The sequence below is a fragment of the Clytia hemisphaerica genome, unplaced genomic scaffold, assembly GCF_902728285.1.
Source record: "Clytia hemisphaerica strain Z4C2 unplaced genomic scaffold, Clytia hemisphaerica genome assembly, whole genome shotgun sequence".
NCBI classification, from domain to species: Eukaryota; Metazoa; Cnidaria; class Hydrozoa; order Leptothecata; family Clytiidae; genus Clytia; species Clytia hemisphaerica.
In genome coordinates, this window is record NW_027103811.1 from 284,928 (window position 1) to 356,448 (window position 71,521).

A 71,521-nucleotide genomic window follows, 5' to 3' on the forward strand; every position below is an offset into this window, starting at 1 on the left:
AAAATATTTGTCATGCATTTCTATGTATGAGGGAATTCAAGGGGTAGATAATTGGAAAAAAGCACATCTCCGAGGTTTATTAAGGCCAAACGGGTTAGCCATTATTAATAAGTAATAAGCGTTAAGGAACCCTCCTTTTTTCGGCCTCAGAAAATATACTGACTAAACAAGATAGACTTTTTTTTCATTTTCAGTTGGGTTTTCGAGGAAATATTTACCTTTCTTTCTTGCATACTTTATATCAAGAGGCTTTAAAGTTCATATTTTATATCAAGAAGCTTTAAAGTTCATACTTTATATCAAGAGGCTTTAAAGTTCATATTTTATATCAAGAGGCTTTAAAGTTCATACTTTATATCTTTTAAAGTTCATACTTTTATATCAAGAGGCTTTAAAGTTCATATTTTTATATCAAGAGGCTTTAAAGCAGTTCATACTTTATATCAAGAGGCTTTAAAGTTCATATTTTATATCAAGAGGCTTTAAAGTTCATACTTTATATCAAGAGGCTTTAAAGTTCATATTTTATATCAAGAGGCTTTAAAGTTCATACTTTATATCAAGAGGCTTTAAAGTTATTTTATATCAAGAGCTTAAAGTTCATTTTATATCAAGAGGCTTTAAAGTTCATACTTTATATCAAGAGGCCTTAAAGTTCATATTTTATATCAAGAGGCTTTAAAGCTCATACTTTTTATCAAGAGGCCTTAAAGTTCATATTTTATATCAAGAGGCTTTAAAGTTCATACTTTATATCAAGAGGCTTTAAAGTTCATACTTTATATCAAGAGGCTTTAAAGTTCATACTTTTATATCAAGAGGCTTTAAAGTTCATACTTTATATCAAGAGGCTTTAAAGTTCATACTTTTTAGTCAAGAGGCGCTTAAAGTTCATACTTTATATCAGAGGCTTTAAAGCTTTCATATTTTTATCAAGAGGCCTTAAAGTTCATATTTTATATCAAGAGGCTTTAAAGTTCATACTTTATATCAAGAGGCTTTAAAGTTCATACTTTATATCAAGAGGCTTTAAAGTTCATACTTTAAATATCAAGAGCTTTCAAAATATCATACTTTATATCAAGAGGCTTTAAAGTTTTCATACTTTATATCAAGAGGCCTTAAAGTTTCATAAAGGCATATCAAGAGACTTTAAAGTTCATACTTTTTTATAAGAGGCTTTAAAGTTCATACTTTAGATCAAGAGGCTTAAAGTTTCATACTTTTATCAAGAGGCTTTAAAGTTTCATACTTATATCAAGAGGCCTTAAAGTTCATACTTTTATCAGAGGCTTTAAAGTTTCATACTTTATATCAAGAACTTTAAGTTTCATACTTTGTATCAAGAGACTTAAAGTTCATACTTTAGAGCAAGAGGCTTTAAAGTTCAACTTTTTTATCAAAGAGGCTTTAAAGTTCATACTTTATATCAAGAGGCTTTAAAGTTTCATACTTTATATCAAGAGGCTTTAAAGTTCATACTTTTATATAAGAGAAGTCTTTTAAAGTTCATACTTAGATCAAGAGCTTAAAGTTCATACTTTATCAAGAGCTTTTAAGTTCATTTTATATCAAGAGGCTTTAAAGTTTCATACTTTTATCAAGAGGCTTTAAAGTTCATACTTTATATCAAGAGGCTTTAAAGTTCATACTTTATATCAAGAGGCTTTAAAGTCACTTTATATCAATACTTCATATCAAGAGGCTTTAAAATACGTTCATACTTTATATCAAGAGGCTTTAAAGTTCATACTTTTTTCATCAAGAGGCTTTAAAGTTCATACTTTATAAAGTCTTTATATCAAGAGGCTTTAAAGTTCATACTTTATATCAAAGGCTTTAAAGTTCTACTTTATATCAAAGGCTTTAAAAGTTCATATTTATCAAGAGGCTTTAAAGTTTCATACTTTAATCAAGAGGCTTTAAAGTTCATACTTATATCAAGAGGCTTTAAAGTTCATACTTTTAAATATAAGAGGCTTAAAGTTCATACTTTATATCAAGAGGCTTTAAGTTCATATTTTAATATCAAGAGGCTTTAAAGTTCATACTTTATATCAAAGAGGCTTTAAAGTTCATACTTATATCAAGAGGCTTTAAAGTTCATACTTTATTCAGAGGCTTTAAAGTTCATACTTTATATCAAGAGGCTTTAAGTTCATACTTTATATCAAGAGGCTTTAAAGTTCAGTTCATACTTTATATCTCAAGAGGCTTTAAAGTTCATACTTTATATCAAGAGGCTTTTAAAGTTCATACTTTATTATCAAGAGGCTTTTAAAGTTCATATTTTAATATCAAGAGGCTTTAAAGTTTACATACTTCTTTTATATACTTTAAAGAGAGCTTTAAAGTTCATACTTTATATCAAAGGCTTTAAAGTTCATACACTTTATATCAAGAGGCTTTAAATTCATACTTTTATATCAAGAGGCTTTAAAGTTCAACTTTATATTCAGAGGCTTAAAGTTTTGTACTTTAATATCAAGAGGCTTTAAAGTTCATACTTTATATCAAAGAGGCTTTTAAAGTTTTCAATTTTATTTTAGATCAAGAGGCTTTAAAGTTTCATACTTTATATCAAGAGGCTTTAAAGTTCATATTTTATATCAAGAGGCTTTAAAGTTCATACTTTATATTCAAGAGGCTTTAAAGTTCATACTTTTTTCAAGAGGCTTTAAAGTTCATACTTTATATCAAGAGGCTTTAAAGTTCATACTTTATATCAAGAGGCTTTAAAGTTCATACTTTATATCAAGAGGCTTTAAAGTTCATACTTTAAACATACTTTATATCAAGAGGCTTTAAAGTTCATACTTTATATCAAAGAGGCTTTAAAGTTCATACTTTAATTCATACAAGAGGCTTTAAAAGTTCATACTTTATATCAAGAGGCTTTAAAGTTCATACTTTATATCAAGAGGCTTTAAAGTTTCATACTTTATATCAAGAGGCTTTAAAGTTCATACTTTATATCAAGAGGCTTTAAAGTTCATACTTTATATCAAGAGGCTTTAAAGTTCATACTTTATATCAAGAGGCTTTAAAGTTTCATACTTTATATCAAGAGGCTTTAAAGTTCATACTTTATATATCAAAAAGAGGCTTTAAAGTTCATACTTTATTCATTAAAGAGCTTTAAAGTTTCATACTTTATCAAGAGGCTTTAAAGTTTCATACTTTATATCAAGAGGCTTTAAAGTTCATACTTTATATCAAGAGGCTTTAAAGTTCATACTTTATATCACAAGAGGCTTTAAAGTTCATACTTTATATCAAGAGGCTTTAAAGCTCATATTTTATATCAAGAGGCTTTAAAGCTCATACTTTATATCAAGAGGCTTTAAAGTTCATACTTTATATCAAGAGGCTTTAAAGTTCATACTTTATATCAAGAGGCTTTAAAGTTCATACTTTATATCAAGAGGCTTTAAAGTTCATACTTTATATCAAGAGGCTTTAAAGTTTCATACTTTATATCAAGAGGCTTTAAAGTTCATATTTTATATCAAGAGGCTTTAAAGTTCATACTTTATATCAAGAGGCTTTAAAGTTCATACTTTATATCAAGAGGCTTTAAAGTTTCATACTTTTATCAAGAGGCTTAAAGTTCATACTTTATATCAAGAGGCTTTAAAGTTCATACTTTATATCAAGAGGCTTTAAAGTTCATACTTTATATCAAGAGGCTTTAAAGTTCATACTTTATATCAAGAGGCTTTAAAGTTCATACTTTATATCAAGAGGCTTTAAAGTTCATACTTTATATCAAGAGGCTTTAAAGTTCATACTTTATATCAAGAGGCTTTAAAGTTTCATACTTTTAAGAGGCTATCAAGAGGCTTTAAAGTTCATACTTTATTATCACAAGAGGCTTTAAAAGTTCATACTTTATATCAAGAGGCTTTAAAGTTCTTTATATCAAGAGCTTTATATCACAAGAGGCTTAAAGTTTCATACTTTATATCAAGAGGCTTTAAAGTTCATACTTTATATCAAGAGGCTTTAAAGTTCATACTTTATATCACAAGAGGCTTTAAAGTTCATACTTTATATCAAGAGGCTTTAAAGTTCATACTTTATATCAAGAGGCTTTAACTTTTAAAGTTCATACTTTATATCAAGAGGCTTTAAAGTTCATACTTTATATCAAGAGGCTTTAAAGTTCATACTTTATATCACAAGAGGCTTTAAAGTTCATACTTTATATCACAAGAGGCTTTAAAGTTCATACTTTATATCAAGAGGCTTTAAAGTTTCATACTTTATATCAAGAGGCTTTAAAGTTCATACATAATTTATATCAAAGAGGCTTTAAAGTTCATACTTTATATCAAGAGGCTTTAAAGTTCATACTTTATATCAAGAGGCTTTAAAGTTCATACTTTATATCAAGAGGCTTTAAAGTTCATACTTTATATCAAGAGGCTTTAAAGTTTCATACTTTATATCAAGAGGCTTTAAAGTTCATACTTTATATCACAAGAGGCTTTAAAGTTTCATACTTTATATCAAGAGGCTTTAAAGTTCATACTTTATATCAAGAGGCTTTAAAGTTCATACTTTATATCAAGAGGCTTTAAAGTTCATACTTTATATCAAGAGGCTTTAAATTCATACTTTATATCAGAGGCTTTAAAGTCATATTTATATCAAGAGGCTTAAAGTTCATACTTTATCAAGAGGCTTTTAAAGTTCATACTTTAAAGTTCATATTTTATAAGGCTTTAAAGTTCATACTTTATATCAAGAGGCTTTAAAGTTCATACTTTATATCAAGAGCTTTAAGTTTCACTTTATCAAGAGGCTTTAAAGTTCATACTTTATATCAAAGGCTTTAAAGTTCATACTTTATATCAAGAGGCTTTAAGAGGCTTTAAAGTTTCATACTTTATATCAAAGAGGCTTTAAAGTTCATACTTTATATATCAAAGAGTTCTTTAAAGTTCATACTTTATATCAAGAGGCTTTAAAGTTCATACTTTATATCAAGAGGCTTTAAAGTTCATACTTTATATCAAGAGGCTTTAAAGTTCATACTTTATATCAAAAGACTTTAAAGTTCATACTTTATATCAAGAGGCTTTAAAGTTCATACTTTATATCAAGAGGCTTTAAAGTTCATACTTTATATCAAGAGGCTTTAAAGTTCATACTTTATATCAAGAGGCTTTAAAGTTCATACTTTATATCAAGAGGCTTTAAAGTTCATACTTTATATCAAGAGGCTTTAAGTTCATTTTAAATCAAGAGGCTTTAAAGTTCATACTTTATATCAGAGGCTTTAAAGTTCATACTTACTTAAAGTTCATACAGAGGCTTAAAGTTCATACTTTATCAAGAGGCTTTAAGTTCATAGTTATATCAAGAGGCTTTAAAGTTTCATACTTTATATCAAGAGGCTTTAAAGTTCATACTTTATATCAAAAGGCTTTAAAGTTCATACTTTATATCACAAGAGGCTTTAAAGTACCTTTGTACTGAAAATGAAATCTCTGGCATCAAAGGATAAAAAGTTGTTCTCACCTTCATTTTTCATTTTCATTTTCTAAAATCTTTTGAATTATTTTTTTTCAGAAATTATAGTGCTCTGGATTATCTTTTCAACAGTAAATGTTAGAATCAAAAAATTTGTTTGAAAATGGTAAGCTAAATAAAGATTAGTGCACACTTAAAGCGAGTGGACTTAAAATATGACGCTATTGAATCGATTTCACAATGCGCCATTTTGAATTTTCTACTTTGTTTGATAATAAAGATTTTCTAATAAATTTTCGATCTCGGTAAAAAAAATTAAGAACATTAAGAAAAGGGTAGACTCTAAAGGTGCAATTTTTAAGGGATTTTTTAAACTTTTACTAACAAAATGGTGAAGATAAGACATGTTAAGAACATTTCTAGGCTTAGCACTCAAAAAGTTAAAAACATCCCAAAGGTTTCAAAAATTTTTAACGTTCTTATAAAAAACGTTCGATTTTTAGTTTAGATGGCTCGCTTTCTAATTTATTTCTATGGATATTTCATTCTAAATACGTTACAAAATAAAATGAAACTTTAATTACCTGAGATTACAAAAGCGTGACAAAAAAAATCTTATAAATAGAAGGTTTAAGAAAAAGTCATAAAAAAAGATAAAAATTTATCAAAAAATATAAATATCGTACCCCGAAATACATAAATTTAGAATAAAAAAGTAATTTGTTTATATAAAGAGAGCACCTGAAAAAAAGGACAGACCATATCCTCTAGATTGAATTCTCCTACTTTCTCTCATGATTCCTCATTTGGATTCAAAATTTGCTATAAAATCAAAATTAGTAATCCCACCTAAATTAATAATTGCACTCACTTTACATTTAACAAATACAGAGATATCTCAATAACTCGAACACATACTGGGAATAAAATGGCCTGGACATTCAAGCTGTAAATTATCTTTGATTTTGATGTTTCTGGCATTTCGAGATTGATCTACCTAGATGCTTGTAAACGTATGGTGGATAGAATTTAGCTTCATTTGAATTGAAAGACCACGCATGTGCTGCCTTCTAATATTGAAACGCAAATCACTATATCAAGACTCCCATTAAATCAAAATAGCAAAAAAAAATTAAAAAAATTACGGTCTAAGAATGAAATAGTTCTACTGTGGAAAAAAAATGTGTGTGCAATTAGTGAGATTTTCAATAGTGTATGTTGCGTGAAGGGATCAGATCAAAAATACTCGCAAAATAAAGAAAATTAAAGTTACGGAGACTGCTTCCACAAAAAGAACAGATGAGATGGAGTTTTTATAAGATACTTTAGTAATTGGTCATTTGAAGTAATAAAAATGACGCGTTCTTTAGAAAAAGTAACAAAATTGTTTTATTATTGGTTAACGACCAACCAAATCAAATAAGAGCATGTAAAAACTCCATCTCGTCCCAAAAAGAAACATTAAAGTTCATCTTTCTTACTCTCCTCGTTTCTTTCTTCTTCGCTCTCCAATTCTTCGCTCTCCCCTTCTTCACTCTCCCCTTCTTCACTCTCCAATTCTTCTCTCATCCGCTTCGTATAGTTATCCCGCTTCGCTGCGATCAAAGCTTTTACCATGACTTTCGGTATACGATCTCTCTCAAAATATTTCTCATACTTCTCAAGTAAAGACTCCGGTAAAGCGCTCAAAAATTCATCCCGGAAATCCTCTGGAATTCGACCACGTAGAATATGAGGATGATGTTCTTCCGGAATATCGTCTATCCGCCATGATAACTGCATTAGTATACGGGCAGGCTCACTCAACTGGCTCAAATCCATATGATCTCCATCATACTGTACGCCAAATTTCTGTTTCTCCTCGCGCCGTTTTTCGATGTACGCTTGACGTTCCTCATCGGATAAGTGCTGTAACATGTTATCGTAATGCGTCAAACGACGAATTTCATCTTCATCTTCTTCGTAACGATCTGAAGCATCCTCTTCGTAATCCGTAGCTTTCTCCCATTTGTGGCGTTCGCCCGGGCGGACAAAAACAGGTTCGCTCCCGTTCGTAACAACACCGTGCGGTGATTCGACCGCGCGACAGAAAATTTTCATTTGGTGTAGATCAAGCGATTTGACTTTCTTAGCATCTAAATATCCATTCTCTTCAATTTTGAAAATGTCTTTCCAAACGGCCGCCATTTTGGTTCGGTTTCGCCCGTACGGTGAGAAGGTACCGGTGAATAAGATGAATTGTTTCATAGTCATTTTTCTGTGTGAATAAGAAATAAAGAATTTCTTAAGATCAAAAAACTCTAGGACGAAAGAAATTTATGGCAAAATCTATTTATGCCATTTCCTGAGGCAATCTTATTTGTTTTTGCTAAAAAATTATGGTGATTTTTGTGGTCGTGATGTGCAAAAATTTGACGGGATTGCGTGATGAGGGGTACCACTGGGGGTCCTCGTTTTAATTTTCTGAATTCTTTCCACCCATTATTGTTAGAACTCAATCGCCACTAAAAAATTGTGTAATCTTTACGAAGATTCAACTTCCGCAAAACTTCCTTATTGCAAAGAGAGCCCTTCTAAATGACAATTTGGCAATCCTCCGTTTGCGAAATAAAGATTTTGAAACATTTAACAGCGTCGATGAGTTACCACTTCCTGCATGAAGAGGAAGCAGCAAAACCTATTTATAGAAATATTTGAAATTATGAACCACCAATATATTTTGAGTGACTCCGAAAATCTGATTCTGGAACCAAAACAAGAACAAAAAATATGAAAACAAGATTTCGATTCAATTTTAAAGAAATGTAAAGGAGGAAAAAACCCTCAAAAATAGAGAGATTGAAACACAAGCAAAGTTGATAAGTAAGCACTTCCTCGTTGAAAAGGAAACAGCAAATATTTAAATTGACTATTCTTCATAAATTAATGTGAAATAACAGCCTGTGTAACGCGGATACAGCTTCTTTCTATTCATTATTCTGTCAGTAATTTCAACCTCCCCCTAAGAGTCGTTGGGAAAGTTTCAAGGACCCAACAAATCCATAAAATGAATAAGAAGTGTAAACATACCCATCCTTAATAACGTCATCATCTAATGCATCTAATAATTGATTTTTGACAAGTTCAGTGTTCATGTAGCCCATATCGATCGTTGGGTCTCCTAGAAAATCAAGGAAATCAAGATTAATTACATTACGTTTATTCCAAAATATTTATATTGTAAAAAGAAGGACTAATTTGCTAAGGTTTACAAAACCCAGAAAGACAACTCGTGTGTCCACATCTCCCAGCTATTAGATTTCGAAATATTTTCATCCAGTCTGCTTATTCCAGACCCCCTTCCGTTAGGTATAAAAAGCTATTAATTTCAGAGACTTGCTAAAGCCTGTAGATTTGTATTTTTCGTTGGTCTGTCCGTTGGTCAGACTATCAAAACCAACCTTTCTTATAAGTCCATAGGAAATTGATATCAGCCATGGTATAATCTTTTTGTGTAATATCACTTGGACAATCATCAGCATTGAAATTATCTTGAATATCAGCTGTGAAAAGGGTTGTCACTGCAAGTGTTCTTCCGTAACCACGAACTTGGTGAATGTAAACTGGAAAAAAGTTCGAAAGAAGATATTGATGCAAAAAATGAAATAAAATTCAAAAGATTTATTGTAAGTCAGTTTGAATCATTCAAAATCAAATCAAAAAACTCTCAGCTTCATATCTTGTCAACAATAATAATAGCTTAAAGATATAAAATTTTGGCATAAGTCAATTTATAATTTAAAGTCCATTTTCTTTAAGTGTGCACTCTTCTTTGCTACCATGTGGAAACCGTGTAAACCCAATCCAGAGTAATCCCCTTGTTTGAGAGTCGTTAAAAAAAGAGTGCACACTTAAAGCAAATGGATTAAAGGGACATTACAAGCAAACACTACTGTTATAAAACACAACAGCCTTATTGTGATTTTACAATTTAAACTAGTTTTTAGTACTACTTTCAACCACTGAATGTCTTTTTCCTTTTCAATTTAGGTGAAAAAATTATTACTTGATGGAATGAAGATACAATCTCCAGGATAAAGAGTAGCCCATGTCCACGGAACTTTTGCGATCTTTGGGAACTTTTTCATGTCAATACTATCCGGATCAAGAAAAGAAAAACCAGAGCCAACTCCTGGATCCTGTTTTAAAAAAGGTAATATAATATAATAAGAGCGTAAGATTTATATTCCAACTATATAGGGTTAGTTTTATGAGATCAGATTCTGTTTTCTGCATTTTTGATAACTCCGACCAATTCTATAAATTGTAGCTTACAAAAATAAAGATATATAGTACAAAAATCATGAACACATTACACTGAAACATTACGTAAAATTACATTCCAGCACTTTCACACTCTTAGAAATTCTAGTCAATATACAAACCCCATTTTTTTGCTATTTTAGGCACCCTGAGGAGAATTTCTGTAATGATTGGTAAAATGTTTCTTTTCGAAATTACCTTTTGTTTGAAATAGAGATTTGTTTTTGTGGCCAGATTATTTGGTATCATGATAAAATCTTTACGACCATCAATAACGCAATGAAAATTATGATCAGCATCGTAGTGTACAACAGATCTCGTGCCACCTGCACTGATCCATAAGTTGGATTCATGCGTGAAATTTCTGAATGTTCCGCACATGATACTGTTAATAGCCTAGAACATAGAAAAATAAAAATGTTTGGGAGAAAAGTTGTGTTACTCATTTTTGAAAGAGTTACATTTTCATACATTTTCACAAGAATTAAACTGTTTTACACATTTTTCTTATACAAAAAATCGCAATAAAGCGAAATTGGTAATTAAGCCAATCTAACCGAATTGAACTCAATGAAACTGTAACAACTTCAATTAAAATTATGATTTGTGAAAGATATTTCCATGGTCCTTTTTGGTTATCAGATCTGCAAAATTGTAAAAACAGGTCCCGAACAGACTTCTTAAAAAGTTATCCAATCATCTATATATCTATTTTGAAGAAAGACCAGAATTTAGGCCAGGACAAAATAGGATGATGGCACAAAATTATGGCATTAAGATTTTGTAACGAAAATTAGTATTACCATAATTTTTGTTAGTTTTTTATAATTTAACTTATGTAACTTATGGCATGTCCAAAAAGCCATAAGTTTGGCGCAGAAAATCGGCGGCCTTAGACATATTCATTTATAGAAAAAGCGTATTAGATTTAGAATGTAGAATTCAAAAATCACTGTTAATAGAATTAAAATTTTCACCCAAAAAAGTTATTAGGCAAAAACCAAAAACTCCAGTTTGGCTGATGGTATAAACATGAAATTTGGACCAAAGTTGCATATTATTAATAGAAACATTTTTGCACAATTTTTTTTCTTCAAATTTTGCTGATGTCAGCAGAAATCAGCAAAATACGAATTTTTGCAACAAATTGCTGATGTCAACAAATTTTCAAAAACATTTTTTTTCAAAATGATCCTATTAATGATGTGCATAGTTGGGTAAAATTTCATGTTTACACCATCCGCTAAACTGGAGTTATTTCAAAAAACAAGTTTTGCTGTCGTCAGCATTTTTCGATTTTTCCCTAAGGCGGCCATCGAAAAAATGCTCTGTTCGCGTTGCAACGGGTGTTAAAAATGCATGCGGGTGGACGGACGGTCGAAAAAATTCCTGATTTTTTAAAATTAAGCCAGTAATTCTGGGGCAGGTGGTGACACGACCCTGGACACCGCCGTACATTGTACGGTGTTGTACGGTGGGTGTACGGTGGGTACGGTGGATTTCGAGTTAACCTATTTCACCACCGTACCAAATTGATTTCAGTTTCAGAAAGCATGCAAAGTTTTAGATATTCAACCGTGGTCGGACTTACTGAAAAACTTCTAAGTCGGAAAAACTTTCTTTGGTACATTAAGTTTGCCCACGGAACTTGTCTTTCGCGATCTTATTCCCACCGTACAATAGTACGGTGGGAAATTTAATGTACGGTGGGAAAATGTACGGTGTTTTCATAGTTAACCTTTAATTCCCACCGGACATTTAAATCAAGCCCCACCGTACAACACCGTACAATGTACGGCGGTGTCAAGGGTCGTGTGGTGACGCTAACAAAACAATTTTTCGATGGCCGTCAGAGCGATTAAGAAAAAGCTATACTTTAAAAAGAACAAATTGCTTTTCTTGGATTTTTTTTTCGCTTCTTCGCACCCTAAAATCAGCGAAAATATGATGCGGGCAGTGACGCGAATAGAACAATTTTCCGATGGCCGCCTAATATATTTTTTGGTGTTAACATCAATTTTTTTAACAGCCATTTATGAATTCTATATCCAAATCCGCTTCTTTAAAGGTATAAATGAACATGTCCAATGCCCCCAATTTTCGGCGCCAAACTTTTTGGACATGCCATAAGTTGCACGAGAACTGACCTTGACTTCACCCATCATTTCTGAAGGGAACATCGAAACAACATAAAGATCATCTGTTTTGTAATGTTTCAAAAAGTCTTTTAAAATCATTCTTCCAGATGTACTTGATCGATCTTCTTTCTTGTGTTCAACCAAAACATCCAAATCTCCATATTTTTCCGTCAAATATTCATCTTTCACCCATTCTTTCACTGCAGGCGAATCTTTTATGGCGCCTCGATAGACTAATGGAATGTGAGGGTCAACATGCTTTTCCCACAGAGTTTTTGGTTCAAGGAACTTATCATACTCTATTATAGGACCTTGGGGAGCGTTTTGTGAGCCTAAAGGCTTTTTGTGCCCAACAGCTTCGTCTGAATTCTCTGCTTTGGACAAAACGGGTGGAAATACTGCTTTCTCGACAAGATGTGGATAGTTATTATTTCCAAGTGAAATATCGATCAAAAACAAACACAAAAAGATAACCTTCATTTTTGAAACAAAATCTTTTTATCTATGACCAGTTTTGTATGTTTCTAAATCAATACTCTCCATAAAAAGACTTGCAAAACAATGCAGAAGTTGAAATCTTGACGTGTGCAACAGAAACAGGAAGAATATGAAAGTGAAAGTGGTCTTGGTTGCTTTATTATTCCGTGGTCAATCTTATTCAAATATTTGTCAAAGTAATATCGGTTTGTTTGCTTTGCGCGTATGACCAAGTAATATTATTTTACTTCCGCATTTATTTGGGCGGGAAGGTGATTCAATTTCATTGGCGTGTAAATAGCCTCGATTGCCCAAAGTTTTCCAAAATGCGCGGGAAAGTCGAATGGAAAAAGAGGGCAAAATTGGTGCCGGGTATGTGCAAGGGACTCTTTTTTAAACCCTCGAAAGTCACTCAAGGGGTATAAAAAAGATAAATTAGCAATTGAGTGCCAAAATTACGAAATATAAAGGCCGAGGTAAACGATTCCAACATTCCATCCAACATGCCATTTTCTCTCTGTTGGACAGAATGTTGGAATCGTTTACTTGAATGCAAAAATCGGAAAGGAAGAAAAAATTATGTTGGAAGAAGAAAAAAAGTGTTGGATAGCAGTTTGATCGCCATCAAACATTTTGTCCAACATTTACTTTTTCTTTTCGTGTTTGATCATGTTGGATTCGTTCACTCAGCTCACATCCAACATTTGAAAGGGAATGACGTCATTAGAAATAGAATCGAATGTTTTTTTGTCAAAAATTCGAAAATCTCGTAACAAATTTAAAAAGATGGTAGAGAAGCTACTAGCTCAAATGTTTTTTTTTCGGAAAATAAACCAATGGGGAGGGGCACTGAAATCAAGCGATCTATCGTAGAGGTGTGACCCTTTAAAGTTACGTTTTTCAGGCTTCCCAAAATGCACTGTAAGTGTGTAAAAATGAGAACATAGTTTTTGTTGCAAAATATTAAAAAGTTTGACCATTTTCTGCCTTGAAATAGATAAATAAATTCCAGGAAATTGCACCATAAGAGTCGATATTTCGCCAGAATTTTCTCTGCATTGTAAGGGTCTAATTGTTAGACTATAATTTTTGTCCGCATGAACAGCAGTAGTGGCACTGGTTACACTGGGTATAAAAATCCTCGCCATTTCTAATTTGAAAAGAATGAATTAAAAAAAAGAATGAATGAAAACCCATGTTGGATGAAAATGATTTTAAGGAGATCCAACACCTTTCCAAAATTCATCCAACATTCGTCCAACATTTCAATTTCTATGTTGGATGAAATGTTGGAATCGTTTACCTCGGCCTTAAGCGCATAAGGTTGATTTTCGAGCTTTCACTCGGATATACCCGTCACCTCGCAAACTAAGTGCCCCCTCCCCGGACCACCCGAGCACCGACAAAAGATTCTCAAACTCAAAGTCAAGTATCTGGTCTTTTTTGCCAGCTAGGAAAATTTTTCAGTTTTTAGAACAGATCCGACGATTTCCATGCCAACAGTTTTATCAAAGAACATCCACCAAGAACTGTTCAAGATCGTGCTTTTGTTTTAAGTCAGACATAGATGAAACCAATAAATAGAACAAGGATATAGATTCAAGGCCCACGCCACCCCCGGTGGCCAGGGGGCACTTTTTTGCAAAGTAAAGATTTTTGGTTGCGACTCCTTAGACTCTATATTCATCCCCCCCAACTTTCAATTTTATGGCGTGGGCCCCTGAATTTTCTGAAGAAATAAATAGAAGAGAAAATAAATTTAGATTTTCTTGTAAAATATCTGTTTTTACTTGCCAGTTTGGAAAATATCTAATCCTAGAACAGATAATAAAATAAATTTATTTTGCTGGTAGCTAGAAACAACTACCCTGAGTATCAGAGGTTAAGTTTTCAAAGAATATATTAACCTCTGAAGACCAATAATAGAAATTTTATCGCGCATGTGTCAATCTAATCACTGTAGAAAGAATCAAAGATGAAGAGCAAATATTACCTTATTAATGTCTAGCAGACTGTGGGTGCTTTTTCACTACGCTAGATAGATAAGTGGTTCTCATCAACGGTCCTTTTCATAAATTTCTAAGGGTTGTAAAAAATATACAATGAAGATTCGTGCTTAACATTAGATTTTGATGGCTTCATATTAAGATTCCAGATTTAACGTCGAAAACTGGTCATTAAACCTTTTGTTCTCCAAGAGAGGGGTAGAGCTCTCTTGGCTTAATGACCAATTAAACCAAAGATACACAGAAAAATAAAATAGCATTCAGAGCATCAACATTTAGATCAGCAGTGAAATTGTTTGGTTTTTGCATTAAAATGAAAGAACTGCCTCCACTGTTGGAGAACTGTTCATAAAAACGACTGACTTATAATTACTTTCAATTAAATTTTTTTCAACCATGCTGCAATTAACTCCAAATTCAAAGGGTCGTAAACGCTTTGACAACTGTTTTGGGAGTCAGTAATGTTTTCCTATCAATTTTCTTTGTTTCAGCTAATCGATTTTCGGCAGACAGTCTCAGCGAAAAAGCACCCTGTATCAGTATGCAGTTTACTATTCACGAATTCCCCAGAAACCTCCAAGTGTAATTGAAGTGAGTTTCTTTTGAAAGAAATCTTTTACATGATCCCCAAATGTATAACAGTAATTATTAAACTATTAAATATGGAAATGTCACTTTAATTGAATCGAAATAATAGACAGACTTTATGTTATGATTCTCTAACACTGACTCTTTTTAAAAAGCATTGATGATATTTTTTAGTTGTGTTTTCAAGGACGGGAATAAAAATATCAACTTTGAACTTCATCCAAGATCTTGGATGGTCGTCATGGTTACTTTTGTCTTCGTTGATTGCGCGCTGAATAGAATCTCGATTCGTCGGCACAGCGTCGATATATGATTTCGACCTGTGCTTTTCACGGTAAGGAACAACCGATATAACATACGGATACCTTTCCAGCTACCCTGAGTATCAGAGGTTGAGAATATTTCAACCTCTGAAGACCAATAATTGAAATTTTATCGCGCATGTGTCAATCTAATCACTGTAGAAAAACAAAAAGTGCTCGGTTTTTAACTCGAAAAAATTAATTCGGGAATTCTGGATCTCCTTTTTGGGACATTGAAGGATTGAACTTTCAGTAAATTTCATTGAAACGCTGTAAAAATCGTTTTTAGTGTGTGTTCTGACATTTTTCTGACTTCACAGCATTAAAACAGCTTTCTCTCCAAAGGGCTCCAAACGGAATTTCCACAGTTAATTTAGAAACGATTGGAATACCAGAATATTGGAATACTTTTGATATTGTAATTAATTAATGTGCAAGAGCAATTAACGCAAAGGAAGATGGGATCGCAAGTTGTACAAACGAATAAATTTGTGCAGATTTGTTGCTACCGATATTCATCCCGGTGTGTTATTTAGACCCACCGATGCGCTCAGAATGATAAAAAAGAACTGAAAGAGACTGGGTTCGAGTTTAGTACCAATGCCAATAGTATTGCTGATATATCCGTAGATTTATAAAGCCCGAAGGGCTAGATGTCGTACTTTTGCTAAAAAGTGTTACATATTTAGGTAGGAAATCCTACCTAGGTCACGTGACACTACAATAGAATTTCAACGCTTGACCAAACAGAAGCTACACGGATTTTCGAAAACAATAGAAAACTATATTTCTTGTGATATTCACTTTTTTTTTTGCCTGTGATGGCTTAAAACACGACATCTAGCCCTTCGGGCTTTACATCTATGGATATCTCGCCGTTCATTCAAACAAAACACAATTTTATTAAATTACCGAGAACAATTACAGTAATTTTGTTTGAGAATGCATCCAAATTGGATGAGGGGTGTCTACACTCTTTGACGCAATTAACCTCACTTTGCATTCAAATGGTACTTAGCTATTAGATTTTTTATAAGAAAAACCCGAGTATTGTACTCACTGATATTGCTGAGATTAAGCATCACATAACTGACTGGCGTTGAAATTCTTAAGCACCGATTTCTTGCCTTTTTGCTCATTCAACAATCTCGTATGTGGGTTTGAGCGTTATCCGAAAGTTTTTAACAATGTTTAAAAGTTATATAAGATTAGAATTTTTATTCACCAAAATTAACACACAGCACGTCGAATGGCTCTGCAAGAGCTCTTAGCTGGTCTTCCAAACCTTCGACTATAAGAAATGTTCTTATAAAAATATGAAAATCTGCATGACGCTTAGATCTCTAAGCAATTGACTTTTGTTGACAATAATTTGACAATGGGTTGAACTGCCATTTTGATTGAGATATACTGCAGTGATTTTGTAAGATATTTTAATGACTTTTTTGATGTCTTTTTAAAGATTGTGATTTTTTAAGAATGATTAAAAATGAGATTAGAAAACACTCCTCCTGGGTACAAATTTCACGCACTAGAAGTCAGCTTGCTTAGCATTGAAATCCCGTGCGCAGGAGTGCTTTATGGCAGCTATTTCAACAAAATTGTATGCAGCCGAGGAACAATTTACATGTTAAATAGTCATACATGAGAGTTTTCATATTAGTATTCTACGAACATTAGAAGTGCAAACATCTTGACACATACATCACAAGTAATAATCTGAAAAATTTGGAAAATTTGAGAGGAAATGGCAATATTCCTAGCTCTGTTGCTTGTCTTTTCAGGTATGATTTATGATTCTGATACACCTTAAATTACGTCTCGGGCAACACTCACCTCGTTTTCAAAATATTACCTTGGTAGTTGAATCCCAGAGGATTTCATAAGAAGTTTATTCTATTTATCAAAGCTTAAGAGATTTAATCACCTTGGTAATGGTTTCAAAACGAGGTAGCCATTGCACTTAAAATGATTCATGAAAAAGCCAACAGTGCTCAAGATTGTAGAACGTCCTTTAGTAAAATAATAAAGTGGGGCAAGTCGCTATGGGTACGATATTGCTAGCCTTCCACATCCGGTTAGTGAGATAGGGATATCAAAAACTTTTGAGTATAATTTATTTTTTTAGTTTTTGATCATACAATTGCGATCGAAAAGACATGGATTCACACAACTTTATGGAACGACGTTTTGAACTGGCAACCACCTCATTTGCCATGCGCTGATGGAACTGTACATCTCTCTGACGTAAGAAAAACATTTGTACCCAGTTTCCTTAGTTGCCTGCTCTCGCAAAATGATGGCGGTAGTTGCTTCGAGATCCCGCTGAGTACAGCATAGTGCTTTGTCTTAAAAGCGTTAAAATCGGTTTTTGTCCTACGGGAAATTAGTTTTTCAAACCAGTGAAAAGGGAGAATATCAGTATACAATATAAATCAATAATATCCTGCTTCCTATGTTTGACTCTACCTTTGAAAGTTTCGTTGACCGCCAAAAGACTCTTGAAACAAGCGACACTAGGAACTAAAGATCTCTCAGGGCGCACCTGCAATCAGTGACATACTTGGCACAAAAGGGAAATTCACCGGGAAGTTTTGAAACTGCAATCGATTTGTAAGTGCTCTAAAGTAGGTTGGAAGGGTAGAGTTTTAACTCTGAGTTTTAACATGAGACTTAAGGATCTGAAGATCCAAAAGTTCAAAAATGGTCCAGTAGGGCTTGAAATATAGCCTAGAAACCAATAAATCCCTCCCAGATCAAAATAATCGATGAAATCAAGTTGAAGGCCTGAAATTAACATTCTTGCTCGAACTTCAATTTTCGAAAAATGGTAAATTAGCCAAAAGTGCCAATATATTATGGCACAGATTGTGACCTAGTTCAATTTCTGATCTTGGAGCCGTTTTTGGCATGCTTCTTGATTATAATTGTTTTGGGTATCAATTAAGGCTGCAGCAAATCAGAAAGCATTTAAACCATTAAGAAATTCTTGTGGTCAGTTTGAATCAGTTTGAAGGGAGCGTAAAAACAGTTTAATTACACAGAAGAACTTATGGTTATCTAGTCTAGCAAGCTAGACGCCTAATTTATACATAGTAGAAATAAAGCAAAAAATAATGAATGGAACAATTTTAGTCGTCTAGAAACCTTTGTGCAATAACTCCAAACAGAAGAAAAGTGTCAATATTGCAATTATAATTTTTTCCTGCTCAAAATAATTCTTGAGAAAAAAAATATGTGTGGATTTGTGTATTGAAAGTTTTTCATTTTAGTTGATTTCGTTTTGAGAAGTTTGTTGTTGCTTGATAAATTGTTTTCTCGCTACGCAAGTTTCTGCGTAGCCAGCCCCTGTATCTATAATGCTGGAACACCGGATTCTTCCAGTCGTTTATACAAACTAAATCCCGTATTATTATTATTAGTATTGAGTATTGGTATTATTAGTATTACACGCATTATAAACGACTCCAGTCTAATGGTTATCTAATTACCAAACTTTTGGCACAACTCAATATTTTCGACAACAAAACAACCAGATCAAGTAATCACATGATTAAGCACCTTTACCTGTAACAAATTTATAAGGTTGAAATCAGACAAGTACGCATGCGCAAACAAATTATTTTTCTCTTTGATTTTTACAGGGCGTTGTCTTCATCTCAAATATTACTTTACCATCAGAAATTGTAAGTTTACTGTTGTTATCCTTTGAATGTATTATTATCAAAAGGTTGAATTTCTACATCAACAGTCAAAAAAAACAAACTGACCAGGGGGGGGTCATGCAGTTATTATATAAACACTATGACAATTACTACCGTGGTGGTATATAAACCAAAATTTGGGAAAACAGTTACTCCACCAGTGGACTAACTGCAACATGGGTGGTGCCTAAGCCCAAAATTGTTGATTCTGGTAGGATATGGTGTACTAAGTGAGCACATTTTTCAATTTTTCACTTAAAATTTTAGGTTTTTAAAAATTCTGGAAGCAAAAAAATTCAAAACATTTTTTTCAAAAGTCAAAAAAAAATCACAAAATTTTTTCTTCAATCAAGGCATGAAAGTTATTTTAACAAACTTGGAAAATGATTGAGATATTTAACTCTTGAACGGTCGTTAATAAGACATACCCAGTAAAATGGTATCAAAAATGAGGAATTCAGTGAAAAAATTGCCAAATTTGGCATTTTTGGGGGTGGTATACACCAATTTTGAGGGTAAGATCAGTTAGTACACTATGGAATAACTGCAAGGGTGGTGGTGTCTGTAGAGAATGTCCAAAATTGCAGTTACTCCACATAGTGTCAAGGAGTAACTGCAAGACCCCCCCCCCCCCCCCCCCTGAACTGACTGATATATAGTCAACACTACATAGAGATTCGAATTACAGGAAGTATGTTAAAAGGGATTTCCTTGACGAGGACTGGAATAAAGTTCGAATTATAAAGAGATTCGAAAAATAAGAAGTTCGAATAAAGAGATTTTACTGTTGCCATGGGATTGAAGTTTTTGCAAAGGAAAGTGAATAAAAAACTGAGTGTTTTATAGACTTTAATAATTTTATTACCCAAGACCATAAATTTACCGGTGTCAATTTGTTTTTACTAATCCAAATACAAAGAACTAAAAATACAATTAAGATTTCGTCAAAACTCATTATGATGATAACGGACGGGTTATAAATGGTACCGCTAACATTTTTAGACCATGTTCAGAAACGAAACGGTTCCGAAACAAGTGTGAACGCCAAAACTTGAAAGGTTGAAAAAGAAGACGTTACAAAGCAAAACAGATCGAAACGGTTTCGTTCTACTTTTTTTATTGGAACGGAACTGCTCCGTTTTCTTCTCCGGAACGTTCCGAAACCAGTATGAACACTCTCGATCCGTAACGGAAACCATACCGGAACGACACGAAACCGTAACGTCTGAGCATGGTCTAAGACTCCTGTGATGTCTGAACGTCCTTGTTTCTTTAAACGCAGATCCTGTCATCAAACAGTGAAATCATTTTCGATGCAAATTCCGAAATCCCACTCGGCAAACCGGTCAATGCCGCTCCGGATACATCAAACCCAAACTGTGGAAAGAACTTTCTCCCGGTGCAACATTCCTGGCATAACCCGTTAAATTGGAAATCTGGTGATGAACGGGATACCGGAATCCCGTATATCGAGAGAGTCCCATGCCATGAGGATGATGTTGTTTTCCCAGAGGTGAGAAACTTCATACCGTCCATTTTGCTTTGAAAGAGTTCAACTAACGTTAAAAATATTTCCAAAGTTCCATTCCCCTTACACAAGTTTTTACACGATTATTCGTTGTCAAGGAGAGGTTCTTTAGAAAACGCTCTCGTTTGGCGGTTGAACAAATTTTAAAATTCTCTTGAAAATTTAACGAATTCTTCCATTTTGACTTTTCAGCATAACTCGTTCGTGGCGAAGATGAGTCGTTCAGTTTCCGTCAACTCTGTTCAACTCAGAGGAAAGGTCAGTAATATAAAGTAATTAGACTGGCAAACTAGTCTGCTAATTAATCATGTCAGAGGGCGGGAACATAAAGGCGACGGGCGTTTGCTGAAATAGGAGCTGCGTAGGAGAACGAGAAAAAGTTGGTGAGAGGCTGCTGATTAACAGGCTTTCAGCCCTTGCCACCGACAAAATACTTCCTATGCTCACTTTTTCCACGTGATACCGTTCCTGGCGTGCCAGTCTATGAGGTAATTAGCAATCTGAACGATTCTTTACAGTTGCGTGAATGACCTACTCCTTTGAAATCTGAATGATTTCAAATTTGATTTTCTGCTTGCTTTCAATGTATAGAATAGGACGGGACTTAAAACTTGAACAGAACCAGCATTCAAACCTTAGAGACACACGACTTTGAGATTTGACATTTTAGATGCGGGTATTAAACCTACTGAAATAGAAACATCGGCCAAAACATCGCCCTCGATCTATTTTCATTTGCATTTGGCTCATTTGTGTCAAAATGGCTACAAATGCTCTCTTTGGTCCTTGGGGTATATTTTAGAGGTTAATCCAGATAATATTTTTTACGACGCTAACTTTCTAATTTAATAAACATAATTCATTTTCTAGAAATTGACTGAAAATGCTGAATTGCAAAGTTATCTGTCAAGTGAGGACGAAAAAGACAATTTCATTTACGAAAACAATGCAAAATTGTCTGTCCAATCAGATTCGTGTCCAAAAGCTGGTTGCATTTGTGAAGGCTACACTGATAAAACTGTAAGAACATAACTATTTATTCCTTCCTGGAGTACTTAACACCCACGTGTCACAGTAACACGCATAGAAAATACCTCAAAATATTTATTTGAAACTACAAACTAACATAGGCGGTTTTAGACCCTGTCGAACTTATCAGATGAAGAGATTTGTAATTGTAATTCATTTTTTAACGAGCGTTGTACTCCTTCGCATGTTTCCGACATACTTGCTCTATAGTCTTCAACCAGTGAACTACACAGAACTTTCATCGCCACTTAAAAACAAACGTAGGGATGTTTTTTGGACATTCTAATTGCTGGCTATTTTTTTTTCTATTTACAGTACAATCAAATGGTCTGTGACTCTTTCCAATGTCCGAAAATAAACTGTCCAAATCTGAAGGTGAAACCAACTGGTGATTGTTGTGCTCATTGTGGTAAGTGAATGTCCATATTGCTTTTCAGTTTAGTAGTGTGAAGGTTTCGATCACAGACTTGCACCGCAAAGGACTGTGTTCGAATATCAAGCTCTTCCAGACAGGGTGTTAGGGAAATATGGTGATAGACTCTCTACCTTAACTCACATGTCTTTCTCTTTCAATCTGGCTGATAATCGAAGTATCAATTGACGTCAAATGAGCTTAGTAAAGCTCAAATTGCAGATGTAGAACGATAAACTCGGTATACATTGGTTTTCAGTGTCCACAAAATAAGAAATTTCACGAGTAAAAAGCGCTCTTGGTTAGTCTAGCAAGCTAGAAGACTAATTCAGACATAACAGTAGAAATAAAGCAAAAAGTAATGGAGGGAACAAATTTTAGTTTATACAAACTAAATCCCGTAACAATAATCGTATTATCATATAACGCCTATACTACTGTATTACACGCATTATATTTTATAAATGACTCCAGTCTAGCCCTTTGTGGGAAATATTGAAATTGAAGATGACTGTTTTTCGTAAACACATTGTCATTTAACTTTTATAAACTGAAATGAGAGAGAAGATAATTTCTTATATACAATCTTCAAACTCAGCTTATACAAATTTGAGATGCTGAGATTATAATGGTATATTATCATATGCTTTATACCAGGATGTACTGTTGATTTCAAGTTCAATTCTGGTTTTGATCTTGAAAAATGTCAACAAGCACTGATGAATTACACTGCTCATATATCGAGAACAGAATTCGACAAAGTCCAAATCTTACTGTCTGACAGTCAACAAAGTAAGTGCAATACCATACTATTCATTAAACAGTAGTTTAAATGATCTCAAGGTTCTGTCAACGTTTTACATTTTAAACTAAGTACGTGAGATCGTCCAGTCAAAGAATAATAGTCTACTTCTCCTGAGTCTATAAACCAGTCTCCAGCTTTCATAGCTCGAGCCTTCTGCAACTCAAACAAAATTACTTTGCTTTACTTTCCAATGCTTATTTGAACTAGAGATACTCCACTTTCATCCAACGTGTCAGAATTCAACGAAACTTTAATTTCAAAGGATATCGAAAAACCTATTTTCGAGACCTAAATAGATGCCTTTCCTTCCTTTGATATCCAGTAACCTTAGCTTTAGCTTATATTGCTGGCTATCAAAATGATAACATTTGAAGTTTAAAATTTATTATTTTCTAAAATTTCCAAAGGATCAGTGACAAACGAAATGGTCGACGAAATCTCTCGCCTCCTCCAACAGCAAGGGCACCCGTGTATGGCGAAGTCGAAGAGCGTGATCAAAGGAATATGCTCTGGTGGCAAAGGATCACAAAGTGCAAATGGTAATTTGTAATTCTTCTCCAAGCTCTTTCAAATCCATGACTATTTTCCTATTCATACATCAGAATCTTAAATCTATGCAAAATGTGATCTGTGAACGAGATCGATACCGAAAACGGTCCATATTCTTGCACATTACAGTTGACGCTTTCTAATTCGATTTTCAAGGATCAAAAGATTTTCATCGAATAAGGGAATGTATAGAATAGAAAAGCGTCGCTTATGATAGCTTCTCGTTTCGAAGAACGTCGAATGAGAGACAGTTAATTATATTTCCTTTCCATTTTCGGATGGTGGAACAGGAAAAGCGAAACTTCTATTTTGAAGATTCTCCTGCTGCTTCTATTAGAGTGGTATCTCCACTAAATTCAAAGCTGCGAAAATGCTGACAGAGCAATGTAAAATTCATTGTTAGTCATAACATTGCAAACCTATTGAAGCTCTCCCTTTTTCTCAGAAAATGCAGGAACAATCGCAATGTCAGTTGTCATTCCCATCATCGCGTTGACCATTCTCATTATCATCCTCGTTGTGGTATATCGCCGACATCGTAGGATCGCAAGGTAAATTTTTTAACAAATTATAATGTTTTTATAATAAATCCCAAAATCTTAGTCGTCTCAATTCATCATACAGTATGTCTCACCCAAATTAGTAAAGTTAAAAAGTGATAGTTTATGAAGCCTGAGAGCAAAGCTCCAAAACGAAGTACAATGGAGTTTCTATAGCTCAGATACGATTTTGTGGAACTTATGGAAAATTTGAGTTACAGAGACTTATTTATAAAGACTTTTCTTTTATTCTTTGACTGGATGATTTCACTTGTTCAAGTCTCAGTTCACGTTAAGAAGACATTTGAGTTATAGAGGTTCTGTTTAAAGAAACTCCACCGTATAACTAATGCAGATGGTAGTACAAGTGGCAAAACCTAAAACGATATGCTTATAAATGCCTTTGATAAAGTATAGTAAAAGCAAGGAAGAACTCTTGAAGCTTTTAATGACTGTATTTTAAATTTCACACCTCTCTTTCTTCCAGTCAACGAGAACACAAGGAATTCAAGAATCCGGACGACATTATGGAATATCCGGGCATGGATCAAGTGGACATGCGTACAACGGACTTTATGAGTCCTTATGATGTAAGTCTAGGTTTAAACGTTAAACTCTAATGCATAGGGCTGTACTTTTATAAGCAGCCCATTACCCTTACCGTGTGTATCGCAATATATAAATGTTAAAATGTGACGATAGATCATCCAAATAATCATCCAAAATCTTGGTTCAAGGTTGAACCATTGAGTTTCAATCCGAAGGGTAGAGGCCAATCTTGCATAGATTTGAACGGTCAAAAATGAAAGTAAAATGAAATCTATTGCCTAGAGCTGTACATATATGCAGCCCAATAAAGTATCGAACAATAATTTCAAATTGATTTCAATTATTTTCAGCACATCGTGGAAGTCAAGTCAAAGGAAGATGGTGCCCAATCCTTTTCGAATCCTTCGTATGCAGGGGTAAGTGTGTCATAGTTATAGCAATGTTTAACAGGAGAACTGACATATAATGTAATGCAAAACTTACTCCCAAAAGCTATCAAAGCGAAAAATTGTCTACATACTAATACGCTTCTTTTGACGTATAATTGACTTTGCCTAAGGGCCCCCAGTTTTCTTGCGCTTTACAAAGAACATTTTTAGACATGCCATAGTTACATGAGTAATTAATGCTCCCAGAGGTCTGCGTAAATGCGTGAATTGGTCTTTTCACTTGCGTGAATGCGTGAAAATTGTAAAAAATTGCGTGAATGCGTGAGTGTGCGCCACTGGTTGACCCATCCTAAAAACAATACTTCAAACGAGGATATTTCTAGAGCTAAACCTTATATTGTTCTTTAAAGATAGAGCCATTGTTTATAGGTGCCAAGAACTGAGCCTGTACACGCTTATAAACGTTATGTTTATAGAAAAAAAAAACATGTAACAAAATATTCTCTGCATTGTCACCTTAGAATGATTTTGAAGATGGACAAGATGAGAATTTCAACCAATCAGTCGTCGATATCAATTTCAGTAATTTCGTTAATGACCCAAACTCTAATGAGATGAAGGTTAGCACACTAATGCACAATCTTTATAGACGATGCTATCGTCCGTTTAAGTAAACGCGGGAAAAAGTTCGGGCGTCAGGGCGGTTTACGGGAAAAAAAGTGGCGGTAGAGTTTTGGAACAAACATTTACACTGTAAATATTTCCGCCACTGCTTACTCCACCCGAATTTATCACGGCTCTCCTAAACTATTCCCTTTTTTAGTGATCTTGTGTAGACGATAGGATCGTCTAATGTCTTTATAGCCTCTTTCCCATATATCCAAGGCTTTATTTACGTTACTTATGAACGCCAGATAAGTAATATCCTGGCGCTATCAGTAAGCATAAAAAAGCCGATAATACACGAGAACGAGGTTGACCTCTTTCTTCATACAGTAGACTGCTCACTATTTCGAATTTCTATTATTCAAACCTCTCTATAATTCGAACTGTTTCCCAGTCCCCCCAGTGAAACCATCTTTAAAAAAACCTATCATTCGAACCTGTCTGTAACAAATAAGATTCCTCGTCAAAATCCGAAATAGCGAGAGTCAATCTGGTACCCTTTCGGGTATTTTAAGGAAGATCAAGCACCCTTTCAGTCCTACCAGCTTCATTTTAAACACCCTGGTTTCTGTGCGCCAGTGAGTGTCAAGTGCCCACTGAAGTGAAATTTTTTCCATCAAATTTCAAATGGGGTTGAAATTGAATTCAATTACCCAGTGGACTGAAATTTAAGGTAAATATTCTTGCTGGGGTCCCACCGAGTCTGTGATACAGGGGTGTTGTAGATTTCATTCTGTTAAACAACTAGGACGCCAATATGTTCAAAACATCATCCTTTGGAAACCCACTTTACGATGCTGTGATCGATGACAAAAAACCACCACAAAACGAAAACGAAGAAGAAGAAATCAATCACCATGGAAACGAGGCTGTACTTCAAAACGAGGCTGATGATGAAAACCAGGATAAAGAGGCAGATACGAATGTTGGTGATGAGGCTAATGTTGGTGATGGTTCTGGTGGATTAGATAATCCATTATATTCTGAAGTTTTTGCTGCTTTCAGTGAAAAAGATGAAGAGTAAATTTTGAATGATTTTGATTGGCTACTAAGAAGACTAACGCACGTTGTTCGGCAAAGTACATATCCCGAAGTACAATTCCGTATTAATTGGTTTTATGATACCATCCAGAAACTGTATTGAAGGGCTACTTAGACTACACAATATATTGACGAACAATATTCGACAATATGGTTTGCGGACCGTAATGTACGAAGTAAACATCTGGTACTCTATTATAAAAAGGAATTTTCTTTCTGTAAACAATTCCCCTTTATTGTTGAAATATTGCAAATCGAGCTGACAATATATTGCGGACACCTTTTCAATATATTGTCGACATTCAGCAATATATCATCAATATATTGCCTGACAATATATTGTGTAGTGTATGTAGCCCTTAACATATAAAATACCATGATAAGAATTTCTGGTTTAACTTTTTTACCGATTTTTTAACTTGCCAAGCCTGACCTCGGCTCAATTTTATTTTTGTGCTGATAGGCTGATTGCTTTCATCACTTTGAACTGATTTCCGGAGTTTTAATAGCTACCATTTGAAAGAGCAGTATAGGTTAAGTCACACAAGCCGTTTGCGTTCCTCTAAGTTTGACTTGTCCTTCAAGAATAAATTAGAGTAAGATCTAAAATCATTTAATGGGTGAATAACAAATACGTTCGCCATTTTGATCATGAGAATTACCATCATATTTTCTACAAGCCGTCGCCCGATTCAAGAGCGTGGTCCGTGCCCGAAAGGTAGGACTGCAAATTTGGGGGATCTTTCAGATGAGATGAAGTTTTTATAAGATACTTTAATAATTGATCATTTGAAGTAATAAGAATGACGCGTTCTTTAGAAAAAGTAACAAAATTGTTTTATTACTGGTTAACGACCAACCAAATCAAATGAAAGCTTGTAAAAACTCCATCTCGTCCCGTATCTTTATGATAAAAAGAATTAATCGAGCAGTCTGATGAATTATTTTTCGACTCTTCATCAATCTTTCAAGTAGATATGTCAGAGTCTTTGAAATATTACGGAATACAAAACTCAAAATTTCGAATCTCGCACATGAAAATCTTCCGTGTATTTACAAAGCAAAAAAACTTTTACCCAAATTTCAGCCTTGCAGTAAGATAAAAAAAGTTTGAATTGAAAAGTTTCGATTCGCGAAAGTAGATGTCTGACATAAATTTCGCGATTTTTCTACCTCAAATAAAAAGAGTAACATTGAATAAACGTTTCGAAAGTTTGTACATCTGGAGTAGTCTGACCCAAATAAAATAATACTTAGGCATATTCTTTGTCATTATGAATAAAAATACATCAAAATACTATTCATTGAATTAATTATTATCTTTACAGATATCGTAATATCAGAATAAAAACAAAACAAATATATTTTTAGACAAATTTATAAGCTTGGTGGAAATATTCCTGTACCAGCAGCCAACCGAAATAATTTTGAAATTCACATTTTTCCTAATAATGCATTCTTGCTATACTTTAGAACGGCTGTTACGCTGGAATATAAAACCCACTTTTTTTTTGGAAATACCAAAAATTATGCAAATTATCAACAGCAATACACGTTAAAAATATTTTAAGTCTTAAAACTCAGAAAGCTAAGAAAGCTTCAAAAATTTGGAATGTTCTTATAAAAACACGTGTATTCTAAAAGTTTCAACTAAGCACCGGCTTATTCGAGATATCTGATTCCTCAGGGTAACCTTTTATCATCATTAATGGCCCAAGCCGACAATATTTTCAAACGAAAAGACTCTTGAGCGAAATAAAGCCATTGCAGCGCATCATTTAGAATTATTATAATATAGATAAATTAGAAATACTAAAGGGCTACTTAGACTACACAATATATTGACGAACAATATTCGACAATATGGTTTGCGGACCGTAATGTACGAAGTAAACATCTGGTACTCTATTATAAAAAGGAATTTTCTTTCTGTAAACAATTCCCCTTTATTGTTGAAATATTGCAAATCGAGCTGACAATATATTGCGGACACCTTTTCAATATATTGTCGACATTCAGCAATATATCATCAATATATTGCCTGACAATATATTGTGTAGTGTATGTAGCCCTTAAGAAAAAATATTTTAAAAAGCGGATGAGAGTTTTATGATTTTCGAAAAAAAATAATTTACATCAAATATTGGTGGATAATTTGAAAGTATTCCTAATATTCATAACGGAATATTTTATACGGAAATACGTCGAAAGAACAGCGGACGCAAATCGCCACCAGTTTTGCATTTTAAGCAAATAAAATTGTTGGAAAAAAGCCGATCTTTTTTTTTTTGGAGCGTTTCCGTATAATAAATTACGTTGAGTTTATCAAGAATTTCCGGGACGCGAGTGTAAAGTGAATTCGTACTAAGATGGTCATGAAAGGCTTACAAAAGAAATCGTCACCGATTCTTTGTATTTTTTACTTTTTCACAAAAATCAAAGTCATTACACACAACAAAGAAAATTATTAAATCCCAAAAGAAAACACCCTACTACCTATCTAAGGAAAAGGAAGCTGAAATAAAATCCCCATACTACAAGAGACTAAAAACTCTAAACAGAGAATTCTTAAAAAAAGTACCGATATATGATAAAAATCATGAAGTATTAACCCTTAACAAGGTTTTAAAGGCATTGCTGTTTGACCCAAAATTCATATCATGCAGTAGTACTTTTAAAAGCTAGTTTAAAAATCAATTATTAAATATCATAGATGGTGCTCTTCTCCGCAGAACTAGACGTATCCAAGGAGGCTCCTTGTCCCTCCGTCGCGGAGGTTGTTAATGAGTTCTCACTCTGCCGTGGAGAACCTAAAGTCTGTAAAGAATTAAAGGAAGGAAGGAGAATGGGTACCGGGTGTGCCGGCTGCGTTTCGTGTATCGGTTGCACACTACCGGGCGGGCTTAATACCGGTAAGGGTGCATGAAGTTTGATATTGAGATGTGAGAGAGGATCATCGGCTAGTAACGGACTTGCGGCTCGTTCCGGTGACATGAGAGGACTTGTTCCGGCCGATCTTTGCGGTGTCGAGGGCGTGATTGATTGAAAGTCGGACATGCTTTGAGTGGGCGGTTCCGGTGATGGTGGTCTCTCTGTTACTGACTCTAAAAAAAGTGAAAAATGATGTGTGACAATTAATTATATCATTTGACCTTGGATTAACATTAAATTGACATTTTGTGGGATCGATTTTACTGGCTTGACTAAAACTTCGTCACTTATAAAAGACGGATTTTCCCCTTTTCTGAAGGTGTTCGAGTCAACTCTTCAACTCAGCAAAACACAAAGTTCATAACTGGGATGATCTGTAGTCTAGCACAAAGAAGGTTCTAACAAAGTCTAGAGTCGGCAAAAATCGAAAAATCTAAAAACCGTACAGAGGTCTATTAGGCAACAGGTGCCTGAAAGTAAAAAGTATTGAGTAACCTAACTCAGTAGCGAAGAAAAATGTCTTACTCTTGTCGAGCGGAATTAACTCGACCTAATCTTATTTATTGTTTCGGACAATAAACGTATTACGTACCTTGAACAGGAACTGGAGACACATGACCATCTTCTTGTTCTTGTACCCCCTGATTTTCATCAGTTGTGTGCATAGTCATGCCTAAAGGAATATCTGGTTCAGGGGGTGATATTGCGCGAATGGAAACTGGTGATTGAGTTGCTACTAAATCGTTACGTAAGTTTGGTAAGAAGCAATCGATTCTTTCCCACGTGACCTAAATGAACGAAGTTTATTGGCTGAGCAAGTGAATCAACCGGAGCAAGTGAATCAACCGGAGCAATTGAAAAATGCATGCGAATAGTTAAAGAGTCTTTTTTCACATTTAGTAGCTTCGTGTACTTCAAAACCCATGAATTGGCTTAAACATGTTATCAACAATCAAAGTTTGAACTCATCTAAAGCCAAAGAACAAGATAGCATCGTGGAATGTTGGCCTTAAAGGTGTTGTTTTTAAATAAGAGCGATATCGTTTGCTTACTCAGAGGCAGAGGGGTATCAAGTCCCCCCTTAAAAATGGCAACCCCCTCTTTTAGCTCAACCCCCCTCTTTTTATTCAACCCCCTCTTTTTGTCCAAGCCACCCCTTTTATTTGAAGTTTTCACAAGCCCCCTCTTCTTTTAAATTCAGTAAAATTCTCAAACCCCCCTCTTTTTCAAGGGGGGGGGTGCCCACTATGTACTAATCAATTTGATTTACAAGCTTTTTCACATTGGATTGACAGATGTGGAGCAAGATTGGTCAGACAGAGGAAAAGAAAAACAATTTTTTGTTTATTTAGCACAATATAATAATAGACAGACACTGTCCTGCTATGAAATATGTGCCCAATACGAAACGGGAACACTTATGTAAAAATAAAACCTTTAGCGTTCCATTCAAATAGAAATTTTTGCGAAGCGAATTTATGAGCGAAGCAGTTTTGCTATATTGTGCACGTACCTTTAACTTCTATCCCAAGCGAAAATTTGCCATAAAATTTGCTATATAAATCACATCTTCAAACCGATGATTTTATCAAAATGACCTTGAATGGTTTGGCTTGAAGCTACGAAAACTTTCTCGGTTTGGTAGCTAGGACTGCGAAAAATACCGTTTTAAAATGGTGTACCCTAGCAGTGAACAGCAACAAAATTACCGGAAGCCGAAACACGGACTTATAATCTGAAGTTGATCAAATTGCCGCGCGGGCGGCACGCATCTAAGCAATCTAAGCAGTGGTTCTTCGGTTTTAAATGTTTATTTTGCTGTTAAATGGAAAAAAATTAGTTTGAACGGTGACAGAAAGGATCTTCATCATCCCTTGACTTTTAACAGCAAGTATCAAGTATCAAATAAAGTCAATCAATGAGGAGAAGTTTTTGCAAGTCACGCGGGCGGGAGGAGTGCTCTTTTAGTGAACGAAACTTACCTTGCAAAACCAAGTAGATATTCTATGATAAAGAAGTACGGACGTAATCAAATTTGTCGAATTTGTCAAGAAATAAATCAAAATGCCCAAGAACCAACAAGTCATCTTTGTACGTTTTTGTTTTTGTTTTATGTTTTGATGATTTCGAATAAAAATGTTCGATCGTTCGATTTTATTAAGGCACCATTTACACTAGAATAACTAGAAGGAAAAAAGAGCGATGCACAGGCGGCGCGCGGTGGGTGTTGTACCGCCGTGGATTATGTGGTGTGTTTGGGGCATTAAGGCTCTTACGACCCTCCTGTCTCTAAAGCGGCTTTATGAGAGGGATTTTTAGAGTTCTCTTATTTTGCTAGCAACTTGCGAATTGAGGTGGAGTCTGGATCGCTTCGCAACCCTTATACAATACGGCTAGTCTGATTACCTGCCACAGAGCAGAATACTTTCGATGTTTTTCTTGTTCTGCAGCGCTACTTGGTACGCCATCTTCCCCATCAGCACATGGCTGTTCGAAAATGCCGGCAGTCGACATTACCAGTAGCATGTTCTTCAAGGATTCTGGGATAGCTTCGAACTGAGAAGGAAGAAACATAATTCAGATATAAAACATAATTTGGTTATCTGCAGCTCATTTGATATTCACACTCTGAATAAACTTGACGCTTATGCACAAAGAATATTGAAGTCTAAGCTAAGTTTTGGAGGTAACAGTGGTTTCAGTGAAATTTCAGTGAAAAATTATTTCGTTTTGAGGTCAAGATAAAACACGTTTCTATTTGTTTCACAAATGAAATGAAATCCTTCTATCGTTTCATTTTTGTTTTCCAATTTGATGGGAAAGATTGAATGATGACAATTTTACCAGGAGATCACTTTTATCAGCGTGCATGTATCGATCCATGAAATCCAAAATGGTCATCCATAATGCTGTAAACGTTGCCAAGGATACCAATGTATTCAAATGCTGTAAGAAGGCCTGGGAAGGAGAGAAAGTAGAATATTTAGAAATCAGTTCAAATTTCTGAGTTGAAAAGGAAAGCATTCTTTAAACATTTAATTCCTGATTTTCATTACATAAGACAAAAAAAAACCGTGTGTTTGCCGCTGATTTTGAATCTAAACAATAAAGCTAACGCCATGCCTATTCTTGGTACTTCCACATAAAAACATTACATCATGAATATCATGAGTCCAGACAATGAAATGAGCCTTTACCTTGCATAAAAGGGTGGCCGCCCTCATACGAGTCTCTTCAATTCCAGTAGGATCCAATTCCCCTGGGATTTCTAACAAGCTTGCCAGCATTGGGAATAACACCTTTAAAAAATCACAAAGTAAGTTGAATTTGGAATTTGCCACAATTCTTAACTTGGTTAACAATAGACATCTTTAAAATAAGAGATCACAGTTTGTTTACTAAATCAAATTCTCTCAGTTTCTTTAGATCATTTTAACTGCTTTAGATCATGAACTGCTCAAAATACAAATTAATTCATCGCTGACCAGGTTTTCAAAGAGATTTAAAATCGATCTCAGAAAATTAGAAATGCATTTTTCAACCATCTTACCTGATTAAAACAATTCTCCCATTCAGAGGCCGCCAGCTTATGTAAATCCTCCGCCAGAAGAGAGCGCTGCAAGACGGTAAGCGCGTTCATTCGGATGTCTCGTCGAATATCACAAGCGAGGCGTGCGATACCTTGGAGCAAGGGACACCAGCATTTGACCCAGAGTAACGACATTTCATCGTCAACGTCACCTAATGAAATAAACCAATGAGTGTCAAAGAGATAATCCGTTGCAAAGTCCAGAAATAACGATTTGAAATTTCTAGAAATGGGTTCTTACGTTAAAATTCTAATATCTTGCTAAAAGTCAAAAACTTGTAGGTTGATGAATACCCTGACTTTGGAAAAGAGTCCAGGATCATGGGAGGAAATTATAGGCAATAGATCTTAAACCATCTGATTTTCCCAACTAATAAGTTGGAAATGAGAAATAGAAATTTATATAAACCTCTGAAGGTACTTGGTAATTGATCCAGACTTTCTTTACTGCTCCACCTCATCTTGATTTCTGCAGTTTGTTTTTCACTGTAATCCAACCAATTCATATTTCCTAGAAAAGAAAAACAAAAAAGTTCTCTGAAAAATATGCAATTTTGAAAGTATTGATACAAGATTTAGGATGTTTCCAGCTTTTTTTAGTTTTAAGTCTAAAATGTTAATACATTGTTCTTAATTTCAACATTTTTTTAGTATTTTTGTGCAGTTTCCTGAGAAATGGGGTGTCATTGTGTCATTAAAATGTTCACAACTTCTTCTTAATATTTTGGCCATCTAAGCGTCATGTTCTTATTTTGTTTGTGCTTATAAATCTTATATTACCTATTGAGTGTGGAGGACATCCATCACTTACCTAAAATCTTAGATGCCTTCGTATGAAGTGCGTACATTAAATCCAACAACTGCAATGAGATTGCATCATAAATATTACTCGTGTTCTCATCAAACTCAATTTCATCTTCAGAACGAGGTTGATCCGCCTGTGATCCGCCCTGCCGCCTTCGATCAGAGTTAGGCGATGCAAGGCGCCGTGAATTCTTCTTGGTAGGGCGTTTTGGCGGAGGGTTTTGGCGTTTCTCCTGTTCTATCTGTGAGATTGTTTTTTCTTCGTGTTTATATTTTAAACCACCGTTGCTACTGGCTTCACCGAATAGAAGGACGGCGTATATACATTGGAAAATGTTGAAATCTCGGACATGTGCCATATCTCGGACAATGAAACCGATGGACGACGAGGCTTTGATGAAGACCTGGAATTTATGGAAAAATAATTGAATTTCTACTTAATCGGTGGAAACTAAATTTTTGCATTTCTCGAAAATTGTTTCTCAAGAGAAGAATTAATCAGCTGAAATCAGCTCATTTAAGGCAAAATAACGGGCTTTTCTGTTAACAGCTGAAAATGTTTTCAAAGTTAATAAACTGGACCGGATTTTAAGAGGGAGAAATCTTCTTCATATACTTAACTCAGACAGGAATCGGATCACTTATTTTTACCTTGCAGTCATGTTTGTTAAGTTTTTCTTTGAAAGTGAGGTCGAATTGATTGACAGGTAGATCTTCATCTTCGTTCTTATTGATAAGAAGCCATTGTTCGTCCACTTTCTTCGTTTCGTCGGTGTTGTTGGGTGCTTCCGCGCCTATTGCCAAAAAAATACTACAGTTGACAATTATCCAACGTTCTATTATTCGGTACTTTTTTTATGCGATAATATTGAAAGTCGCCGTTTAAAAGAAACTCTCATAAGCGACGCTCTACCATTCAATACACTCCTTTATTCGATGAAAATCCAATTCCCCTTGAAAATCGGATAAGAGAGCTTCCACTGTAAATAGATTTCATTCTATCGATTTTTCCAATACCGGTCCGCAACCAGTCGAGACTTTCAATAAACTCTATGAGCATGGAATAAGCTTTTATAAAAGATCTAGACATGATAATCTTGTTGCTCAACAAAGAAAGAACACGTACCTCGATCAATATGTTCTGCAGTCTGATAAATTTCGCCTGTCTCTGTGTCTACCCTTTCTTCTTGAATGGCGCCCTGCTGTTGACCGCCCTGCTGGGCGTATAGATCACCTGACACAAGCGTTAAACAGGGTCCTGGCTTGACAATCGGTGGGTTAGCGCCAGCACCGACAACCTATAAAAATAACACAGTCAGCTCTTTCTAATAACCTCCGTTAAAACCAAGTCGAAACAAAATAATAGCCCCCCCCCAACGGTCTATTATTGGTCTTAATTATGTTTAAAAAAGGCTTTTCTAGATTCAAAATTATAAAAACACCGCAATTTTTTAATGCTTGCATGTAAAATTTGCCTCCGAGGGTGTTAACAAGTATTAAAAAGCCCCAATGATCACTATTTCTGGTATCAGAATCAAATCGATGCCTACGAATGTCATGTCAATATGTGTTCGAGCCTGGTGGCTGGTCAGAAAACTACATCAGAGCGATTGAAATAAAGCTACGATTACAGTGAGAAGATTTCACGGGACCCTGTCTGCGACGCTTTACAAAGATTGAACTGGTTTTGTTGCAAGCACTTGAAATTTCTTCTGCAATATATTTGACTTTGAACGTTTTTGCTTGTATAATTACAGACTTTATTGGGCCATTCCATTTTATATCCATACAGGGGGTGGACGAACATTTCCAGGGGGTCTAAAGAAGTGTTTTTTCATTTTTCCAGGGGGTAAAAAGTTATTCTTGAATTTTCAGGGGGTGAACAACTGATTTTAGTTCGTCCACCCTCACTTTAAGACATGAAAAGAATTTTTTCCAAGGGTTTTTTTGCAAATTTTTCCATTTTCCAGTGGGTATCTACACTTTTCCAAGAAATTTGTTTTCACTTGAAAAGGTTCGTCTACCCTCTGGGAGGTCCGAGTTCGATTCCCACTGTAGTACTACGGGTCACTTGGCTAGTGAACATACCTTCGCCCGGGTCAACCCATACGAGGGGAATAGGGTACCACTACTCTGATACAAGAGTGTGGGTGATATGCCAGACATTGTGGTGTCACTCATCCCGTTCTGCACCTGCAACAAGCTATATGCTCTCCCGCGCAGTTCGAGTGTTACCACTATGCATCATGGTATCTGTGTCTCGCGTGCACAGAACCAGCGGTGTCTAGAAAGAGCTAAGCGTTCCAACTTGAAAAAGGAGGAATTCCTACTTCGGAAGGAGTAGAACCCATTCCCCAGTGGGGGGGGGGGGCTCATATCATCACCCCCCCCTGTATGGAAATTTTACAGAACAGCCCATTAGCGGCTACTATACAAAAATTTACAGGCGGAAGCAATGGAGAATTGCACAATAGAGTTAGCCTTAATTTAAAGTTCAAAACCACATAAAACAAAAAGTGTTACCTGTAAGATGGTCAGAATGGTGATCCAATCACGTGAGTAGTGAATATCGGACGCGTTAGTACGCACCAACTCGTGTAAACCGTATGAAATTTGTTTTGAGCAACTCAACAGAACCTAAATAATAACATAATCACTAGATCAACCAACTAATATCAATCATGTTTTAGTTCACCAGAAGAGCTCAATACAGGGGTTGCAAAATTATATCAATGCAGTCAAAACATGTGATTGCTCGAAAAAGTTCACGTGATTTTATTCCCATGTTACTTGCTTTACATCTTACAGCTGATAACTTTACTAGTGTCAATAAATTCGAACATAAAAAATTTTGAGTAAAAGTGTGATTTGCAAACTGTGTATTCTTAAAATTGTAAAATCACAGTGAAATCGAAAAATCTGAGAACGAAATGTTCAAAGATATCCTATGTAGAACACTAGAAAAGCTATACTCAGTACCACCTGGCTGGAGCAAAATAATACACAATCTTTGCAGAGTAGACGGTTCGGTACCATTTGATCAATCGATTCATCATACCATTCTATCGACTCCTGGTTTCATGCCTTGTCAGTTGTTTGTTCCAAATGGACAAATTGCCGGTACTGAATTGTGGTCTATGCTGTGGTATTTACTCAGTAAAGATGGTACCTACATTATTTTGCTTCAACTGCCCTAGCTTGAGAAAGACAGAGCTCTATCTAATAGATAATCTTTAAGATATTTGTGGTTTAAAAGCAACGAGAATTACCTTTGGGTGCATCATGAGTAGAATTCGTAATGTGATGAGAATTTGAGCTGAGATGTCTTCACGACGAATCAAGCGGATGGCCAATCGTAATAAACCAACAACCGCACGCTCTACCAAGAAACTGAAAAGAAGACAGACAAGTAGTGAATCAGAATTTTTTGGAAGCCAGTAATCGCTTTAATGTACGAGATTTCTAGAAAATGCATCGAAGTAAAACATGCTAGCTTAAATCGAACCTACGGCAATGAATTTTAAAATATTATTGGGTCTATTTACAGATATCAAGAGAATCAAGAAAACCTTGACCATTGACGGAGATGGGTTTGATAAAGAAGAAAAATCGATTCACCTTTCTCGAGTGTCGATTGAGAAGAGCACTTACCTTACTTTCGGGGCACTGATAATTATGTTGGATAAGTGTTCGCGTAATGGTTGCCATAACAACGAGATGCGATCTCTATAACACACAAGCAAAATAAAAGTACAGTACAGTGATCAGGAAAAGTTTGCATTTTCAAAATGAAAAAAAACAAGGCTCACGTTGTGTATTTTGAAAAATTAAATATTAAGAATTGCAAGCCAATCTTATTTACTGGCCTGAGGGTAAGTTGGAGGGAATGAATAAGATATCAAAGATTTCTGAGAGAAATAAAAGCGAACCAACCTATTTTGAAGTGCAATCTCGATGAGAAATTCTAAAAAAAATACGGATGCTTCCGCATCATAGGGTACGTCCGTAGATTCGTAAGAATGTTCCGGTTTGGATGAGATGATGAGTGCTTTGACCAGCTCTTGCAGAGATTCACCACGTAAGAATTTCGATTCAGTGATAATGCTCTCTGGGCGACATTCCTAATAAACAAATATTGCAAAAAAAATGTAAAATTAAAGGATTTTCTCCAGCTTTCGAAATCATCCTCAGGAATTTGACTTGCTTATGAATATCAGTTTAATATTTCCATGAGATATCGAAAAATCCAAAGTGCAATTGGAGAGATGTTGGAGAAATGGATCATTACAAAAATTGGCCTTTAAAAGTTATTTGGCGTTATGACAAAAAGAAGTGTCAAACTTCCAGCTTGTAAGGTCAGCTTCGGGTCAGATTCTGTTAGATTAGCACAATTTTTTACAAGGACTAAAGGCACCTCATCCAGTATTTTTTTATGTAACATCATCATTAGTAGTAGCACGCCAATAGCATACAAACCTTTATACAGTTGATAGCATTTTCTTGAGCTTTTCGATCTTCAGCTGTGAGCGTGGATCTTGATGACGTATCACTGGTTGTCCAGTAAGATAATATACCACTCAACATACCGCTATTGTCTTGTCTAAAGGTAAAAACAAAAAGTATATAAAATGAATAAATTTGTTTCTTCAGATTTGACTTCGTCTTCGTTTCGTAAATAATAAGTGACCGTAGTGCAGTGGTAGAGCATCCGGCTGCGGAGCGAAAGGTTGTGGGTTCAACCCCCAGCCGGGTCATGCCTTACTTGCTATAATAAGTGGGCTAAGTTTCGGTGGAATCATTAACTCCCTGGGACAATTTATGCCAAAAAGAAATAGCCGGAGGCTGGAGGCGTATCATCGTCCTTTGGCAATCAAGAGTAAGTGGAACATTAAGATTTGTACTCCAAATGAAGGATTGAGTCTAGTGATTTATTTGTTTTCGCTTGGTACATTTTTCAATATCTAGCGGTAAATGTTACTCTCAATCCAGTGTTTCTGGGCTAGTTATATACGAAACAAGTGGCTTCTGAGTGATAGCTTAAGTACTGGAACCTCTTGCGGTGAAACTATGTGCACTTACTTCGTAACAGGTTTTGGCTCCTCCTTAATGATACTGACCTTCCCGTCAACAAAGTCTTCTACCTGAAACACAATAGATGCATAGTTTGTTATTATCAGCGCACTTTTGATGGGCAGCATTCAATTATTGATAAGAACTCGGAAATATATCACTCAGTCAAAATTTTAGGGGTTCCCGGTTCGAGTTCACGCTTGGTTCAAGGTTATTAACTGAACATGGTGGTTTGGCAGTGTTCACTTAAAAACCTGCTTGGCGTGGAACTCGTAAAAACGTGTTTTTAAACAATTAGGGTTTCAACATAAAAAATCGACTTTATCTTTAAAGTGAAATATGCAAATCCTGATAAATCATATAAGACTAACCTCTGTAAGCGATGTTGGAAGCATTTTCCCTTTCAACAATTGTAACAAACAAATCAAAAGGTTGTGCCAGCCCTCGTGTAGAATATCTCCGTACTTGTGGGCTAGAGCGAACGCCGTCCGCGCACTCAACTGCGCTTTCAGGTTGCCGCCAAAGAGAACAGGCAAATTGTCGCTAGCCTGGAAGAGAAAAAAACAAAAATCTTTTAATCTTATCACATATCAAAGAATCAAAAATGCTCTTCAAAAACTTTGCAAAGGCATGAACACAGAAAGTACGTTGGGAACAATTTCATGTGTACCCATGGCTGGAAATTGCTAACAGAAGCGAGTAAGACCTAATCTGTATACAGACCGACCGCTACGATGGAGTGCGGGTGAGACAGGGGAGACGACGAGAGAAGTGTTGCTATCTATAAATCATACTAGAGATTTCCGTCCGAGAATTTTTTTTATCAAACAGACAATGCGCACAGAGTGTATTACGAAACGATAAACGTGAGATACATTCTGGTACAGAATAAGACCATAGTCTCTAAAAACTTTTATATATCCCGGGGGGGGGGGGCAGTCAGGCAAATTGACCGACGGGTATGTGCGGCGGTTAAGGGTATGTTTTTCAAAATATCAGAAATACACTGTAAGGGTGGACTTTTGATAAATGCACTGTAAGGGTGGAAATTTCAGCAAATCTGGGAAAAATTGCAAATTTTTGCTCGAAAATGTTGATTTTTTTTTGCTCTAATAGAGTTTAAAATTTGAAAAAATGCACTGTAAGGGTATGAATTTCACCGATTTTTTTCTGCACTGTAAGGGTGCGATTCTAAAAGCCAATGTTTTCGTCGCACATACCGTCAGTTGGTAAACCCACTGCCCCCCGGGTTATATATACCTCTCCAGTAACAAGAAGGCTTGTGAATTTGCACAACGACTGCAGTAGGTTATCGAAAACTTCTGATAAATTGTAAAATGCTGAAATGGTTGCACATTTTCTGAGCAATAGAAAATGAAGGGTATTGGTGGAGATTTATCAAGTTATATAATATTGTAAAATTGGAATTAGCTTAAGAGTCGTTCCCAGCATTTTTTCTTTCGGTACCGTAAGGAAAGTTAGTCCTATTCAGCGACAGCCATTTCATTCATTTGAAAGCAGGTGACACTCTTCCTTAGAAAACAAAACGTCGCATCGTGCAACCTTAAAAACATCACACTAATTTGCAGCTGGAGATCTCTGAGGTGATTAGGGACCAAAAGGTGCCGCGGCCCATTCAACCGAGAGACTTTCTTCATTTTTATGCAATTGTTCGACAAAAAAAATCTTACCTGAATCCTAATATTGTTTTCTGTATGTTCGTTTTGTCAACGCTATTCTCGTAAATGTACGACAGCGCGGCCACAGTGGGTCCCCAAAGTACTAAGAAGAGTTCTTCATCGTATATAGAGCTTGTGACTGGGATATAAATACCGTCCGGACCTTCAGCGCGACGCAAAAGTAGTTTCCACTCGTAAGCTTCTTTGACTTTTCCACTTCGTTCCGACGGCATGACGATTTCATTGTTTCTGAAAGAAAAGAGAGAGCATTTAGAATTATTCCAATATTACAAGTTCCGAACTTAATCGAGCTCCCAAGAACTACTAAAAAATACGTAACTATTTTGTTTGCGTATGTTCGAAGAGTTCGAATATCATTATTAGTACTAAGACCATGTTCACACGTAACAGTTCCGTGATTCTATCTAGCTAAGGTAAAATTAGGATCCCAAGAGTTGTTTTAGTCAAGTTAATTGACAGAAATTACTTTATTCTAAGCCACTAAAAAAAGACATGTTTTCCATACTTGATATTCTCGTAGATGGCTTGCAAAAGTTCAGCTGGGAAATCTCCACTTCCGTTAGTTTTCCGTAGATTTCTCTTGAACTCCTACCAAGGAAAAATTAAACGTACATCATAAGTAAATTGTAAATGGGAATCGGTCAAATTTTTTTCTGACTGACTCAAGTTTACTGTCAAGATTTTCAGCGTGTTATGTTTTTTGGAATCTAAGATATTGGGTCATTTTACAGGGATTAAAATAGGAGAATTCATAATATGCACCACTGGAGAGTCTTCTGGGAATTTTTAAAATTTTCCACCCAATACGTCACTAAAACAATAGAAAAAGTGACGTATTGGGTGGAACAAAAACAGATAAGTTGCATAATTTCGTGAAGTCATTGCAGTGGTGCATATCATGAATTACTGTACAAAAAAAAAAATAATTGTCTCTAAAAATAAGAATTGACTGAATGAGATCTTGACTGAATGAGATCAATTTGAGGTTAAGAATGTCTAAGGCAATTATTGGTCTCTTAAGCTCTCCTCCCGTTAGCGAGCAGCTCACCAAAAACTTGGATAGTTCATCCCGTTTCTTAGTGAGTTCCACTTTGATGATTTTCGAAAAAAGAAGCCTTTCAAGTGCTTTGACGCGAATATGATTTTTTTGCTACTGCAGGAGCTTCGAAAGTTTAAAGTGACGTCAAAAATCGAATGTTTGGAGGCCGAAAATCTTGGCTCGAAACATTTGAAAAAGTCGCAAAGTGGAATAGACGTTACTGCATAAAGGAAAAGCCGTGACGTCTAGTATAGGCTACCCTCCCGTCAATTTCCGAAAGTTCACACAAAGTCGGCCGTTTAGAGCCAATGCAATACTTTCTTTCATTCGCAAGCAAAAATTTAAAACCACTAACATTTCGCTTCTTGCATCAAACGGGGGAGTGTTAATATTGCCCAAAAAGATACTGCGCCATTGACATATAAAAAGGGCCAATCAAAAAATTAGTGTCTGAGAAAGCTCAGAGTTTTCTAGCTCTAGCTCTCTAGCTAGCCTTCAATTTGAGATTGCCCCATTTTGCAGTGAGGGGGGTCTTATCTCAAAATTTATGCTCAGACAAACAGAAAAAATTCTAAGTTTACTCAGAGATTGGACCTTTTGATTTGTCAAGGGCGACTGGTTTCTATCAAAAAGAGTAGCTCTGTACCTGTGGTTGCATAGGTTTAAATTAAAGAGTCTCTACTGTACTGGTTTCTATATAACAGAAAGTAATACTGTACCTCCGGTTGCATAGGTTTTTGTTGTTTGATGTTCTTGTTATGCTGGTCTACGTTTAACATAATGATAGCGTACGCTAACGTAAATACGGCGTCCTGGTTCTCGTAAGGCGATTGATTATTTTCCTAAAGTAGAAAAATCGAATCCAACTTGTTAACGTGAACTTCCTTTAATCGGAAGACTTAGTCAGTTGACAAAGTTTTTAGGCAAATGACGAAAAAGCTTTCCCCTAAAAAACATTTGATAAGAAATTTGGATGAAATAAATTTAAATGATAAATCTACATAAGGGAAACAAAAAGAAAAGTTTTGACAATTTCACCATAGGAATTTCTGAAAGTTTCAATTGATTGACGATTTTGGGCTCTCATATTTGAACCCTAGCTTCCTATGCAATCGTTACTATAAATAACATGACCACTTACGAAATAACGTAGCGCGAACTCTTCAAGGATAAGAGAGATGACAGGAGCTTCACCAGGTAAGCGGAAAGCTTCCAAGAAACAACGAAGTGCTTCATCGACCCGGACATCTTTCAACTCGAATGACCTAAGATGAAATAAAAAACGGTAAACGCACGGTACCGAGTACAGCATGGGATATATTTTTCGAGTTCAGATTTTTCGTCATATTAGAAAACTTTAGAGGGCTGGATTATAGAGCAGAAAAAGATCCCGAAGGTAATTAAAAAACAACAACTTACTTAACGAATGCTTCTAAGACTTTCGGATTCCGTTTATCCCCGATATAATCCCCGATAACTTTCTTGTCAACGTTCGGGTTTTCCTTCATGAAATGAACCAATTCTTCCGGGAGGAACGGTGTAGACATTAATCCATTTTCTTGTAAGTATTCGATCCCTTTCTTTGCTTTCTTGTTGAACTCCTCAATACCGATAAGTAAAGCCTTATAAGGAGACAAGTGAAAAGCAAAGTCAGAGTAGAATCTCTAACCTTTCTCAGGCAAGAGAAAGTGAAGCCACTTATTTCCCATCCAGATCGCGCCGTAATCATGACGACGGATTGTATCTAGTGGTTCCTTTGTTTTTGGGGACTGCATTTTTTGAAATCTAGCGTTAGATTTTAGTTTCAGTCCGGCGTTTTTGGAAGAACCACGCGCGGGCGTTCTGGATGAGAAATTAAGTGGCTTCATTTCCCATCCAGGAGTCTGAGTCTAGCCCTTCGGGCTTGGAAGTCAAGGGTGATTAATCTGTTGATGAGAGAACAAAGTACTATTTACATTGGTCAAATATGACGTAACTTTTGTGAAATTCTCGAAAACACAATGTCGCACGAACCTTCTTTTTCTTTTTCTTTGCAGCGGCTTCAGCGGCTGAGGGTGCTGGTACTTGTTTACTTGTGAAACACTTGCTAGCCTGTGCTCCATCCATTTTTTCTTCGTCAATACCATACAGACCCAGGCTAAGCAGCTTACGACCGATGTCGTAACCAGAAGTTGCTGGAGTTACAATGTCCTCGTGTGTGTCGTCTGTCCCTGATTCGTCGGCTGTTTAAAGTGGGAAAATGAATTGGATACTAGAACTTGGAATTACTTTTGAAGTACTTTATACACAGAAAATTTCGATAAAGAAGAAATTCCGCAAATGTAAGTTTTGCGTATTCTAGTTTAATAAAAGAAATTTCACGAATAAAACTTTTAAAATAAGAAGTAAAATCGAAGCCAGTCATATCATCCATCCAGATTTCTTTCTTTCTCAAACAAAGTAAGATATCGCTCAACTTAAAATTGACACAAGAGGTTTTAAACACCAAATGTTTTATTCATGATATGCACCATTGCAATGTCTTCCATTCCACCCAATAGCTGATTGGTTGAAAGTGACGTATTGACTGATTTTACGTCACTTACAACCAATGAGCGATTGGTTCCGTGATGTAATGTCAGAAGACATTGCAGTGGTGCATATCATGAATACAGTAGAGTCTCTTGAACTCGAACCTCTATAACAATGCCTTATAAAACCTACCCCATAACTCGATTCGTGTTCGAGTTAAAGAGACTTAGCTGTATTAGCAATAAAACTGCACTCGTTTTGTCTCATACAGTTAGCACAAAAGCCTGTTCCCCTGATAGAATCAACCATTCTCTCTTCTCTCTCTCATTTGTCACATTCAAGTGGCTCAAGATTGATGATAATAAAGTCAACACCGAAAAATATAAAAGGGCGAATCTCCTTACCTGTGACTTCAGAGGAGTTACTGAGCGTTCTTTCTTGACGTGTTTTTGAATCATTGGGCGAGATACAGTGAGATTCTATTTCATTGATAATGCTCAAGAGAGCGTCCAATGCTAACAAGTTGACTGACGATAAATTACCAGGACGGAAAGCATTCTATAAGAGAATTTTAAGGAACTGTTTAAGTTTTTTTTGAACCATTGACAGTGACTTAGTTGTTATGTCTACCACAATGACACTTTGCTACGAGAGCATTTGGAACGAATACGCCATTTCACAGTCGCAAAGTGTAATGGGTAATCAGGACCGCTGCGCGCTAATAACGACTTACTATTGGTCTAATGTTTTAAAGAATTTTGAAGATTTTTGCTTGTCTAACCAACGGGAAACCGTTATCGGGCACAATCAATCCTGATTACCCATGATCCATTTCGACTGTGAAATGGAATGAGTGAAAAAGGGGAAGTCATCAATATCAATATGGGGAGTAAGGACAGAATTTCGTTTCAATAGGATACCCATCCAATCAAGTAAATATAGGTCTTACCTTAGACAGAATTTTGCACATATCCTCAAGGACGTTTGTGGCGTGTAAATCACAATCGAAATTCAAATAGATTTCTTGCACCAAACATGGTATGTGAAAAAGCTAAAATATAGAGAATGATATTTGTTCTTTAGAAAGAAGAATATTCGGCTTGATAAGTTTATAAGAACATAAAGGTAATGCATCATATTACCTATAGGACAGTAGACACAGTATTACTGAGGCTTGACTTTTGACACATTTTTAATAAAAAAACTATAATGCCAGCACGTGAATATCACAACGACCCCAATTTAGTGGCAAACAACTAAACTAGAACTAAAGTGAGAATCGAGTCCATGACTATCTATCTAATTTTCTTTCAACGATTCAAAACAAAAAACTCTAGATAATATGTTTTAATAAAAGGCTATTTCCAGCCAGACTAGAGGAATATAATTGCAAAATTTTCTTCTTTTCTTTCAGGCGTACCTGGTTCATGTATTCCAGCGCCATCTCTCTCTTCTCGTAAGGAACGTTCAAATTATCCAAAGCCAAGATGTCCGACAACTTGATAATGTATCGCTGAAATCACAAGTAGAAATAAAAGATTTTTACTGAAGTTCAGTTGGTTCTCTCTAACTCGATCTAAAAGGGACCAATTACTTTCTTCGAACTACATAAAGATTCGAACTAGGGAGATTGTTTTTATATGACCTTCCAGTTGAGCGGATCAACAATTTAGTTCGAATAACAGAGAGATTCGAATAATAGAGGTTTGAATTAAAGAAAGTTTGCCGTACTTGAGCTTGATAGTCTCCTGCTAAAGGCTTATTATCAATCATAGAAAAATTAAACTCAGCCCATTCAAATGAAGAGAAGGAAACTGGCTAGGTCTTTCTCCGTCCCGATATAAGATGCAAGGTTTGAAATGTAGTTTATTCGATGGAGATAAACAAAATATTTCATTGAATAGGCCGAATAGGGCAACTTTGAAAGCTTTAGAAAAATAGAAATTCGAGAGGGGTTTAATAATTTCCTGGAATTCTAGAAGATAGCTTATACCAGATATGAATATTAGTTAGAATGACAAACAAATGAATATATGTTATATGGGACGTACAATGTTTTTCAAAAACTTCATCTTACCTCCAGTTGAAATTTCAAGCACCCACGCAGTGCTTCAAACAATAAGAAACATACTCGCATAGAGAGGGAAAACAAGATGTGGATATCACATTGTAATAGCTGAAATGAAAACGAAATAAAGTATATGAAACAATCGCTGAAACTTTACACGATGCTTTAAAAGGAAAATGTTTTGGAATTGGTCTTTCTAAGGGCCGGATTTTAATTAATCCCGTCACTTTGCATTAACGTTAGATTGAATTAAGACAACTGTTGAACAAATATTGGATGGAATCGAGAAATCTTGGTAAACCCTTTTTCTGGGGCTCGACTGTTCTTTATTTTTTAGCACGTTTAGCCCGTTCTTATTTTTAGGTCAAAGTTGAGTGTTTGAGATTTTATACCCAATTTTTACAATTTTTACTTAAAAAATTGCAGACTCCATCCATTTTTTCCTAGACTTTCAGCCTCATGGTTCTTACTTTCATTACGAATTTCTGTCACATACATACTTCACTGTCCTTTAAGATTTTGAATAAACTTAGTAGCAACATTTCACGGAAAAATTTCAAGGGTCCTATAATAACTTACAGCAAAGATATTTCTGCATAGATCATCTTTTATGAGAGTCATCAATGATGCGAAATGACCAAGATGAGATGCGCCCGATTCCAATGCTACTGTCAACAGTGAGAGACCAATGTGCACCATTGCGTTGGTGTTGTGTCTAGAAAATTGAAAAGAGAGGTGTGAGAGTTCGTAAAACAACATTGTAAAAGATTATGGTTTGCTCAAAAGCGCTTATACAAAGCTCAGCAGTGTTTTAAGCACTCAGTCTATGCTCGCTTACCCGAGCCGCACTAATGAGTCCTGTAAAGAACGAAACACATACCAGCAGATAAAAAGGTTATTGTAGAAAAACCCTGCCATAATCATGTTTATAGGACCTACGCTTCGCTTGCTTACAGCACTGACACTAAATTCAGTGACTCTAAAGGATTTGATAATCAGAAAATTTCAAAATTCAAGAGAGTGAGTATAAAAATGATTAAGAATAACTCCCTGCACTCTCTAGATTCTTGAACTTATTTCTTACCTGTCATGAGGATTGATGAGCGTTGAAAGGAACCTCAAAAGTTCACGAACGCACGGTAAACCATACGGTACAATGTTCGCTTGACCTACAAAAAAAGGGAAAGATTAGTCTAGCAAGAATGGGTGGAAATCTGTCAATTAATGCACTTAGTGATTTGAAATACCACACAATCATTTTGACGAGACAGATCTCCATAAAATCACTAGCATTTGGTAGTCTCGATATTGTGTAAAGAATTCATCTTTAAATTTCACTTTTGGCTTTTAGTAGTAAGTTTTATGAACGCAGTTGGAGGCGACACGAAAGCTCCTCTTTCGATAGCTATCTACCTGAAGGTAGTTGAGGGCACCACTCTCTCTCCCTCTAAAAATAGACGTTTAGGCATAGTCGATCCTTAACTCCCTGGACTCTAAGCATGTGACAGGGCGGCGAGCCGTCAATATTAGAACTCAATGAAAAATAAGTTAAGAACATTTTTAAAGGCTTTGCGGACTCTAAAGAAACTGATTTCTTGGGGAAGTGGACAAAAATACTCAAAAAATGGTGAAGATAAGAACATAACAACAAAACAGGAACATTTTACGGCTTTTAAAACCCGAAAAATTAAACATATCTGAAAACAAAGGCTTCAAGATTTTTGGATATTGTTATTAAAAAAAACGTGGTACCCTCTTTAGACTCTTCTTGTGGCGTGAACCGAACACCCTGTGGATTGACGTATTCGCTATTCACGTCTTCTGATGGGTCATTTGGTGTGGCTACTTTCTTCACTGAAGCTGGCTTTGTCTGTTGGTCGAAAGAAAAGTGCAAGTGAGAGTCATTTTAGTCGAATCTCTTTTTTTGTTGTTGGAATTAACTTTTAGGTCCGCTGCTCAAAAAATAAACATAAGAAAAATTGATCCAGTAGTCACCTCTCCTAATGAAGAAAGAGTCGTTTTAAATAAGTAAATTCTTTGAACATCAGAAATAAGTCTTGTGAAATGTTTTGTCATCTAACTCTTGAAAAAAAAGAAACCTAAAATGTATACTTTTAAACTGAACTTCCATCAGAGTGTAGTAGTAAATAGCAAATTCAATAAGCGCAGCAAGAAGAAATACTGAGTAGAAAAACAAAAAATCTAATCAAACAAACGCTTACATTTTCACTGACATCCAAAGAATCTAGACTTCTTGCATCATCTTCTTCTGGATAGTGTATAGACACAACACCATGGTCTTTCAAATCACCCAGTGCAGCATCTGAATTCTTTGCAACAACGCCACCATCTGTTTTATTCTCTTGGTCTGATTCCCCACCTTTAGAAGACAATAAATTCAGTGTGGTATAAGCATCGTTGGTCGAAGCAAAGTTTTTTGACTCGGATAGAAATCGACTTTAAACAACAAATTAGGCAAGATTTTTCAAATTTCGCAGAATTTTGTTGTATTAGGAGAGGGAAACGCTCCTTCTTGTACCTCGCTGATACGGAAATCTGTCTGAGAGGGAAGAACTTTTGTACACTGAAGATTTGTGATATAGGTCAAAAAGTGATTATTCAGCTCTCTCATATGTTCTGATTCACAGATAGGGTTCTATTTGTACTACATACAGTATGAAGTGTATGAAATCTTGACACATGGTTCTTGCTCTTATTTTAAGAAGCCCTAAAAGTGGTAAGATCGAAAAATAAAGCCACAGCTTAATACCTTGTGTATTTTCAGGAATATTTAAAGAATCTGTTGTGCTAGCTCCATCACTTGTTGAGTTTTCAACTCCGATGGCATCCATACTTTCATCAATACTCTTCATAATATCAGGATTGATTTGATCCAATGTTTTGCCATCACTATCTGACATTGAGGTTGAATCTACAGAATCTTCGACACTGATACTCCGGCTTGTGCTCAATGTTGGTGCTTCTGTGTTTTTAGCATCTTGTTTTGATTTTGATGTGACTTCACTTTCAGGGGCCCCATCTAAAGCAAAAATTAATTCGACAGGAATATGAGGAAAGTTTACCAACCAAATGTAATTCATTCCTCTCAAATGTTCTCTGGCAAATATTGAACGTTGTGAATTGTATGACACAGGTGACTCTCTCTAGTTCGATCTTCAAGGGACCAAAACTTTGTTTCGAAAAAGATTTGCGACTTACAGAGAAATATTTAAACCACTTTCAAGCTGAAGGGACCAATAATTAAGTTCGAATTACAGAAAGATTCAAGTAATAGGGATTCGAATTAGAAAGAGTATTGTATTTCCAAACTTATCGTTACAGTCACTTGAAAATGTTAAAGTACTTCCCTAAGAAAGTATGCAAATTTTACCAACTTTAACAGACTAGCCAGACAGAAAGACACAAACATACCAGTACTGTCTTTCTTTTTTCGTTCAGCAACAGGAGACTCTGATGTCTTTTTCACTTTTGAATTGGTTCTTTGTTTCTGTTTTCGATTTCCTTTTCGAGACAAATGGCCTGTCCTTAACATCTAAGTAAAAAGAATAATCCAAATTCAAAATGTGTTGAGCTAGAGGGAATAACAATGTTATCCAACACAATATACAAGGTAACTTTAATTTAAATTCAGTTTGTCCTAAAATTGGCCTTCCTCTTGGGCTAGCAAGTATGTAGACTAAAACAGGCCTATTTAGAAAGATTTTTGGAGCTTGTTATATGAAAAGTTATTGATTATGACCCACATCCACCTTTCCAAAAATTCAATGTTTCCTGACTGAATACAAAAACTAGCAAACCATACAACGATACAAACCTTTCGAATATGGGGTTCTGACATTGTGCCTTTTAAATCTTCTTTGAATTGTGGCAGCCTATGAAAAATAATCAAAATAATTCATTTTAATTAGATAATTTTTATTATTTTTATTCAATTATAGAATTAATGATAAATGGCTGAACAGTTTTGAATCTTAAATGGAAAAATTGACAGGCTTTCAGTGGAAAGTCTCAAAATCAATGCTGTGAATCTTTTAGTTTAGAATGTTGAAATTTATACAAAATATTTATGTACTATAATAACATCTGTCGTGTCAGCATATGAAAAGAAACTTGAAATTTTATATATTTCGAAGACTGCAAGAGAAACACTATTTAACACTGAAGATTGTTGTCCTAAAATTTTAGTATGAAAAACTAATGTCCCATTTTCTTTTAATTAAAATGTTTTTACCTCAAGAACAGAAGCTGAACCATATCAATCAATGTCTGTTCAGCAGTTCTTCTCAGAAGCTCTAAATGAGTAATTAAAAAGAACGTTTTTTGTTTAAGTTGTTATTAAAGCCAGCTTTATGGTATAAAGTGAGGTCTGAAGCTTGCAAAAACATAACAATTTTTAAAAACGAACCATCAAAACAGCCTGCATTTTCTTATTCATTTTTATAGTACATTTTTTGCCAAAAACTTCATGGAAAAGGGGGGGGGGCAATTTGTTCATGCTTGCATGACTCTAATGTCTTAAGTTTTTATTGACAGACTTGTAAATACAGACGTGATGAAATGTGATGGCATTGAGACTGTGGTAAACTCAAACCCTATTCTTATGTGGTGTTAAAAGCTGCCAAATGGTTAATCCTTTTCAACCTTTATAAGATAATAGTAAATATTGACTTCCCATGATTGGACCCAAGATCAGTACTAGGCCAACAGATTCTTGGCTGATCAAAAGGCTAAAGTTCACATGAATGTTGAAACTTGATAAACAACAGACTCTCGACTAAAATTATCTTTAATAACTTACCACTCAACCTCATTTCAAAACAAATACGAAAACACGATTGCATTATTTCACAGACAGCTTCATTGGTCATGTGTACTCCGACAGGACTCAGCAACAGTGTCCTTAAAACCTATAAGAAGATCAAGTGTGTGAGTATTACAAACAACCGACTAAGTTGAGCCAAAACCAGTTCGGCCTGGTCACTTTTTGTTAAAACTAAAATTGGATGAGCAGGCGAGTGTCATCTAAGTGGGGTTTTGAGCCCAAAAAATTGAGTTTGTATTGCATAGTCCAGAGTTCTCTATGTTCACTGAAGCTTTGCTTAAAGTGGTAGAATACATACTTGTAATATTTTCATGAGAACAACTTCATCACTACTTGGGTCAGTACCAACAAAACGTGCGTGAGTCACCGCATCTGCTAGGTTATCAATTCCTGAGCTTGCACTTTCACATGATGGGTCTACAATTAAAAAGAAAATAAATAAATTGAGTTGCTAGATGTAATGGCTAGGTATTTTTAAAGTTATGATGTTGGTATTTTCTCGAAAGTTTTTAATACTATAAGAAACAATAAGACTTCTACATCTAGAATAAGCAAGAGTTACACTTCAGTGTATTGCAAGAAGCTAGAGAGAAGCTAACCCTCCAATATCATCGGACCGGGCCCTATCCCGGGATAGTTTCCTACCCCTAGATAGGGAAATCACAGCGCGTACCAGACATTGTACTCTGTGCTCGCGAAACATCAGAGCCGTGCTGTATCAATGATGATAATCGAATAGTACGGGAGAACATTGCGTTCTCGCAGGTACTGAACATATGAGTACCATCACCACGCCACATTCAATGTCCAGCATATCTCCCCATACTCTTGTATCAGAGTGATGGTACCCTATTCCCCTCAAATGGTATGGGTTAACCCGGGCCAAGGTACATTTACTTGCCAAGTGAATTGCAGCACCGAGTGGGAATCAAACCCTGACCACCAGCACTGAAGTCAAAAACGATGACCACTACACTACTGCACCTTCAGTGTATTGATGGATAAAAAAAGCACTAATTAAAATATAATAGGAAAACATATATATTACCCAGCAAACCATATGAGAGGAACTTGTTGACTGCAGAAAGAGCAACTCCTGTCATTGGACCAGTTGTTTCTTCGGATCGTATGACCTCCAAGAAAGGTCCAAGAAATACATTGACATCAAGATCATTGATATCTGAAATGGAGAAAAAAAGAAAAGCTATATAAATTCTGAGAAGAATCTGTTCCTTATGTATTGACCAAGAAAAAATAGATAAAAAATAATAAAATAAAAAGATGAGAAATTCAATCATAATTTGATTTTTAAGTGGTACTGGTACACAGAAGAAAGTTTAAGAAATTCTGTACTGGAATCTGCAATTACTTTTCACTTTTTATATTTTCAAACAGTTTCAAAGCAAAAAGCAAAATTTCTCCCGCTATTCAAAATAAAATCCCTTTCCAAGTTTTCTACACTTAGTCAAATTTGTGAAATTTTGCAAAAACTTATTTTACAGCTGAATCAGGAGGCTTCAAATAACCTGTGTAATAGAAATGAAATTTATAGCACCAAGAAAAAAAAAAATTCTTTAATTTTATTCTTGTTGAAGTATGGTAAGCAAAACAACAATTGGACCAAAGCAAAATATTTGAAATTACCACTTTCCAAGAGAAATTATTGATTGATCTTTAGTTCTTTCTTTTAGTCCTTGTGTATAATTAATGTCAGTGATCTGTCCCCCAGTGTCCCCCAGTATTTTGTAAGCTGTTTTACTTTATTTTAATAGAACAAAACTAACCTTCAATAACAAAAATATTACCTGATGTATTTTGAAGAGTATCTTTAAGTTGGTTGAAGCTTTGCAACAAAGGTTCATCTTCCTCCTATTTAGATGAAAGAAAATTCCAATCAAGCTCAAATATTCAAAAGATAAAGATATTGGCATCATAAAATGGCAGGTTGAGATAAGGATAAACCTGTTTTTGGAATACTTGGAAATGCTTTTAATTGTCTTCCATCATATCCACGTGAACAATCTAATGGCAGCTTGTCTATTGTTGATTTGATGTTTTATTGAGTTAAACGTACCCAGAATAACAGAAGGTTCAACTTTATTTTGAAGGTTAGCAAAGAACTTATTTAAGATTGATTCTTTTGGGAGGAGATTCTTGAAGAAAATTGGCCAATGACTTGATAGGAAATTATATTGGATAGTCTGCAAAGCAGTTGATATTCCTGGGGCGAACCCGAAAAAAATTTTTGTTTCCGGTCCACCGGCCGGGTGAAAATTTATTTCGTTGTCACTCGGCCGCATTTTTTTTCGTACATCATCGTTAGGGTTAGGGTTAAATTGTTTGTTCGGAAAACTTTCGTGTATCAGTTTTTGAGGCGTGTGATTTATCGCACGTTGATATTTTATATTCTACTGTAAAATGCACGCCTAGAAATCACTTGGAATGAAGGTTTTATCCTGATCATTGTTATAGAAATGAAATTTTATTCATCTCAAACTAGACCCTGCATTGTTTTTGTTAATTCTTGCTTGCAACCCAACTTTTAAGAATGTTTTTTTTTATATACAACTTGGTTTTTATAAAAGAATCATGCTGATTTGTGAGTAAAATAAATAGAAACATTCACAAAGTGGGGACTTTTCAGTAAGTAAACAGCTTTGTTTTTATAAAAGGAATCATGCTGACTTGTGAGTAAAATAAAAAGAAACATTCATAAAGTGAGGATTTAAAAAATTGGGGAAATGTTTCTCTCACTCTACTTTTTTCTCAAAAAAGTTCACTTCGTAATCACAGTTTGGAGCCTTTAGCAATTGAAGATAAATATTCAAAATGAAAGAGAGTGTCCACAGGTGTCCAGTTCTTAGAGATATTGTAACATAATTGAAAATATAAACGATGAAAATCAAGTATTTGAATAATCGCACGCCTAGACCACTATAAATCAAAATCTAGGCGTGCGATGATCACACGTGAATTTTTCTTATGCCGAAGCCTGTAGCGGTGTCAAGTTACTTCAGATTTAAGGTAAAGAAGACCATCATTTTAACTTCTACGAGTGCTTTAAAAAATCGAGTTTTGGGATCGAAATTTAGCAAAAAAAAATTTTTTGCGGCCGGTCGGGTGAGTGTTTTTTTCGTCACCCGGTGGACCGGAAACAAAAATATTTTTAGGGTTCGCCTGGGATATGTGCTTTGATAAAGGAAATACGAGGATCTTTTATGTGTAGAAGACCATTATCTTTCTGGTCTTCATCTAGTAAATAAAGCTTTAATACCTTGTTTTTTCAGAGTGGATGATATTTTAAAAGTAAGCTCAAGTCTTAGTTCCAAAATGCTCTCTTCTTATAAACATTGTAATAATGTAAGCCTAAATTGATGTCATAAAATAACATTCATTTCAAACAAAAAATCTTGAGCTAATGTGGTGTCTCCTAGTTATTCAAAACTCCAACAATGACACATTACCCTTGGGAAGAAATGTTCGCGCAATTTAATTTTGTGGTTAGTAGTTCAAAATTCAGAAGTTTCGTGGAATTTAAAGAGAAATCCCAAAAAAATCTTTTTTTTCATCTTTAAAATAAAAAAAGTCCCATAAGGGTCCCAAAATGTTCATTTTTTTCCCTTGATTTTTACAAAAAAATTCTTAATGGACAAAGCACTTCCTTCAAAGGCCTTCATATTGCTTCCCAGAGGTCCCCTTGATCAGGTATATGCCTAACTGATAAAGATCAAAATTGAAGTTCATAGAAATTGGTCTACAATCAGCAGATCAGGTGTATAATGTATTTGAAGAATTTACATAATATTTTTGTAATAACTCCTGGCAGCTTAAACTTAGACTCAAACTTTAGATAATATAAACTTTACAACAACACAAATGAGCCAACATTTCAACAGAGACATAGTCAAATGAATTTATCACTGTTAGTATGCCCTTTTAAATTTGCATGTATTTCCTCAAAATGGCCAACACTGATTGGAGAATTGGAGATTGCCGGCTGAGACTACCAACTGCCCCAATATAATGAACAAATTACAGGACCCTCCCAGCGCTCCGGAAACTTCCAGAGTTTTCCGTAGCAGCTAAAAAAACATTATTTTTCCAAAAATATCGCAAGCCTAGGTTTGTGCTTCGTAAACCTAGGTTTATGCCCCGTAGTATCATGTCTGTGAAATGTCTGTTTGGAATATGTGGTTTCCAGTTATTGAATTCGCTTCTCAGTTGCTATTAGTCAGAAATATGCGAACAATAGATTCAGGGAACAGACAGTATAGACCTAACTCTTCATACAAAAATTACTGGAAACGCATGTTTGGACTTTGTACCCTATGCTGCAAGCAAGCACTTAAGCCAAAGTCCCGCAAAAGCGGGACAAAACAGGGGGGGGCACGCAGTTACTACAAGACATGATGTGTAGTAAGTGCTTTTTCAACACTTTTTTTCAGGACCACCACCCTTTGCAGTTACTACACCTTGGTAGTAACTGTTTTCAGAAAAGATTTCCAGATACCACCCCTGTTTTTGAGTGATATCATCAAAAACATGCTCGAAATTACCCTAAATTGCGATTATTTTTCAACCTAAAGCCATTTTTGTGCTAGATTTTCTTTTAATTTACTTGGTTAACAGCTGTTGAGAACATTTTAATGATAATTAGGGAAAGCATAATTTCAAAGTTGGGTCTGAGAAAAATTTCAAATTTTTTTCGTCCATTTATAACAAAAATATTTTTTTTAACAAAGAATTTTTTCACAAAAAAATTCATTTTTGGTGAAAAATTTTGAAAGTTCTTTAAAAAGAATTAAAATATAAGCACTTACTACACCAAAAGTGCTAGCGTTAGTGTTTGGCACCACCCCCAAGCAGCAGTTACTACACTGTGTAGTAACTGTTTTCATAACTTCTGAATACAGTACCACCACGGTAGTAAGTGTCATACTGTCTTGTAGTAACTGCGTGCCCCCCCCTGGACAAAAATCATGTTTTTTGAAGTTTGCAAAAAAACGCCACATAGAAGATCTTTCAAATTCAGTATGTGAATAGAGCAGTAGAAAATACAACTTTTCTATTTTTCATCTTTTTTGCAAAAGTTCTAGGAATGAAAATAAAGGGATAATGATAATTGAATACTATCCATTGATGATCCGCGGCACTATCGCAGGCATCGAAATAAGGGATAGAAAGTGCATCACAATTTTTTAATAAGCATGATTTTGCATCCTAAAATGGATCAATTTTCAATTTTTAGCTTGTAAGTAATCCCAAAACGCATCGCAAATTGCGAAATGCGATACGCTAATTCGATCCGTGTATCGTAAAGCTAGAATCGCTTTGCCTACTCTTCGCTTGAGAAAATGATTGACAGATTGAAGTTTTTCACCTGCGCGGGAGCTAGCGGGCGTTCTCGACTCAATCCTCGGACTGCGCTAAAAATGGTAGACTGAGCTGTGATAGATCATTTCAATGGAAGTTGTTGGAATGTTTACAAGGCTCTTGACAGAAAATCGTTTGTTTATTGTCAATGATGACAGTGCAGTTATTAATTTTGTTAGTTTTAAAGCATAAACCTAGGTTTACAGAGTTGCAGTGGAGTGCAAACCCAGGTTTACGAAGCGTAAACCCAAGTTTACGAAGCGTCTGGGAAGCATAAACCTAGGTTTTATTAAAGCATAAACCTAGGTTTTATTAAAGCATAAACCTAGGTTAACGGGTTCCGGAGTTCCGTTGCCGCAGACCAATAAAAAAAACAGCACTTTTTGCTCAGGATGTTTCCGGAGCGCCGGGAGCAGGAAGGTATACAGTATTTACAAACTTTAAAAGCCGAACAATTTGCTATCGATCAATTGCAATTCAAGTTTAATAACGGTAAATTTCTTTGATCTTTGACTATTTTCTTTTGCTCCATACAACATTCATTATTTTTATAAAAAATCGAGATCGAAATCATACAGTGGCCAGACAAAAACGCAGGACAAAAACACCAGACAGTCCGATGCGATGTGTCAGCAGGTGTGTGTTTCCAGAGAAAGCCAGAGCAGATTAATTTCTCACCTGATTAAAATGTCCGCTAGTCCATCTAGTATTCCTCCTAAGTGCAGCAACAATGTGATTTAGTTCACCTTGAACTATGTAGATTCCATTCTTTGGTGACATTTTGCAAGTTTTTTTTGTCAGAAAAAATTTCAAATGTTTTTTCTTTGACTTCAAAAGGCTAATGCCTTTGATACTTGTCCTTGCAAATACTTCAGAATCTTAGGAGAGCATCTTCAATTATTGCTAAAAATAAAACACATTCTAATAATTATATTCCAGTTATCAGATATTGAATTTTATGGAAACAGCATGATGATCTTCTTGTCGACTGAAATTTTGCCTACGAAAAGTCGAAACGTCATTTTGATATTATTATTGAAGCGCCAAACCTTTCAAAACAAACTTTGAAGTGTTTTGATCTAAGTTACAGTTAAGTGATTTAGCCACACTCAAAGCAAAATTACTTTACAATTGAAACGATTTAAAGTTATAATATTACAAAATTTAGGTCACTTTTGTCAAGTATTTTTCAAAAATAAAGTTAGATTTGTTTTGTAGATTTTAGCGCATCAATTAATTAAGGGTTTGTCCAATATATGCATGCGTAGTGTATGTGTACCATATGTGCCGTCGTTCCATGTTCCAATGTTCCAATGTATATGCATGTGTAGTGTATATGTAGTATGTGTACCATATGTACCGTCGTTCCATGTTCCAATGTTCCATTGTATATGCATGCGTAGTGTATGTAGTATGTGTACCATATGTGCCGTCGTTCCATGTTCCAATGTTCCAATATATGCATGCGTAGTGTATGTGTACCATATGTGCCGTCGTTCCATGTTCCAATGTTCCAATGTATATGCATGTGTAGTGTATATGTAGTATGTGTACCATATGTACCGTCGTTCCATGTTCCAATGTTCCAATATATGCATGCGTAGTGTATATGTAGTATGTGTACCATATGTGCCATCGTTCCATGTTCCAATGTTGCAATATATGCATGCGTAGTGTATATGTAGTATGTGTACCATATGTGCCGTCGTTCCATGTTCCAATGTTCCAATATATGCATGCGTAGTGTATGTAGTATATGTACCATATGTACCGTTGTTCCATGTTCCAATGTTCCAATGTGTATATGCATGCGTAGTGTATGTAGTATGTGTACCATATGTACCGTCGTTCCATGTTCCAATGTTCCAATATATGCATGCGTAGTGTATGTAGTATATGTACCATATGTACCGTTGTTCCATGTTCCAATGTTCCAATGTGTATATGCATGCGTAGTGTATGTAGTATGTGTACCATATGTACCGTCGTTCCATGTTCCAATGTTCCAATATATGCATGCGTAGTGTATATGTAGTATGTGTACCATATGTACCGTCGTTCCATGTTCCAATGTTCCAATATATGCATGCGTAGTGTATATGTAGTATGTGTACCATATGTGCCATCGTTCCATGTTCCAATGTTGCAATATATGCATGCGTAGTGTATATGTAGTATGTGTACCATATGTGCCGTCGTTCCATGTTCCAATGTTCCAATATATGCATGCGTAGTGTATGTAGTATATGTACCATATGTACCGTTGTTCCATGTGTTCCAATGTTCCAATGTGTATATGCATGCGTAGTGTATGTAGTATGTGTACCATATGTACCGTCGTTCCATGTTCCAATGTTCCAATATATGCATGTGTAGTGTATGTAGTATATGTACCATATGTACCGTTGTTCCATGTTCCAATGTTCCAATGTGTATATGCATGCGTAGTGTATGTAGTATGTGTACCATATGTACCGTCGTTCCATGTTCCAATGTTCCAATATATGCATGCGTAGTGTATATGTAGTATGTGTACCATATGTACCGTCGTTCCATGTTCCAATGTTCCAATATATGCATGCGTAGTGTATATGTAGTATGTGTACCATATGTGCCGTCGTTCCATGTTCCAATGTTCCAATATATGCATGCGTAGTGTATATGTAGTATGTGTACCATATGTGCCGTCGTTCCATGTTCCAATGTTCCAATATATGCATGCGTAGTGTATGTAGTATGTGTACCATATGTGCCGTTGTTCCATGTTCCAATGTTCCAATGTGTATATGCATGCTACCATATGTACCGTCGTTCCATGTTCCAATGTTCCAATATATGCATGCGTAGTGTATATGTAGTATGTGTACCATATGTACCGTTGTTCCATGTTCCAATGTTCCAATGTGTATATGCATGCGTAGTGTATGTAGTATGTGTACCATATGTACCGTTGTTCCATGTTCCAATGTTCCAATGTGTATATGCATGCGTAGTGTATGTAGTATATGTACCATATGTACCGTTGTTCCATGTTCCAATGTTCCAATATATGCATGCGTAGTGTATGTAGTATGTATACCATATGTACCGTTGTTCCATGTTCCAATGTTCCAATGTGTATATGCATGCGTAGTGTATGTAGTATGTGTACCATATGTACCGTCGTTCCATGTTCCAATGTTCCAATATATGCATGCGTAGTGTATATGTAGTATGTGTACCATATGTGCCGTCGTTCCATGTTCCAATGTTCCAATATATGCATGCGTAGTGTATATGTAGTATGTGTACCATATGTACCGTCATTCCATGTTCCAATGTTCCAATGTATATATGCATGCGAAGTATAGAAAGCTTAAAATTTTGCGATGTGAGAAATAGTTACTTTTTTCAGCTATTTTTCTTAATAGTTGCTTTAATTTGGTAAGAAAGCAAGCAGCTTTACATTTTGATTATTATTTTTTAATCAATGACAGGGAGTACATCGAGCGCAGTAGAAAGATTTTTCGTAAATTCTTTTTTTATGCAAATTGAATGAGAGCAAGGACACTTGTATAGCGTAGCTGGACTGAGTACAACGGCTATTTCTCTTTCTCTTTTTAACACATGTCTGTCGTAGCGAATCCGCGAACCCCGGTCAGCGGTTGAGAATATTTTTTTCAAATTAATTGAAATAATTAGTTGTTGCAAAGTTTATTAGTTTTCATAAAGGACTTTTTTGCAAGATTTTATATTTGACTTTATCCTGAATGGAGATTTTTAGAATAAAATATAAGTTTGATCAATTTATAAGCCAAAAACCTTGAAAAAAGGGTCCTTCGAAAAAGTTAAATTGTAAATTACGTAAGTTATTTCAAGGTGTAACAAATATTTTTAAACAACTCTTAGAAGGTTGAAGTTGAAAATGACGAACAAAAATGAGTAGTAAAAAATAGCCTAAACTCGCCTAAACTTTCACCAAAGTACCCAAATCTTATAATGGCTATAGCAAGATGTCGAACAAGGAACGGAATACATCATACTACAGCTGCTAAAAGAAAAATCTAAACATCATTCATGAGAAAGAAAATTTTCTCTTTTTTAATGATTTGATTGTATAAAGGCGTGATAAAACTCATTATAAAGTAATTGTTCGATTGTTGTTTTCTTGTTATTGCAATCATGTCAAAGGAATTTCATAAAATATCTTTCCGTGCAAAATCCATCTTTCTGACGATGGTTTTTCATTGTGAAGTACTTTTATTAAAAAGTATTTCTGATTGGTTGAAAAAACATGAGGAACGACCTCTTATTGGTCAAAGAAAGACAATATCTATTATTACGACGACACACATGGTTCAAAGAAAATAAATTTGTGCTCAGTCCAGCTACGCTATTCAAGTGTCCTTGATGAGAGAACTGAAATTTTTAGCTTAGTAAATGATACAATGTCACTTATTATTGTACAAAAATGTTCGTATTATCGGCGTGTAACGCAACTTTTGGTACAATAACATTTAGATCCATTCCTAGCACCGGAAATCTCCATTCTTATCTGGGCATAGACTTTATTCTTTAGTAACTACTAGCCGGTTCCTGTCGTCGCAAACGCCGGTTTAGCTTATGCATTAAAAGTCATAAAGATGGTAGTGTTGAATTAGTTTTCATCAACGGCGGGTTGCATCGTTAGATTTCTCGTAAATACCTTTTGTTTTTCAAATGGGATGAGAGATAGGAGAAATCTTCACCATAAAAATGAGCTTAGTAAATAAGAAACAATCAATTCTAGAGTTTTTTCAGGAAGTTTCAAGGTGATTTATTGACACTTAACCGGCGTTAGCTTTAACTAACCTTTTGTTTTCTAACGGCTTTAAATGCGCAAGCAAAATCTCGGTGTTTGAAACGACCTCAATTGAATACTAGTCAAACTTCTGTCTCTAATCAAGAATTTATTATAGACACTGGATAACCAACGAGCTATATTTTCATTGATTTCTCATGTTCTAGCCTAGTCCGCAGTAATGACATTATTGTTTACTCTCCTTCCTTCATTAAACGATTTTTCGTAACATTTTAATCGTCTTTTTTTAACTTAACACAGTCATTTCAATTCCCAAATGAAAATTTTCAAAATTTAACCTTAATAAAACCACCGATCCACCACGAGCCTCCAAAATATTTTCATACCACGGTGAAGCCAAGACACTCAAGTCTCATATATGTCGATTTTAGCTCTTCTCGGAAAGATGTTGTAATGCTCTAATCTCTGTTCCTGAAAATGGGAACTTAGCCGAATACATTTTAAAAGATCAAATTGAGAGCGGGAATTATATCATCAGTGTATAAGAATGGAAAAAAAAAAAATATAAAAGATATCGCTCTTTTTACGGAGTTGAGGTCGATATAACGCGCCTAATAATAAATACCCAACTACAACCAGGTCAGCGTGTTTCAAACACACTGTTGGCGACCGCTTCAAAAAAAGGATAGAACTTTCTAGTGTAGTATGTGTCACAGAAAAATTTCTTCACTTTATGCACTTTTTCCAACCTCATGACAGTTTTGCTTTAGATATGATTGCAAAATCGATTCTCACGCCATCAAAATCAACCTAACGTCAGCTGGAGAAACAATTTTTAGTCATTTCCGGTCTGCTGGCAAGGTGCTGAGCATTCATTACATTGAAGCGAAAAAACTTGATCGACGCTAGCAAGGTCTGTAGATAGGCAATTATACGCTTTCTCCAGTAAAAAATAAAATGAAGCAATAATTTGACTTTTCGTGCTGATCGATAGGATCCAATTAAGTAGAAGCCGAAGGCTAGAACCGTTTGGTAGGATTTGAAGCCAACAAATCTTGCAAATCGGCCCGCCTGGTTTTTACACAAATGCCAGATTTGAAAATAAATTTACTGCCAAAATTCCTACCAAGGAAGTCACTGACAACAATTCGAATTAAATGTTAAATTCCTTGGAACCCTTGAAACACCCTTGAAAAGTCAATATTATTTTGGGGACCCTTGAAATGCCAAATTTTGTGGCCATTTTCAACCATTTTAACTTTCAGATATACAGAATTTTTCCCATTGCGTAGGATACAAACATCGCAGTGACTTAAAAAAAAACATACTATTGGAACCCCTTAGACTCAAGGGGACATTCCACGCTCATCCTTAGGGGTTTATCTTTTAACCCGTGTTGGAATTATATGAGATTGGCAGGTCTGGGTGATAGAATGGGTAGCTGTAAAGTTAACCATTATCAGCCAATTTAAGGAAAGAAGTGCTTGCTGCCATGGAAGTATTTTCCCAGGAATGACAAAAGAGCAAAAAATCCCTTTTTGTATTTTTAACAATAAAAAAATTAAAAAGGGGGCGACTCAAAGTTGGGGGGTTACTTTAGAATTCTAAATTTTTTGGGGGTACCTGAACCCTGGAGTACCCTATGAGACCCCCTGGGAAACCTTTGACCGGAGTCCAAATCAAAAAGTTTGATTTGAACATACTCGATTTGAACGAATGGATTTAAAAAGAATGTTCTATGATTCTAATTTAATTGAAATTTAACGAGGTCAATGCTTTACTGTAAGCTGTAGGTGGATTTTTTTACCAGGGCTTGAAATTAGGCCATTTTTGGGGCGGATATGACTGGGTTACTGACACAGGGGTGTTCGTAGCGCCATATGTAGCAATCATTAGGCGAAACTTTCGACTTTGGGTCGTCTTGTTTATGTTTGTTAAAGGTCAAGTCTGAAAATTAAGAATACATTAAGAATATTTCATCCTCAATTTCGACAATTTCTTAAGAATACTTTACCCTCAGCCAAAGTTCTTATAAAAAAAAGCACTCGTGGGAATGTCAAAAGTGATAGAATCTGAATAAAAAGACATTAAATTTCTAATATGTATATTGATAGATAATAGCTTTCTTGTGATAAATTAAAAAACCTTGCTATAATAAGCACAACACCCCCAAAATCTTAGGAGTCGTTGCTCGTATCTATCTATAAAATTGGGTTACATATTTTACGATTGAGCTACAACCTTTTCCCGTTTAGACCTGAATATTTTACATACACTTTCAAAGAAAATCGATGTAAGCCTTAATATACCCAAAACGTTGGGACAAAAATGCATCTTTATTATTCAGCGTTCCATTGGTCAAAGTCGCATTATAAAAAGGACTATTCGCTAAAGTAATTCAAAATCTTTCTGTTCTTTTAAAAAGTTCTTATTTGATTTTTTTTCTTCCAATGATGGTATATCAAAGGAAAGCCACCTTCAATAGATTTTCAAAAAATTTGAACTACCGTTTAGGTACCGTTTTTTTTTCTCCACCCATATTTATTAAAATGTATTCAAATATAATTTGCAATGGGAACAAGAATGTCTGTAAATTTTGATAGTCAAATATAATACTTTAGGCGTACAAACTTTCGCGAGGACGAAAAATCGCGAAATTCACGGTATTTACTTTCGCGAATTTAACGGAAAAATATTTTTCGTGAGCATAAACTTTCGTGAATAAAGACGTAAAATTGAGAATTTTCACATGAAAAAATGGCCTAGAGGGACAAATACTTGTTGGGTTGGCTTGAAACATTTGTTCTTTGACTTTTTTCAGCAGGCTAAAAAGTGCCATAAAAGTTACATTTTATTCCAAGTTTGAAGTTTTACAGATTTTCTATTTTGTCAAGAATCTTTCGCGAGCATAAACTTTCGCGAATGGCCCGTTCCTAGAATTTTTTAAGACATTTACTTTCGCGAAAAGGGCCAAAATTCGCGAAAATCGCAAAGTTTCTGCTCGCGAAAGTTTGTACGCCTAAAGTAGTCGAAATCTTTCTGCTTGTTTTAGTGAATCAAAAGCGCTACTCTTCTGTGCTTAATTGTAGGGGGGGGGGGGGTCACTTTGCAAATTGGAAAAAAATTACCCCATAGCTTTTTATAATGACCCACCCCCCATTTTATGAAACTTTCCTTCATTTTCCTAAGGTTTTTTGGGAAAATCACTTAATAATGACCCCCATTCTGTGATTTTTCTTCCGGAGTACCCCCCCTGCTTATTCCACCCACCTACAATTGAAAACAGAAGAGTAAATTTGAATGTATCTTTGGTCGAAAATTTCACGATTTTTAGTGGTTAAGAAGGTGGTCAAATTTCAAGGCAGTTTTTTGTTAAAGTTTCAAGGAACACGAGGCTGAAATTTGGCCAAAACCTAAGACTTGTCGATTTCTTGAAATAACCACATAGCCATTTCTGTCTCAGCTGCAAATTATTTTGAGATACACTTTAATACACGGGTTTCGAATTAGCACTGTTATGATTCTGTGTAATTTGCACGAAAAAAAAAGTAAATAAACTTCTGATTAGATATGATAAAAAATTATAAATATCTTACAATACAGCACTGGGTTGGGTAGATCAAATTATCATATTAAAGCTACTGGATAATGTCACTGTTGTTACTTACACAATTGAAAAGTCCTGAAGCGGCATTTCTTACAATTTCCGTCAGATAAAAATCAGCTTTATCTCCGTTCTCTAAATGTTTTGCATTGAAGACTCGAAACATATTTTCTTTTGATTCTCCAACATAAGTCTATACTTCCTGTGTTTAACCCATTTCTCCACCATCTCCATTTTCAGATCTTTCATTTCCAAATCATCCATTTCCTTTCTAGCAGAAACGTTCTTTGAAAGACTTGCGTACTCGTCAAAAAGAAGTTTACAAATGTATTTTTCATCTATATCAACCAGGTTCGTACCCATCTCACGAATTAACACAAAAAGAATGGTTTTTCTAATAGAATCGATTGGAATTCAAGGATTGAATCAGGAATCGAACTTTCTGAATGAATAGCAGCACTGTATGATGTATGATGTAAGAGGTGTTTTTTGGTTGTTGAGACTATTTGGAATCCTTTTTCTTCGCTTGCTGATGGTAGATTTCGGTCGATCATTTTGGCACCCTTTGCAAAAGCAAGATGTACCGCATTTAGTTCCTCTCTTTACACAGGAGCATTTCTTCAGCTTACTAGTATCAATTTCCAAGCAATGACTAGAACCTTCCTGTTTACTGTTTCTGCCACACCTACAACTTGTAGGCTCATTTGAGTTGCTTACCAAACAAGTAAATTCTTTTTCCTTCGGACCACACCATACATAGCACACATGTGGTATTGCTACACCTTGCCTCGGGGTAATGGGTAAGAACGGCATTCCAAAAAACATGCTGGTATCAACACGATCATGATGCCTAAAGAATTGGCCAATGCTTCTGGAAAATTGCATTCTTCGGTTTCTGAATCTATCTCATAATCATCACAATTAAAATTTACTTCTTCTGATATCGCTGTCAAAAGTTTGGATACAATATCATTGATTCCGGTTTCTTTTGTTATCCCGATACTCCGGAGAAACGATAAATAGCTTTCTGGCATTTCAAAGTAATGAAGAAGATCCAGGAGTTGATATCCAATCGCCTCGACGAAAGTTCCGGATTTCTTAGACTCCGAAAGATTAAGCGATTTTAAAATTGACCCAAGTGGGAAGGAGTCATCGATTGAATGCTTCTTCAAAAAATCTCTCGGATGCCAAATATCTGCAGGGATTGAAGCATACCCTTTTGTTCCGAACATTCGATATAGTAAGTCGGAATCCATTTTGGACTTGATTTGTTTGAATTGATTTGCAATGTTGATGATGCGTCTAGTTCTTGCAGCTAGAATAGAGTTAAGCACAAACATTTGTTATGAATCCGAGAAAAAACTAATCCTCATCTCATCGTAAGCTCCTTTACCAAGCCATGGGCGCAAGACAGAAATCTCTGCAACAAGGGGGTCCAAATTTATAATGTAGAAAGGAAAAGGGTATAGTATTGTGTTTCACACTTACGTAAGGCTTGAGTTAGATTGTAGGCATCGTGGTCTGCATGTTCAGATATGGCTAGATTATCATCCATTAAGGATTCAATTTCGAAGGGTTTGTCAAAGTCCACATTGTTATTTAAAGGCATATCGGATATTCCTATCGGCTGATGATCTTTACCGGCGAATTTCCAAATTGGCTGAACGTGTTTTATTTTGACGGCTTTTCCATTTCTGTCGACGGTTTTTTTCTTCTCGTTATGGTAGTAGAAAATAGAGTTGAACAATGCATTTGCAGTATCAATACCGAGTCTATTCCTTGGCAAAATTATTCTCATTTGTCTGTGTAAGTTCTCGTTTTTGTTTGTTCCATGACCTGAAATATAAAATATATTTGAAATATTATTGTATTAAAAAAGCCAGATTGACATTGTTTTTTTAGTTCTGAATCGCTGCTTCAAAGACGCTGAGTTTACATAAAGATTGCAGTTATTCAACCAATGACCAAAACAAAAGATAGCGCGCGACGTAACTTAATACACCCCTGTCTCTAGGCTACACACATCCCCTCTGATAAGTTTTGATATATCAAAACTAATTTGGGGATGCATGCAGCCTACCCCGTCTCAGTCCCACAGTGGAACTTTTTCTTAAAGGTGAGAATGAATATTTATCAATCCAATAATCCTCTCTTAGACACCTCTAAAACTAGACTTAGATTGAATGAGTTATGCACCAATGATATCTTAATGAGTCTCTGCAAAATAATTGAAGCGTTGCAAGCTCATGGTTCTTCAGTACTCATTTAATCCTTAAGCCAACTTTAAGAACGAAGCGTATGCTACCTTAAGCCTACTGTAAGAACAAAACTTATGCTACCTTTTGTTTTTTTTGTAAATAAATATCAACATCTAGTATTTTAAATTCAATCTACGAGGGTTTGAAATTGATAGCTTGAATAGAGCGCTCTACGTCGAAATTACCTACTGATTCGTAGAAACTAGAATGAGATTGCTCCAATATAACTGGAAATAAACCCATATATAGAAGACATTTAAGCAAATATAGTCAATCTAAAAGCATGTATTAAAAAAGAAAAACTTACCAACAGGAATTCCTGATAAACAGCCCAGCAACACATGTACTTTTAAATTTTCCCACTTCATAAAAAAGCTTTCCTGCAAGATCTTCCATCCTTTATAGCTAACGGTGTTCCAATTTTTGATGAATCTTTCCATGTTTTCAATTATTTGGGTTGGGTTTGGTGTGGGCATAGTCCTTTCTTCACCAGTATCATTCTTATCTCTGAAAACAAGTGTCAATTGGTTGCAAAGGTCCTTGCAAAATGGATGTCGTTTGCTAATGGTTTTTGTTAATCTTTGGACAGCATGGAATAGATCAAGTTTCACCTAAAAAGATAATGAATGAATTTGATTTAAATGAGCTTTTTAAAATTTTTTCGGTTACCAGAAAAAGCTCAATTAAAAAACTAAATATGCTTGAAAACTTTGGACAATTTACAAACACTTTATACTGTTGCTTCTTTAGCCCTTGCAGGACACATGAAATTTTATGGGCCCTAGTGAGAATCATGCTATAACCCTTCAGCTTATAAAGCTTATCGAGGGTGGTAAGATTTCTTACCATCCGTAGCTAATAGGTTCTGACAAAAACTTTCCTCAGTAAGATGTTTACTTGTCAAGATTGAAGTCAATAGAAAAATGGTAAGGTAAATACTGTAAGTAATGAACAAAGTACTAACTATTGCTGAAGGAAAATATTCAGCCAGTTTGGATTTCCACATACAGCAGTTATCTAAGTATATGTACTTAATGTTTTGACATCGAGCTGCCAAGTTACCAAATATATCTGACACTTGCTCAAAAGCAGTCCCTTTGCACAGCTTATATCCAAGAACTTGTCCGTTTTCATTGAGAAAGAGAAATATAGAGTCGACCAATTTGATCCAACGTTTGTTTTCATCGAGAAACCCAATATTGGTTGCAACTTTAAACGTATGGTCACAGCTTAAAAATTCACAATCGATTTCATTCATTTTTCTATCATAGATGTCTTTGTATGTGTTGTACTGATGCAGAAAACATCCACGTAAAAATTGTTCAGATGGCGGCGACTTTATCACTTCCTCTGCTGCCTTGTCACTACAATCTGATATAAGGACACTTTTGCGATAATATTTATCAAATACACCTTCTGTGTATATTTTTTGTGTTGCAGAAAATGAATTTCCATGGTCAACCAGACGATTAACCAGATCAAACGCCTCTACTGTAAGACCACTATCATGGCTCAAATAAAACGGTACTTCAGTCACTGGATTTAACTGGCGAAGAATGCCAGCATGGTAAGATGTGACAGAATGGCTATTATTACACCTGTATCGCCTGCCTACTAATCCCATGTACCAATTTATATCCCATATTGTTCTTGGCATCATAGAATTGGAGCTACAATTTTCCCAGCCTTCAAGTGGATTATCTGGACGGCGTAATGGTACATTCTGATTTCCATCTTGGTGACAGAGAGGGCAAAGCAAAGTTCTACATGGCTGCTCAATTGGATCCCAAAAAAGCAACACAGGTAAAACAACTTCATTGATTGTTCTTTCATCAACAAGATCCAAACAGTTATATTTAGCAAGATGATGACATTTACCAGCATTTATAACTTGATTGACAATTTCCATACATTTTTCATTCAATTTCATTTTTTTATTTCTTTATCTAAAGAGATTAAAAATCATTATTAGCTAAAATACCTATGTAATTTGTTCACTCAGATACAGGAAAAAAAGAAATGTACAAAAGAGATTTCATACTTTTTGACATGTTGAATTTATCGCAAATGGTAGTAGAAAGCACCTTAACTTAAAAAAAATTTTTTTGAATCAATTGTAAATCATTTTGCTATTTTTTGCAAGGCTTGTAGAAAAGAATTTTATACTAAATTGGAAAGTTAGTATAGGAAAAAATTGAACAAAAAGAAAAAATTTTCCCGTAAAATATAAAACCAAAGATTTGATAAGAGTAAGATTTCTTGGTACCTTTTAAAGGTCGGTTTTCACTGCAGTAAAAGAGTAAGCTGGTATAATAACCAAAATAGAACTAAATCTTGAACCACAGTGAGAAAACCAGCCTCCAGAAATATTTACAGGTTAAAAGGTTTAAAAAATAAACAAAAGGATAAATTTACTAAAAAAGAATGGGCTGTTACATTACATATTTATCCGGAGGTGGGGATGGAAGAAATTTTTCAAGAAAAAACCTGAAAGTGATTGTGGACAAACCAACATAAGTCTTAGATGCCCAGAAATGCAGAAATTTTTGTCTACTCCTGCTATAAAATGAAATGGCCTAATTCATTTTCCTAGAATATAAACAATAGAATTCCTATTTTTCTTGTGGTATGAAAAAAATATGTTTGAAATGTTAGTCTTATTTACAGGTTAAAAATTTAAACAAAAGAAATGTTTCGTTTTTCTCATGGATTAAAATATATTTGATGTTAGTCTTATTTACAGGTTAAAAATTTAAATAAAAGAAATGTTTCATTTTCATGTGGTATGAAAAAAATATGTTTAAAATGTTAGTCTTATTTACAGGTTAAAAATTTAAACAAAAGAAATGTTTCGTTTTTCTCGTGGATTAAAAATATATTTGATGTTAGTCTTATTTACAGGTTAAAAAATACAACAAAATAAATCCTAAAAGTCTTCTTTTCCTTTTGAAACAATGGTTTTTCTTGTTTGCAATCCAAACTTTCTCTGTACATCCATCATCTGCGATTGCCATTTTGTGGTTTGAATTTGGCGGACAAGGTATCAGTTAGACTCTCTAACTCTAAAAATAAAATAAGACAAGAGCACTTAACTAACCTGTAATAAAAGAAGACTGGTGCTTAAAGAAAAAAAATAAACCATCTGTTCTGCAATGATCATTAGAATCAGTTAATGCAATATGTCAAAAATCATGCTTAAATAAAATACATAATACCTCTCCCCAAATACCTATGGGGGTAGGGAATGGTGAAGATTTTGAAATATAAAAACATATTTAGGAGTTGGGTTTATGAGAAATTTTAGGTGGGGACGACATTTTAACAGATCGGGTTGTCAAGAAAGTCAAAAGGTATAATCCAGATTAAAGGTTCATTTTTTCTACCATCTCTCTTCAGTTTGTCATGAAAACTTTGAACCAAGAGCTTTAAGATATAAAAAGATTTAGGTAGGGGTTGTCAAATAAGGTAAGTGTTGGGCTGATAATAGATTTCATTTGGGGGACCACTTTTGAAGGGGTGTTGCCCACTATGATAAACTGCACATGTTAAAATCTTACCACTTGCAAATTTTCTCTTTCTAACAATCCTTTTCCCGTTAGGGTCGTTTTGTGTAGAAGCCTTACTGATTCTTTCCACAATCTCATCTTTTCTTATCTCTATCTCATCTTCGATATCAGATTTATCTGTCACATCTTGAAAATCTAAAAATGCATTATGCAGAAAAATAGGTCATTGTAATTTTATGATAATAATTGTACATTTTTGGAAATAGGTTCATGAAAGAGAGGCTCTAAAATAAACAAACAAAATACTCTTAATGATAAAAATAATACTTACCAACATCTTCATCATCAAAACCACCACATCTGGCACGAGATCCACTACAACAACCTGCTCCATCAGAATTGTCAAAATCGTCTGCTGATATTACTGAGAAAAAAAAATAGTACATACATACAGACTGACATTCTCAGAATCTAGCTCAACTGAAGGTGAGAATAATTCTTATTTTTCGTCTTTCTTATTTTTAAAATAAAGAAAAATCTGAATGAGGGAAAAGTAGCTACATCTGCCTCTACATTGTAATTGACTTAAGGGTTTGTTAAGGCATCATAAAGCCATTACTTAAACAAAGTTCACCAGTTTTACAAAGTTTTACTTTTACTTTTCAAGTCAAAAAAACTTAAAATTGCAAGGTACTTGATAACTGTTACCTCTTTGCCCACTGAAAAAGTATGTAAATAGGATCGTCTCACTAGGGGGTTATTTATAGCAGGTTTGATTATTTAGGGGGGGTTCCAGACCCTAGGAAACTATGCACTTTAAAGTGGAAGTACAGAAATTGCAATTCTTGCCCAATCTTTAATCATATATCTAAACAAATACATCACACAACAAATATTAATGTGATTGGGTTCACCTATTCTCCAGCAAGAATTATTTTTAAAA

At 35.2% G+C, this 71,521-nt stretch overlaps 4 protein-coding genes across 4 annotated transcripts; 1 reads left to right on the forward strand and 3 right to left on the reverse strand.

Moving 5' to 3' along the window:
- Positions 1 to 5,982: 5,982 nt before the first annotated feature.
- LOC136806572 (uncharacterized) lies at positions 5,983 to 12,521 on the reverse strand. The gene is made up of 6 exons (XM_067063161.1): positions 11,928 to 12,521; positions 9,979 to 10,176; positions 9,524 to 9,656; positions 8,919 to 9,080; positions 8,548 to 8,638; positions 5,983 to 7,735 (listed from the first exon to the last, which is right to left on the reverse strand). The coding sequence occupies exons 1-6, from the start codon at positions 12,396 to 12,398 to the stop codon at positions 6,940 to 6,942; spliced, it is 1,851 nt and encodes a 616-aa protein (XP_066919262.1). The 5' UTR covers positions 12,399 to 12,521; the 3' UTR covers positions 5,983 to 6,939.
- Positions 12,522 to 16,954: 4,433 nt separating this feature from the next.
- On the forward strand, positions 16,955 to 26,608 carry LOC136806573 (protein amnionless-like). The gene is made up of 14 exons (XM_067063162.1): positions 16,955 to 17,075; positions 17,420 to 17,538; positions 18,936 to 18,977; positions 20,278 to 20,508; positions 20,716 to 20,781; positions 21,394 to 21,543; positions 21,868 to 21,961; positions 22,622 to 22,756; positions 23,177 to 23,308; positions 23,764 to 23,869; positions 24,345 to 24,447; positions 24,757 to 24,822; positions 25,317 to 25,415; positions 26,210 to 26,608. The coding sequence occupies exons 1-14, from the start codon at positions 17,039 to 17,041 to the stop codon at positions 26,483 to 26,485; spliced, it is 1,656 nt and encodes a 551-aa protein (XP_066919263.1). The 5' UTR covers positions 16,955 to 17,038; the 3' UTR covers positions 26,486 to 26,608.
- A 2,512-nt stretch (positions 26,609 to 29,120) lies between these two features.
- Positions 29,121 to 57,335, reverse strand: LOC136806574 (Golgi-specific brefeldin A-resistance guanine nucleotide exchange factor 1-like). Its single transcript, XM_067063163.1, has 41 exons — positions 57,109 to 57,335; positions 52,863 to 52,926; positions 52,106 to 52,237; positions 51,356 to 51,474; positions 51,034 to 51,142; positions 50,467 to 50,527; positions 50,050 to 50,107; positions 49,647 to 49,767; positions 48,985 to 49,254; positions 48,437 to 48,594; positions 47,967 to 48,084; positions 47,299 to 47,383; positions 46,794 to 46,929; positions 46,224 to 46,322; positions 45,567 to 45,659; positions 45,096 to 45,197; positions 44,551 to 44,704; positions 43,649 to 43,857; positions 43,055 to 43,257; positions 42,777 to 42,900; positions 42,355 to 42,477; positions 41,102 to 41,184; positions 40,588 to 40,824; positions 40,157 to 40,256; positions 39,268 to 39,444; positions 38,906 to 38,967; positions 38,303 to 38,426; positions 37,760 to 37,947; positions 37,478 to 37,552; positions 37,096 to 37,216; positions 36,350 to 36,463; positions 34,953 to 35,124; positions 34,478 to 34,620; positions 33,834 to 34,230; positions 33,432 to 33,533; positions 32,984 to 33,174; positions 32,631 to 32,732; positions 32,278 to 32,391; positions 31,840 to 31,989; positions 30,026 to 30,221; positions 29,121 to 29,606 (listed from the first exon to the last, which is right to left on the reverse strand). Exons 1-41 carry the CDS (start codon positions 57,208 to 57,210, stop codon positions 29,203 to 29,205), a joined length of 5,892 nt encoding a protein of 1,963 aa, XP_066919264.1. The 5' UTR covers positions 57,211 to 57,335; the 3' UTR covers positions 29,121 to 29,202.
- An 8,255-nt stretch (positions 57,336 to 65,590) lies between these two features.
- Positions 65,591 to 69,002, reverse strand: LOC136806603 (uncharacterized). Its single transcript, XM_067063196.1, has 4 exons — positions 68,037 to 69,002; positions 67,380 to 67,683; positions 66,303 to 66,650; positions 65,591 to 66,129 (listed from the first exon to the last, which is right to left on the reverse strand). The coding sequence occupies exons 1-4, from the start codon at positions 69,000 to 69,002 to the stop codon at positions 65,591 to 65,593; spliced, it is 2,157 nt and encodes a 718-aa protein (XP_066919297.1).
- Between the last annotated feature and the right edge of the window lie 2,519 nt (positions 69,003 to 71,521).

Bases quoted from the DNA above. Each gene is read 5' to 3' on its own strand.
- LOC136806574 (XM_067063163.1), bottom strand. From the start codon at position 57,210: ATGTCACCAAAGAATGGAATCTACATAGTTCAAGGTGAACTAAATCAC. The intron at 47,384-47,966 runs GTACCACGTTTT...CTTTTTTTGTAG, and splicing joins ACAAGAAGAGTCTAAAGAGG to GTCAAGCGAACATTGTACCG. The intron at 29,607-30,025 runs GTACGTAATACG...CACTTTTTTTAG, and splicing joins GTCTCCAGTTCCTGTTCAAG to AGTCAGTAACAGAGAGACCA.
- LOC136806603 (XM_067063196.1), bottom strand. From the start codon at position 69,002: ATGAAATTGAATGAAAAATGTATGGAAATTGTCAATCAAGTTATAAAT. The intron at 67,684-68,036 runs GTTAGTACTTTG...TTATCTTTTTAG, and splicing joins AATATTTTCCTTCAGCAATA to GTGAAACTTGATCTATTCCA. The intron at 66,130-66,302 runs GTAAGTGTGAAA...ACTCTATTCTAG, and splicing joins CAATCTAACTCAAGCCTTAC to CTGCAAGAACTAGACGCATC.
- LOC136806573 (XM_067063162.1), top strand. From the start codon at position 17,039: ATGGCAATATTCCTAGCTCTGTTGCTTGTCTTTTCAG. The intron at 21,544-21,867 runs GTAAGAACATAA...TTCTATTTACAG, and splicing joins AAGGCTACACTGATAAAACT to TACAATCAAATGGTCTGTGA. The intron at 21,962-22,621 runs GTAAGTGAATGT...GCTTTATACCAG, and splicing joins TGATTGTTGTGCTCATTGTG to GATGTACTGTTGATTTCAAG.
- LOC136806572 (XM_067063161.1), bottom strand. From the start codon at position 12,398: ATGAAGGTTATCTTTTTGTGTTTGTTTTTGATCGATATTTCACTTGGA. The intron at 9,081-9,523 runs GTAATAATTTTT...ACTTTTTTCCAG, and splicing joins TTGTATCTTCATTCCATCAA to TTTACATTCACCAAGTTCGT. The intron at 7,736-8,547 runs GTATGTTTACAC...TTATTCACACAG, and splicing joins GATGACGTTATTAAGGATGG to AAAAATGACTATGAAACAAT.